The following is a 72,089-nucleotide window of genomic DNA, read 5'->3' on the forward strand; positions in this document are numbered from 1 at the left end:
AATGGCCAGGACACAGGGATAACAGGAGCTCACAGGAGTAACAACTACCTGTTATGTAATTGATAATTAGGTATGCAGCAGTGACACCTAGTCATACCTACAGGGGGTCTTAAGACAATGGCTAACTCCCACAATAACAGGGGAAACACTTCACACCTATACAATTAACAATGCTAAGACAATCAGCCTTCTTCCTACCACAGGATGTCCAGCTGACGTTACAGTTTTGAGACACTGAGTGCTAAAACATGGGGAACATCAGCAGAAACTGAACCCCTGTATTCACACACAGAAGTCTCTACAAGGCCTGGGCCCATAGTCGATAGGGAGGAGGCTGGCTCTCAGGCCTCTCCAGGGGCCCCAGTGATGGAGGGTTCTGTCACAAGCAGGATTAACTTTTTCAGCAATTTGAGCAACAGTAGCTTGTCTGGATTTCACCAGACGTGCCAGCCTTCACCCCGTGCACCAATGAGCCTTGGCCGCCCATGACCCTGTCGCTAGTTTACCCCTTTTAAAATTCTGATACAAAATGAATGTGTTCTGTTTTGTATAGTTATGCGCAAATGTACTAACGTTCAGGGCCGGCCCGACAATGGAGCCGAGTGGGGCAACTGCTCCAGGCGGCACTTTTGAAGTGCCGCCTGTCACTTTTTTTTTTTTTAAGCGGAAGAGAGAGAGAGGGGTGCCGAGTGGTTTTCGGTTACCAAGTTCTCTGTACCCGCTCGGCGCCCCTCTCTCTCTCCTCTGCGGCGAGTCTCCCTGTTCGGTCTCGGTGCCGGCATTTTAAACTTCGCCCCAGGCGACATTTTGTCTTGGGGCGGCCCTGCTAACATTAACAGCAATTGTGTCTGAGGATAGAAAACATCATATATTTTGGATTCTCAAACATGCCATTTGTAACTTAAGAGTTTTTCTTTACGTGTTTTCTTGTTTTCACCTGAGCGAGTCCATAATACCTGCATTCTATCATTTAGACTGTTTTCTTGCTAAAAATCCATATAACTTATTCTATTTGATTTCCATAAGTAAAATATAAGACCTTTGTTGTAGAGCAATATAAATTGATAGAAAAAAATAATTGCTGATGAGGTTGATCATGCAAAAAATGTATATACTTGAAACTGTATTTGTTTAAGCGTCTTATTTTACCTTGATTCTGGTTTATCATGCTGAATTCATATTCACATTTAGAAAATGCTACAGGATACCAAGTGCTGATGGAAAAGAGGATTCTTGAATTTTCAACCATGAGTGATTTAGCAAGTTCTAGTCACAGTGAATTAACAATTTGCATTGTTTTTTTAATTGTCAGTATGGGATGCACAAATACAGTATGCTAGAACAATAGTAATGATAAAATATGGTGAACTACATATGTAAGTAAAGAAATGAATACATATCAATTGTTAGATCCATGAACTACTAGTTGGTCTCTGTGATATCATTGGTAGCATAAAGATTGTTTTCTTTGTGCAGCCAAATATCACTAGTCTCCTGGCCCTTAACTTCTTTCACACCTTCCAATGCAGCAGTTAACTCAGGGCTGAATATGTTGTCAGAGTAGTTATAGTTGTTGCCGATTCGTAAGAAGGAGGATTCAGAAGAGCTATCTTCATTATTCCCATCATCTCTTATTCTAAGCGCCACCATTTTTAATTCTCCATTCACTTGCTCATCATCATTTTGAGTATCAAAAAAAACCCCTTTCATGTCCCGAAGCAACATTACTTTTGGGGTAAATATTAATATCAGAATAACTAAACCTGTAGATACTCCACAAAGAAAATAAAGTGCTAGCTTCTCTGGCACATCTGGGAATAGAAAGACAACAACATCCTGATTAGACATAGTATGCAGCACATAAATGAAACAGTAAACAATGACATGAAGCTGTGTTACCAGTGACAAAATTTAAACTGTAAACACAATCACAATATTTATCTGATGTATACAACTGTTAAATGTAGGATTGGGTAAAGTGTCCGATCTGTTTTAATGGCTTAAAATCTGCAGCAATTTTAATTTGTTACAGATATATTTGTCTTAACATATGCCATGCCAATTTTCTGTATGTGGTCCCAAGAATCATGTTAATATGAGAAGCCAATATTAAGGAAGCATTTCGAATTAATTTAAGAAATTTGGAAAACTTGGTCATTACCCTATTTTAGGGTAATTTGCACAAGAATCTGGTTCATTAGCCTAAACCTCCTCTAAAACATAGGTGATATTAATGAATTATGAAAATCTCCACATTTAAATTTATTTTAGCTACTGCTTTTTTTGATGTGTATTTTATATTGTAGGGGCCTGCATCTTAATTGTAGTTATTTTAAAAGAGACACTCACAGTATGCACACAGAGAACGGACACACATAGTAAAAAACTACACACATAGAAACATTACACATCTGTACACACACTGTATACACACACGGTACCCGCCTGTAGCTGCTGGGGATATTTGGCTAATTTGCACTGTGAGCAGTTCTCAACTGCAGGTCAGGACAGTAGAATTTTCCCTATGAGAGCTAATTGGAACAAACTGCATTCAGCAGAATGGGATGGGAGCAATTCCAGATGCTAAAAACGTATACCTAATAAATGTTTATAATTTGCTTGTGGAATATGAGCGGTCTGTGTCATTAAGGATAAGTAACCTATCTGGAGCTGTAAACTTCTTGAGCCTTAGCAGCATTTTGTCACCTGGAGTTTATTTTGATGCTACAACCATGGCAACAAGTAATCTTGTTACTGAGTTTTTGCCTCTCACAAATGAATTTTATGATGAGTTAGTAGAGAAGGTAAGATTTATTTACAGTCTACTTGCCATTATTTTGCACTTGTAAAGTGTCATAATACTCAGCTGTAAACCAGCCATGGCTAAGTGTTTTGAGAGTGGTTTATGTATTTAACTTCTGTCTGTGCAATTGCTTCATCTATTACTTCCCTTTGTGCCACACTCAAGTTGCACTGCAATGTGTGAGTTAGCTGGAAAAGCTATATATCATCTTTTTTTTGAAGTAGTAGGTCATGAATGGGTGAAGATGTGATACAGCGGGATTAAGGACTGCAATTACGTGGTCACGATCAGAAAATGCATACTACGCATTGGCAGAATTGTGCACATAAACAGTAGTGCTGCCAGTTTCAGTGACATTCTACTTCCCAAGTTCCACCCTCCGATGTCCTGATTCGCCGAGGGTAGAAGTTGGGAAGAATGGAATGGTGCAGCCAAAGGGTTAAATTAAGGGACGAAGTGACTTTCTACTTTTTCCCTTGGAGCAGCAGCTAGGTGACAACTGTTGCCTGCCACCTGTACCATGGCATGGCTTGAATAAATTATGAATGTTTGTTATTTGTATTATGCTGCGGTAAGGAGTTCTGTTTTCTCTCTAGCATTGGGATATGCCTGTTTTTGTTTTGTCACAGCTTTGGCGTGGGTCCCCTGGCCAGTGCAGAATAGGAGGGCAAAATGACATTTTGTCCAAAATGGGCTTGGGGAGGTATGTCTCACAGGCGTAAACTGAGGGCACTGTGTCAGCGCTTGCAGTGACATCCTCTACCCCAGTTGGGGGATCGGGAGAGGACGTCACCGCAAACACTGCCAAATTGCCCTCAGTTGGTGCTTTCAGTGGTGTCTTCTTCCCACATGGAGGGATCAGTGACACCATTTTGGCAGAAGTTGCCGAGTTATGTCCGCAGAGATGTACACAATGAGAGAAGATTAAGGATTGAAAATAGAATATAAAAGATTGAAGAAGATGCAGAAGCAGAATAAGATAGAGAAGAAGATGCAGTAGAAGATGCAGAAGCGGAAGTGGTCTGCAGAAGCGGAAATGGTAGGCAGAAAAGGTAGAGAAACATTTAGAGAGTGTATGAGAGAGTGTTAGTGAATGTGGACCTACGAATGTTCGACCAAAATTCTGAACTTTTTGCTTCGGTAAATTTTAACAAAATCACCTCAGTTTCACAAGAGGAAGTGTGTAGAACAAGAACACACTAAATTCAAAAGACTTGAGACAACTAACTCAAATGAGTTGCATGAAAGACCTGACCACTAAGTTTTATGACCAGCTCTACTCACAGACCTGGCAAATAACTCAACAATTATCATGTGCATGTCACAGTTGGTCTAGTGTTGTGAGCTCTCTGTCTTTTCACCGTTGATTGTGGGCGGTTCTTTGAAGCTCCACCTTGCTCTGACCTATATAAGCCTGCAGCCTGGATTTGCCCTTGTGTTTTGCTTCCTGCTACCAAGTGCATCCCGTTGTGTCTGGCTTCCTCTGACTACCCTCCTGGCTCCTGATTCCTGGCATTCGTATCCTTACTTCACTGATCTCTGTACTCCTGATTCAGTCCATCTGGTTTCTGGTCCCTAACATTACAGCAGACTTTCTGAACTTGACAGCAACTCAACCAAACTTGAGGTTTGAATTGCCAAACTCAATAGCATGTCAGTTTTTCATGGATAGATGAGTTGCTGTTATAGATGGTTAAGAGTGTCAAGTCATTTCATGTTATGTCGGATAAGTTACTTTTATAACACAGTTACGAAGGAGTAGCAGCAGTAGGGCACTGGACAGGCAATGGCAGACAGGCACATCCAGATGGTACAGGAGTGATTTTTCCCAATATTATAAAGTGTTAAAATAAATGATCCCCCAGAGTAAAGAAGCATGTAGAGAAGCAACAGTAGTAGGGCACTGGTAGATAGACACATACAGCCACATGGTACAGGACAGATTAATTAATGAAGGAAATAGATCAGCAGCATTAGAACCTCACTCACTGTGAATATTGAGCGCTGGGTAACCTAATTTGGGTAGATTGACTTTCCAGGAAGCCATCTGCTCCCTGAGGTGCGGGAGAGCTGTGTTCTGTGGGGGTTGAGTATGTTGCCGTCAGTGAAAAAACCCTCTTGCTGGTGGTTTACCATGAAAGTACCTTACTGGTTCACCAAGGAGAGGGCAGGCCAGATAACAGTTTTCTGGTCCCAATAAATTAGAGGGTCAGTAGTAAGAGGTAGCATCAGTTCTTCATAGCTGCTGCTCTGGTGAACCTAGTGCTGCTCTGCATGGGTACAACGGATTAGGAATTGGGCATGTGCTGCTTCTAAGAGTTTCCATTTCCCAAATTTCTAAATCCAGGTCATTGTCGTCATCAACATTGTTAATGATGACATCCTTTTCTACTTCGGAACAAGGTGGTGTAAGACCCACTCCTTCTTGTGTGTGTCTTGGTATGTATGTGTGTCTGTTTGGGTATGGTAGTGTGTATATGTCTGGGTGTGTTAGTGTGTGTGTAAAAATGTGTCTTTGGGTATGTTTGTGTGTGCCTGGATATGTTAGTGTGTGACCATGTGTCTTTGTCTGGGTAGGTGTGCTTGTGTCTGGGTATATTTGTGTGCGTGTGTGAACATGTATCTTTGGCTGGCTACGTTAGCATGTATGTGTGGGTATGTTAGTATGTAAATACAGTGCCTTGCAAAAGTGTTCCCCCCTCCTTGGGATTTTTCCTATTTTATTGCATTACATCCTGAAATTAAAATGGATTTGATGGAGGTTTGTATAATTCGATTTACACAACATGCCTACCACTTTGAAAGGCAATATATATATATATATTTTTTATTTTGTTCTTCTAATTACATAAGACATTTCTTTGCAAAAGGGTGTGTAATCATAGTCCTATTGCATGCAATAAAACATAAAGCAAATGAGAAGAAGACACAAACATAGACATAAATGTTTAAAAAAAATAATAGGCAAATATGCATGGCTGATCCCATTATATGTTCAATCTAATTTAATTGTTTTTATTGTTGTTTCTTATTTTTATTGCACAAAATAATTTTTTAATAATTACCGTATTTGCTCGATTATAAGACGAGGTTTTTTTCAGAGCAAATGCTCTGAAAAATACCCCTCGTCTTCTAATCGGGGTCGTCTTCTAATCAGACCTCAAATAGAGGTCTGTTTATGAGACTAAGATCCAGATCCCCCGCACCGCTGCAGGGGACCTGGATCCTCCTGTCCCCCCTCCCCCATTTAACACTTCCCCATTTAACACCCCCCCACACACACACTTACCGGTGCTTCCTGCTGTATTGCCGGGGCAGCGGGTTGACGTCTACATGATCCGCGTAGACAACGTCCGCTGCAGCCGGAAGGAGGTGTGGCTAGCAGCGGGGGTTGTCTGCGTCCGTCGCACAGACCTTCCCCGACTGTCAGAGATCAGAGAACTCTGATCTCTGACAGCCAGGGAAGGTATCTGTGTGTTGATTGTCTAATTGTGTTGGTGTGAGTGTCTGGATGTGTGTTTTAGTGCTGATTATCTGTGTATGTGTTTGTTAGCGTGCATTTCTGGGTGTCTGGGTGTCTGTTAGTGTTAGTGCTCCTCCCAAGGTGAGGCTCTGGATCCACACCTGGCTGGTAGCACATGTGTATTACTAAAGCACAAATTAACAGTAATTAAGAACAATAGATCTGGGCAGAAATATTAAAGATACCAGCAATGTACAAGGTTCTTTTACTATGTACAACCTTTGTTGTTGCACTTCTTATGCAATGTGTTAAAGGTAAGGTAATACAATGACTCTTTTTCCATGAACCGCAGTTGCTTTCTTGGGGCCTGGAATGCTGACTTTATATATCATTCCAGCTTTGAGCACAAAAAGAATCCCAAAGTCACCTACCATGAGTTAGTGTAAAGGTTTCCAGGCAGCTGTTAAGAATCATCATATTTGCAGTTAGTCTGAAGCGTCGGGGACCTTTGTACCAGCCACCTGTGGCAAGGGCACAGTTCAAAGTAATACAAGAAATAATTAAATTTAGAGTTTCTAGATTTGTTTTACAAAAAAGTACCAGTAGTTAAGCATTTGTTCAAATACAAACACTAAAATACACCTCTCCTATGTCAAATAGCTTAAACTAAGCAGATAATAGAATGGTCCCCGCACTTTTTTGGACCGATCCTATGCAGCACCCTACGCAGTTCAGCAAACTCTCCCCTAGTCTCAAGTGCTTTAGAAAATCTCTAAACCTCTTCAAGAAAGCCTACCAATTTACTTACCTCCTACCACTGCTTTAACTTTCTTAGTCTTCTCTTAGGTGTCTCCAGTCATGCGTGTAAGGACTTACCTGCCTCTCCGGTCCCGCGCCGTGGCCTGTCCCGCGACGATTCCTCCTCGGCCGGCTTCCCGGGCAGCGAGTACCACCGCTACCCGGTCGGCAAGCAGGTAGCACAGCGCCAGCGTGTGGTCAAAACATAATATTACATGTTACATCTGTAACGTGTTCTTATAACCTCGGGTGACCTTCTTAATGCAGGACACACCTCCACCTGTCCCTATTTAAACCTGGACTTCCTCTTCTGGGTCACCCTTGGTTGGTGTATTCTGTGGTTTTCCTGTGCGACTTGCTGTAACTATTTCTTCGTTTGACCCAGCTTGCTGACTTTGCTCCTGTTCTCTGATTGTTGGTATTGGCTCAGCTTGTTTGACTACTCTTCTGGATTTGATTCGGCTTCCTGCTTTACCGGTTACCAGACCTGATTCTCGGTTCCAGCTCTCCTGGCTACTCCTGGTTCCTGTTTGCCTGGCTCACTCCGCCATTCGGGGTCCTCCTCATCCAATCGTTACAGTACCAAGGGTCACCATGGACCCCGCGGAGATTGGCCAGAAGATGTCTACCTGTGAAGCCCGTATTGAAAGTCTGGATCTTCGCATGGACCAGTTTGCTCAGGCTTTGCAAACACTCCTGGCGAGGACTGATCCAGCTGGTGGTCCTCCTCCTGTGCCTGCTGCTGCACCTGTTGCTGTTCCACCACCTGCTGACCCAGGTCTTCATACCCTCCATTTACCGCCTCCTCCCAGATATGGAGGAGATCCTGCTACCTGTCGTGGATTCACTTCGAGATGTCTCCCTACTTGTTTCCTTCCGATAGAGCCCGTGTGGGGTATGTCATCTCCCTACTCACTGACAGGGCTCTGGCCTGGGCAACTCCTCTTTGGGAACGCAATACTCCAGTGGTCATCGATTATACTGACTTTGTAACCACTTTCCGTCAAGTATTTGACAGGCCAGGTCGTGGCCATATTGCCTCATCAAGTCTCTTCTCACTGCGTCAGGGTACACGCAGCTTATCTGACTATGCCATTGAATTCCGTACCCTGGCTGCAGAAGTGGCATGGAACAACGACGCCTTGGTTGCTGCCTTCACTAATGGCCTATCTGACCGCCTAAAAGATGAGGTGGCTGCCCGGGACCTGCCCACGGACTTGGAAGAACTCATCGCCTACATTGGCCACATTGATCTGCGCCTCCGGGAACGCCAGGTACAGCGAGATCGCCAAAGGAGGGCTCCAGTGCGTTTTGCGCCACGTCCGGCTTCTTCTGACTCTGCTTCTCTTCTGCCTGAGGAGCCCATGCAGATTGGCTCCACACATCTCTCCGAGGAGGAGAGATCCCTCTGGCGCCAACAGGACCTCTGTATGTACTGTGGCAAACGAGGATATTATGTGCGTTCCTGCCCTGTGAAGCCGGGAAACTACAAGGCCTAAAGAGGGTTGGGGTACCTCCTCTAGGCCTTTCTGCTGCCTTTCCCCATGACCGGTCGCCTCGTATTTTCGTGCCTACATCTCTCACTGTTCAGGAGAGCACAATTCTGGCTCCAGCCCTTATAGACTCTGGAGCTGCAGGAAACTTTATTGACCATGACTTCTGCAGGCTCCACAATATACCCTTGCAGGAGAAAATCTCCCCGATCTTCGTGGAGGCCATCGATGGTCGACCTCTTCAACCTGCAGCGGTGACCCACGAAACTACCCCACTTCATCTCAGAGTAGGGGTTCTCCATACAGAGACAATAACACTCCATGTGATAACTTCTCCGCCTGCCCCCATTGTCTTGGGCTACCCTTGGCTGCAGCTGCATAACCCTGACATCGATTGGTCTACCCGTGAGATCGCTTCCTGGCGGTGCTCCTCCTGCATGTTCCCTCAACCATGCATAGTGAAAATCGTCTCCTTGGATACCACCACCCTACCTCCGCAATACCAGGAATATGCTGACGTGTTTGATAAGAAGGAGGCTGAATCCTTGCTTTCTCACCGTCCCTATGATTGCCCTATTGACCTGCTTCCTGGCACCGTACCCCCACGGGGCAGAGTGTATCCGTTATCCCCAGCCGAGACTGAGGCAATGGAGGCCTATGTCAGAGAAAACCTCCAAAAGGGCTTTATCCGCCGCTCCGCTTCTCCCGCCGGTGTAGGCTTTTTTTTTGTGTCCAAAAAAGATGGCGGTCTACATACGTGTATAGACTATCGGGGCCTCAATCGAATCACCATTAAAAACACATACCCCTTGCCACTCATTACCGAGTTGTTCGACCGCCTGAAGGGATCGAAGGTGTTCACTAAATTGGACTTACGGGGTGCTTACAACCTCATTCGAGTATACAGTAATGCCATTTCGGCTCTGTAACGCCCCAGCAGTATTTCAGGAATTCGTTAATGACTGTTTCCGGGACTATCTTCACCAATTCATTGTCATCTACCTTGATGACATGCTTATCCACTTGCCGGACCCGATTTCACATCGGATACACGTAAAAAAGATCCTGGCACGCCTTTGTGAAAACCGTTTATACGCTAAACTGGAGAAATGCGTATTTGAAGTTTCCCGGGTACCCTTCCTTGGTTATGTCATTAGCGGTACAGGGTTCGAGATGGATCCCGACAAGCTGCATGCCATTCTGCAATGGCCTCAACCACAAGGACTGAAAGCCCTCCAGAGGTTCCTCGGCTTTGCTAACTATTATCGACGATTTATCCAAGACTTTTCTAAGGTTGTGGCTCCCATGACCGCGCTCACTAAAAAGGGGTCTGACTGTCATAATTGGCCTGCCTCCGCTGTTCAGGCCTTCCAGAAATTGAAGAATCTGTTTGTCTCTGCTCCGGTCCTCGTTCACCCTGATGTCTCTCAACCTTTTAGTATTGAAGTGGACGCTTCAGAAATCGGCGCTGGAGCGGTCTTATCTCAACAGAAAACATACGAAGGTCCGCTACATCCTTGTGGGTTCTTTTCCAAACGCTTTTCTCCTGCGGAGAGGAACTATGACATCGGCAACCGGGAACTACTGGCAGTCATCCTCGCCCTTACTGAGTGGCGTCATCTCCTAGAGGGTTCCCGCATACCTGTTACTATTCTCACAGACCACAAGAACCTCCAGTATATTGCAGATGCCAAACGTCTAACCCCCAGACAAGCACGATGGACTCTCTTCTTATCACGTTTTAATTATGTTATTTCCTATCGCCCGGGGTCTAAAAATACCAAGGCCGATGCTTTATCCCGTATGTTCTGCACAGCCACAGAGGAAAAACCAGACCCGGAATCCATCGTCCCTGCTAACTGTATTGTCTCTGCTGTATCTCTAGTTGTTGCTTCTCCCCTCCTGCAACGCATTCAAGCCAGCCAACCGTCTGCTCCAGCCCATACCCCACCTGACAAACTGTTTGTGCCTCCTGTGTACCGTGAAAGGATACTTCAGGTACACCGTTCCACAAAGTTTTCAGGCCACCTTGGTCTTCAACGCACCAGCCAGGCCCTAAGCCGCGGTTTCTGGTGGCCGTCCTGGAGACAAGACGTGGCTGATTACCTCAGATCCTGCCGCATATGTGCCACTACCAAGACCCCCAGGACTCCTCCAGCTGGTCACCTACAGCCCCTTCCGGTGCCTTGTCATCCCTGGACCCATATTGCCATGGACTTCATAGTGGAACTTCCTCTATCCCATCGCTACACCACCATACTCACCATCGTGGACCGTTTCTCCAGGATGGTTCATTTTGTTCCGCTAGTTAAACTTCCCATGGCCAGAGAATTCGCAGACATCTTCATGAGAGAAGTTGTTAGACTCCACGGAATTCCCCAGGACATCGTATCTGACCGTGGTGTCCAGTTCATCTCCCGGGTTCTGGAGGTCCTTCTGTAAAGCCATAGGTATCACCCTGTCCTTTTCCATGGCTTATCACCTCCAAGCCAACGGGGCAGCGGAACGCTCTAATCAGCGCCTTGAACAATATCTACGTGCTTTTGCTAATGACAACCAGAATGACTGGGCTGACCTCCTCCCACTTGCGGAGTTCGCCCTCAATAACTCCGTGCAAGGCTCCACCCAACACACCCCCTTTTATTGTGTCTACGGTTTCCACCCAGTTGTTTTACCTACCGACACCCCAGAGGTAGGGGTACCTGCTTTGGACGCACACCTAAAACACCTGTCTTCTGTTTGGTCCTCTGTCCGCTCTGCGTCCATAGGTGCTTCTCAGACACAAAAGAGGTATTATGACCGTAAAAGGTTACCTGCCCCTTCCTATATGCCTGGAGACAAGGTGTGGCTCTCTACCCGTCACATACGCCTTCGCTCTCCTTCGCAAAAACTGGCACCATGCTATACTGGACCATACTCCATCCTCCGCCGTATTAACCCTGTCACATATGAACTGAACCTGCCACGTAACCTTCGTATTCCTCGAACGTTTCACGTCTCCCTCCTGAAGCCAGTGTTGTTCTCCCATTTTACCCGTCCTCTGGCCAGCCCTGGTCCCGTTTCTGTCACCTCCTCGGAGAACTACGAGATCCGTTCCATCCTCGATTCCCGCATCTTCCGGGGTGCTCAGCAATATCTGGTTCACTGGAAGGGTTATGGACCTGAAGAAAGATCTTGGTTGCCCGCCTCCGAAGTCTGCGCGCCGCGGCTGGTTCGCCTCTTCCATTCCAAATACCTGGGAGGCCGGGCAGCGGCCCTGGTCGCCCTTCGGGTGGTTCTCGAGGGGGGTGTACTGTAAGGACTTACCTGCCTCTCCAGGTCCCACGCCGTGGCTTCCTCCTCGGCCGGCTTCCCGGGCAGCGAGTACCACCGCTACCCGGTCGACGTCTTCACAGGTAGCACAGCGCCACCGTGTGGTCAAAACATAATATTACACGTTACATCTGTGACGTATTCTTATAACCTCAGGTGACCTCCTTAATGCAGGACACACCTCCACCTGTCCCTATTTAAACCTGGACTTCCTCTTCTAGGTCACCCTTGGTTGGTGTATTCTGTGGTTTTCCTGTGCGACTTGCTGTGACTATTTCTTCATTTGACCCGGCTTGCTGACTTTGCTCCTGTTTTCTGATTTGGCTCCTGTTCTCTGATTGTTGGTATTGACTTGGCTTGTTTGACTACTCTTTTGGATTTGATTCAGCTTCCTGCTTTACCGGTTACCAGAGCTGATTCTCGGTTCCAGCTCTCCTGGCTACTCCTGGTTCCTGTTTGCCTGGCTCACTCCGCCATTCAGGGTCCTCCTCATCCAGTCGTTACAATGCACTGTACTCTCCAGTGCTAAATCAGCTTATTCACATTTTTTAAACAATGGAGTACAGTTGTGTAGCTGGCCTGCCTTAGGCATATGCACTTTCACCTTGTGTGCAAAATATCCGCACACCTCCTTGTAGATTGGAAGCAAGACCTTCTTCAGCTTTTGTTTTTGTAAGCCCACAATGCATTGTGGTGCACCACTTGTTACATCGGGTTCGCTCACAGTACAACAGTGTGTTGTAGAATATGATGGTACTATATAAACTAATAAATAATAAACTATTAGACTTGTACATTCTGATTTGCACGAATTGCTAATTTACCAAATTTGTTAAATTCATTTGTATGAAGCCCCTAAAACGAGGCCAGAATCGAATCGGACGAAAACAGATCAAATCGCTCTGAATTTTTCTAAATTTGTGGGTCCACATTCACTCACAGTCTATCACACTCGCATTCTCATTCACTCTCTCTCAAGCTCTCTAAATGTTTCTCTATCTTCTCTGCTGACCGCTTCTGTCGAGCAACTTCTTCATATTCTATCTTATCCCTTCTCCATTCTATCTTAAATCTGGTATTTTCTTTCTTTGTCCACATCTCTGAGGACACAACTAGGTGGGAACGTGCAGCGACGTCGTCCCCAATCCTCTAATCGGGGAAGAAGACGCCACTACCCATCCTCCAATTGAGGGAGAGGATGTCCCCGCAAGCGCCGCCATATTGTCCTTAGTTTACGTGAGGACAGAATGACGGTGCTTGCTGTGACGTCCTCCCCCAATTAAAAAAAGGAGAGCGTAAAGAGAAGATATAAAAGAGGAGAAAGGAAGAGAAGAAGATGCAGAACAAGAAGTTGTGAGACACAGAAACTGAATGAGTCGTCAGAGAATGCAGAGAGACAGAAAACACGAGAGAGTGAACAAAAAGAGAGTGCGAGAGTAAATGTGGGTGTCGGACAACAAATTTGGTTCCTGAATTTTAAATGGTCCCCAATTTTCATCCAAACGGAATGGGCAGGAAATGGAATTTGTTGTCCAAAAACAAATGGGCCAAATTTAAATAATTTTGGACCTCAACATTTTAGGAATGGCGCTAAAGAGTATGGAGAGTATGCTGTTGGCATGTGTGTTGGCAGTTTCAATTGCATTTTATATTCCAGAATCTAAGATAGTATGTCTAAACAATTTAATATTTTGAGGTATTCATGTTGCATAAATTTCCAAAAGTCACAGCATGTGCAATGTACTTAGAAGTCACTGTGAAGGGAAACTCTCACACTTTAAATTATTTAAATATTTGTACGGTACTGATGGATAATCTGGCTGCTCCACTGGCTGCATGGCAGAAGCAGCAGAGTTACTGCCCTTGGTAGACTGCTGCACAGCAGGATCACATAACACTATGTTATATGACCCTACTACTATGTGGTAGCTCCCACTGCTTGCAAGCACCTGACTGACAAGCTGATATTGTGTGTGTGTGTGTGTAGCCATCAAAATCCATGTGGCAGAGTCTTAATCAAGTACTGGACCCTACCTGCACTACGAATGGTAAGAATGCAGGAAAAGCAGATATCTCAGAAATTGTATGGGGAAAATAGGAGGGAATACAGGAGAAAGTATTTACTTAGAAGAGAAGTTGGGAGAGAATAGAATTTCAAGGGAGGAGACGGGAGTGTAAATTGAGGGGTATTGCTGAGTGGCACAAAGGGGTTAAAGAGATGCTTCTTGTTAAGACTGCACTGTGTGCACTTATTGATTTAAGCTCTATAGCTTGGGATCATAGGCCTATATGTTATCGTTAATCTTGTATTCAAATCTATCTTGTTTTTGACTAATGTACTATTCATAAAATACATTTAACCTAATACTTTACCTCCAATTTAACAGTTTGAAATATGCCCTATTTTGCAAACATAAAAACTCCCTGTGCTTAATAAACAGAACTAGTTGATACCCTTTGCCACGGCAGTGTAAAATTTAGGGCTGCAACTAACGATTATTTTAATAATCGATTAGTTGGCCTATTATTTTTTCGATTAATCGATTAATCGGATAAAAAATGCAATTTTTTATTTATTTAAAATAATGTAATAAAAAACGTACAATTTACACTTTCATCTCTTTATTGCAATGGCCTCTCGCTATTCACCTTCTTATTTTATTGACATAATAATAAAAGCTACAAGAACCCAAACACAGTGTACAAAGTTATCAGTAAATATTAATTCATATGTTAACTTTTTTCATATTTAATAAAAACTGAGAAAAAAGCCTTGTTTATATTTTCTTTTATTTACCAAACTGCCCCCAGTTATGCACATCTGACCCCCAGCTTGCCACTCTGCCCCATATATGCCTTATACCTCTTATATGCCAGAGATTCCACTGTGCCCCTGATATGCCACTGTGCCCCCGATATGCCTTATACTCCTTATATGCCAGTGATATCCAACTGAGCCCCCTGATATACCTTTTACTCCCAGATATGTCTTATGCCCCCCCTGATTCTGCCTCCCTGAAATTCATTATACCCCCCATACACCACTATAACTCACCCATACACCACTCTGCCTCCTCCCCCTCCCATACACCACTCTGCCTCCTCCCCCCTCCCATACACCACTCTGCTTCCTCCCCCCTCCCATACACCACTCTGCCTTCGCCCCCTCCCATACACCACTCTGCCTTCGCCCCCTCCCATACACCACTCTGGCTCCTCCCCCCCATACACGACTCTGGCTCCTCCCCCTCCCATACACCACTCTGCCTTCTCCCCCTCCCATACACCACTCTGCCTCCTCCCCCTCCCATACACCACTCTGCCTTCTCCCCCTCCCATACACCACTCTGCCTTCTCTCCCTCCCATACACCACTCTGGCTCCTCCCCCCTCCCATACACCACTCTGGCTCCTCCCCCCTCCCATACACCACTCTGCCTCCTCCCCCTTCCCATACACCACTCTGCCTCCTGTCAGGCAGAGTGGCGTATGGGAGGGGGAGGAGCCAGAGTGGTGTATGGGAGGGTGGCTCCCATACACCCCTCTGACTCCTCCCCCTCCCATACACCACTCTGCCTCTCTCCCGACTCCCTGGTATTTTGTGAACCTCCGTTGCAGTAACGGAGGCTGTCTGTGCGATGCAGACCCCCACCAGCTGACAGAGAGGATGATCCTCTGCAGGAGACCTCGATTCTCTGTCAGCCGGCGTGGGTCTGCACGATGTGCACAGACAGCCTCCGTTACTCACCTTCACTTACGCTGAGGCTTCTATGAAGCTGCAGTGAAAGTGCCTGTCAGCAACGGAGGTTCACAAAATACCAGGGAGTCGGGAGAGAGGCAGAGCAGTGTATGGGAGGGGGGAGAAGTCAGAGGGGTGTATGGGAGGGGGGAGAGAGACGGAAGTGAGAGACCGGCCGACAGTGAGGGGAATCCAGGTCCCCTGCAGCGTCGCAGGAGATCTGGATTCTAGTGTTATAATCCGATCTCTGTTTGAGGTCGGATTATATAAGGATAAAATCGATAAAAATCGATTTGACTAATCGATAATGAAAATCGTTGACAACGAGTTTCATTATCGATTATTATCGATTTTATCGATTAGTTGTTTCAGCCCTAGTAAAATTATTTAACCAGACAGACCAGACAGAACTAAAGTGATCACTTCTATACAATATGGCATGCTCTTACCATGACTGAAATCTGAAAGAGAAAAAGGATCTGAAGATGAGTCCCCAACCTCTTCCAGAAGACGCCTCGGAACTGTGGTCAAGAAACATACGGATGAACATTATGAGCAAAACTCATAGAAAACCTATTTACAGAGGAGAGCTGACAATGCGAACAGGGAGGCAACTGATGAAAGATGCTAGCCTTCCCCTGACTACATAACACCATCACAAACATGCGATATAACTTGTAACCTAGTTGGAATTAATATGCAGACTCAGACCAGGCATACCGAGTCCGATTTAATGACCCATACTGTTTCTATAATTTTGGAGAAAAAACAATTAGGACAGGTGACATAGTCAAGAAATATGGGCATTGTGTGGGGTTAAATGATCGGAACTCCAAAATGTCCTCAGAATAAATGCTATTATTAATTAACAATCACCAAAAAGTAAACCTCCAGACAGCTAATTCAGAAGAAAGTAATTGAACAATTAGACCCAATTAAGATAATAAAAATGTGTCCAGATGCTCTTGATGTGAACTGAAGCTGAAACAAGACAAATACTTTTCCATAAACTGACCGCATTATCATCATATTTGCTTACCAACTGTTTAGAATTCATATGCAAGTAGTAATTAAATGTGTGTAAATGATTAAGGTAAAAAAACATTACATCCATTGAATCCCAAGCGCAAATGTTTTCTGTGTTTTAGCAGTCATAGTGCAGATTCTTAGACTAAGAATTAGATTATTGATAGGTAATTGAATTGGACACCATGCAATAATCACCTGTAGTAAAAACAAATAAGGTTTGGAGGGGTTATTGAATAAAGCCCATTATATCTGTGCAAGAGCAACCAGAACATGTGGTGCTTAGCGACAAGACCCAATTATTCAGTTTGTTACATATGATTATTTGATCAAATGCACTTACCGCATGTATATGAGACAGTCAAATGTTTCATTACTCCTGGAAAACAGGGATCACCAAAAGTCTGAATGTCAGCTCCAATAGAGCAGTTGTGTCGGCGGTGACATCTCCTTGAGACTTTTCTAAAGGCTGTCTGAGTATAACATTCTATAAAAGCATAAGTAATGTATAGTGTTACTTGAAGAAGGGGAAAAGTAAAACGTGCATTGATACAACTAGAGTTGCTAAGTGATCGGTATTTTATGGCTTGACATTTTTTTAAAGGTCAATCTCGTTGCTGGTTGGCTACGCTGAGCATACCTACGACGAGACATTTTTGCAGGCAGAAGGTTTTATTCTGCCAGTTTGGTCTCTCTGACAGAAGTCATCCTAACTGGCTCCTCAGTGACAAACCCAGTGTAATAGTGCTTGCAGAGAGTTTTGTTGAATTTGAAGTGGAATTCAGGGAGCAGATAGTCTCCCCTGGATTCAGTGTAGCAGAAATATAGCTAACACTTGCAGCAAAGCTAGTAAAGAATTAACCTCTGCATTTTTAGTCTGTTTGGAGGGCCACGTAATATTAATTGGACCCTGGCGCCACCTCACACTCCCTGGCATTCAATCACACCCTCCGCTCCAATACTTGCCGCACTGGCTCTACAAATTAAAAGGAGACTGTCAGAGACACTGTAGTCTTCCTTCTTTCTGACCCTAGATAACAGCATTCTCGTCTCAATATCTTAGGGGGTCAGTAGTAGGAGGCAGTGCCAGTTCCTCATCATAGGCTTTGACCATTTCAGAGGTGCTAGTCTAACTTTGGGGAGCTTGGGTGGTACCACTAAACTATCAAGGACCTCTGCCCAAATGCCTACTGCTACAGTGAACCTAATAGAGCTGCTCTGCGTGTATGCAGGGGATTGGATATTGGAATTTCCATGTCCAACTCCTGCATCTCCCCTTCACTTAGCATGCCTCTTTTGTGCTGAATCTCACATACTGTAATCTATGGACCAACATGCCCTTAACCTCTAAGTCATAGAGGGTGGCCAGCATGTACTCCTTCGAGAGCCTGCAGCTGATTGGCGAGAGGCTGTGCTTTGTGTCGAGACACAAATAAGATGGCTGACCGGCACCGATCAAATCCCTGAGATCTTAATGAAGGCAGCTGCTTGTCCCATTAATGACCATTCCCCTGTGCCCAATGGGCTAGACACCCCAATGTTCTGCTCAGAGGACTTAGAGTGAAGAGGTCACTGCTACTCCAGGATCTGCTCCATCATGTCCAGGGTGGAATTCTGGCAGGGGACCTGACCTCTCCTGCTCTTCCCTCAGGTGCTGGCTTGCCTTCATGCTGCGGTAAAATTGCCTGGCAATCTTAAGACACTATTAAATCAATTTCAACCGCCTACACTGCTCATCAGTTGGAGTAGCTGCCCTTACCACCACATGTATTATATGTGTTGGACTATGCAAACCTAAAAAGTCCCCATCTCTAACTGCTTTCACCATGTTTACAGCCCAGTCACTACGAGTCCCATTCCTACTGCAATGCCTACCTGTGGTCCAATCCACTGCACCAACAGCATCCTAAAAACTGCCAAAATGTGAGCTTATCTGTAGAGCTTATGCAGTAGAAAAGATCTATAACCCTGCTATCCTGCTGCCCCATCCCTCCTGTCACCTTGTGTGCCTACACCACCTACAATGTTATAGACCTGAAAATATGTGGGCAGTCACCAGTGTGTTGTCAGTGAAAGAAAGGCATGCTGTGCACTAGTGGTGCTCCATACGTCAAAGGTGAAGTGGATAGTTTGTCCCACTGCTTTGGTCAGCTTGTCGTTCAACAATGAGACACAAAACTGGTAAAGGAAGGACAACACAGTCCTGCTGAAGGTGGTACTATAGGGGATGTAGCAGCGGGGAGCGAGGGCCTCTAGCAGCTGCCTGAAGGGCTCCCACTCAATCATGGAGAAGGAAGCACCTTCACCTGCACTTGACATTGTGTCAGTGTATATGACTGCTGCTTTGACATCCCCCAATTGCTTGATGCCAGAGGAGGCCCCTGCTGGCGACCAATAGAGTCGCTTGTACAGACTTTTAAAATCCAGGTGCTGCAACTTGGCCGGGAGAGACCACTGGTCTCCCCACTCCAAGAGTTAAAAGTCCGTACGAACGACCAATAAAGTTGCTTGTACAGACCTTCAACTGTTGGAACAGGGAGACCAGCAGTCTCTCCCAGGTGTACTTCATTGGTTGATGGCAGAGGAGGCCCCTGCAGGCGACCAATAGAGTTGCTTGTACGGACATTTAAAATCCTGGCGCCAAATCTGCTGCATAGTCCATACGGCGTTAACCCCGTATTAACCCGTTCTACGAAAAACAAAGAAAAAAAAACGAACACAAAGAATGTACACGAATATTCGCCCAAACTGAACACAGGAACGGGCGGATATTCACGGAATACGAAGATTTTTCCCCCACGAAGACGAACACGAAGAGTTGTCCGGCGCCGAAGCCAGAAAATGTGTGTTAAGCATTCAAAGACAAATAAATCTAAACCCCTTGTTTTCACCTGGAGATGTTTTTTATTACTGACCCCTTCTTTCCCCTCAGCTGGCTAGATCGTAAGCTGGCAAGAGCAGGGCCCCAGGCAGGCTGTTTCCAGAGCAGACGTGGCACAGGCTGGCTGTTTCCGGGGTATATATATATACACACACACACACACATACACTCAATTGCTTGTTAACACAAATAGCTAATCAGCCAATCACATGGCAGCAACTCAATGCATTTAGGCATGTAGGTGTAGTCAAGGCAACTTGCTGAAGTTCAAACCAAGCATCAGAATGGGAAAGAAAGGGGATTTAAGTGACTTTGAATGTGGCATTATTGTTGCCAGACAGGCTCATCTGAGTATTTCAGAAACTGCTGATCTACTGGGATTTTCCCGCACAACCATCTCACACACACAGTGTATGGACAAAATGGACACCTGACCATTACACCAACAGGCACTCTTATGACAATGCATTCTAAATACATAGACATTAATATGACATTGCCCCCCTTTCCAGCTATAACAGGGAAGGCTTTCCACAAGATTTTGGAGTGCTTCTGTGAGAATTTTTGCCCATTCATCCATTGCAGCATTTGTAAGGTCAGACACTGATGTTGGACGAGAAGGTCTAGCTCACAATCTCCGTTCCAGTTCATTCCAAAGGTGTTTTATAGGGTTGAGGTTAGGGCCTTTCTTTGTGGGGCACATTCATGCTGAAATAGAAAAGGGCATTCCCCAAACTGTTGGACGCATAACATTGTCCAAAATGTCTTTTTAAGGAGCGTATAGTAATATTAGTTATCTTTGAACAGTTAATAGTCTTTTTATGTTCATATATATATATATATATATATATATATATATATATATATATATATCTTGATGTACTTTTTGTCCTTAATTTACTTTCTTTATGATAGGAGTTATACAACTTTATAATCTATTTTATATTTTATAGTCTCCATACAGTATATTCAGTATCTAAATATATATGCTGCAAGCTAATGGTACGATTCTAATAATATGTGGATTCGTATGTGGGAGGCTGGATCCTCCTGATGGGATAAGTGTTCTTGGAGGTATAAGATCTTGTTTTTAATTAATGTCCGTAAAGAATGGGAATTGCAAGATACCATCAGTCATAAGAGTTTAAGGTTATTTCTACTGATATCCAACTCATCCTTAAGCAGAGGCCATGAGTGCCACAAAATGTGTTAGCTGGCTTTTTATCTCCTATCCCATCATGTATTTGTTGATGTTAAAAAATAAAGTTTATTGATCTTATATTCTGTAGTTTATTTCAATATAGCACCTGCATTTGAGTTCTGCTTCTTTGTGTATTTAATTTCTTATCCCTCCTCTCTGCTTATTCCCTGCTTTCTGTTCTATTCCTTTCTGTTATATGTGTTACACCATGTTCTTCCCTTTTGCCTTGCTGTAGTCCTTACCATTTATATAATGTTATCAGTATCTCTCAGTCGCAGATCCCTAGACCTAGCAATTACGGTAAGTTGTTTTTCATGAACCCTATATGTTCTGTTACACCACTCATGCACTCGTCTTGTAATCTAGAAGTCAATCTGTGTTCACTCACCGTATTCTGCAGTGGTTTCGTTGTCTGAATCACAATGCAGTTTCCTTTGTAAAGTTCTGCCATATCTAGCAGAGTAGATTGATAGTAGCGAGTTACCTTTGCAAGTCAGATTTAGATGTTGATTCTCACAAACTGTTTTTACTCTGTGGTTTCCTGTGGGATTAAAGAAACCAGTTAAAGATATCTATCAACAAACAGGTGAGTTTCCATTTTACATAACGGAGCTCAGTGTCCAGCACCACAAGGAGGGACGACACCTGGCATCCATCCTTGCCAGTATTAGCAGGTGATGTAATGACGCTGTGCCCACATGCACAGTAGGTTTTCTTCTATTAGATGCCTTCTACTGTCTATAGACAGTATGGACTAGTTCATGATTTAAAGGCACAGAGACATCTGTAAGGTACTTTCGTGGTGTTATTCTGTTTATGCTACTGCAGTGTATTGTTATTTTGGCATCCTGATCCGGCTTTGTTTACCACGTTGCTATTCCAGTATCTTGACACAGCTTCCTTTGTCAACGTTACTGTTCTGCTATCCTGACCTGCAGGGGAGGGCTGGCAGCCTAAGGCCAGGGGGCAAGTCTAGTCAAGTGGCCCGTTGCGCCACCAAATCAGCCCACCATCCATGGTTTTTGTTCTTCTCCCTGTCACGAGGAGCTGTTCCGTGTGACTCTGCCCCTTGAGCAAAGGGGCAGGACGAAGAGCCTCACTGAGGCACTGAGTGGCATGGTCTGCTTAAGATTTTAAAGCAGCCGGCGTGTCTTACGGCCGCAAAGGCATCTCGATGTGCTGGCCTATGGACTGGCCGGCCCCGCGGGTGCTGCAGGCTTTTGCCCCGCATTAAAAAAGGTCCTGGTGCGACCGAATCAGCCACCTCAGTGGGCGGCGCATGGCCGTTTAGGTTAGGTTCAGGGCCACCCCTGCTGACCCGGCTTCATTTGACCGCACCACTATTATGGTATCCTAACCCAGCTTTGTTTGATCACGTAGATATTCTGGTATCCTGACCTGGCTTCGTGTGTCCACGCTGCTGCCTAGGTGTCCTGATCCCCTCCCCCAATCTGCTCATTGGTTTCTGACCCTTCCTAGTACAAATAAAATACATATTATTACTTTAATACTTTCTGTCCATTTAAGAGGCTACTTCTGCAATACATTAGTTTCCCCTGCATATGACTGCAGGAATAAGCTTTTTATTTTATGGGTCTACCTCAATGCTTGGATTAAGGAAATAGGAAGATTTTGTATAAGAACAAAATAACATAGGCGAGTGAAAAAATTCTAAATATATTTGCAAAAGCATAGTATAGTCTGCAAAAATGTTGGCCCATTAAGATCAAACATTATATATTTTAACACATGATTTATTTCAAATAGATATAATTTGTCCAGAGCATTGTAACTCACCTGGTTTACATTTGTACGACACAAGTAGGTATTTATTAGTCCCAGGACAGGGGTCTGATCCAAAAATCCTGCTGTTTACAGAAAAGCGGCAAGAGCGTAGATTCTGGCATTCGTCATAGAGTTTCTTGTAAGGGAATAAAACAAGGTCGATAGTTCTTAGCATATAATATCACAAAGAAATGTTAGTTTATTTACAACAGTCTGCAAGCCAGTTGGCACTTTTGTCTGCTTCAAATTTTCTTCAGCCAGTGCACTGAGATTAAAAATGATTTGGTAATATTAAAAGGAAAATAACATTTTTAATATCAGACAACATAAACAGTAGATAGATGACAAGTCACAATTAATATAATATTAACTACTTCTATGGTTTTACATAATAACAATCATCGGTTAGTAGATCTAAAACTTATGTAAATACCGTATTTGCTCGATTATAAGACGACCCTGATTATAAAATGACTGCCCAAAATTTTAATATCAATTTAGAAAAAAAAGACTACGCTATAGGTTATTTGTCAACCTGCCCCCAGCTATGCATATATTCCCCCCCGGCATGTCACTCTGCCTCCCCAGATATGCCTTATACCCCCTATTGCCACTCTGCCTCCGTGATATGCCTTATACCCCCCTATATGCCACTCTGCACCCCAGATATGCATTACACCCACCTATATGCCACTCTGTTTCCCTGATATGCCTTATACCCCCTATATGCCACTCTGCCCCCCCAGACTTACCAAAGCATTCCCCGTGCTTCAGACTACCTGGTGTCTAGTGGGGGCAGACTGTGAACATCTGCACAATGCACGTAGACAACCTCTGCTGCTACCTGGCACTTTTTTCTGTACCCTTCTTCCCTTGTTACGATTTACTTGAAAATTTTGAAAACCTTCAATAAATATTGATTTACCACTATAACCTCCGCTGCTGCGGTACTTCCCTTGGGGCTTTTATGGTGGAGCACGGGAAGGTCATGTCATGCCACTGGCCTCTGCCCTCTCCTTTCTGTGACCCCAGCTTAATTGGCTTTACCCCCACTATGAAGTGTTGGCAATAGGAGAGTGGCAGATCGACATCTCTCCCCAGCAGAAGTATACAGGAGGGAATGCATCTGGCTTCCCTCCCCTCGCAGTGGATCATACAAAAATAGCACCTGGAGACCTTTGTACCATGCAGGTGGATTGGACTATGGTCACCACCTGAGGTCCCCAGAGGTGCCGGGCAGTCAGCCTAGAACCCCATATGGAAGGGACCCCAGCCTCTCTGTCTTCTCCCCAGCGGCTGAGAGGACTCCAGGGAGAAGGCACATTTGGCCCTTCTTCCCAGCGGCAGTTACGTTATTTGGGAGAAGCAGAGTGTGGCTGGGTGAGTACTGTTTTGTTGTTGAAAAATTGTTTTGGGGAGTACTCACCCCCCACCCCAACCCATATATCCCTTTCTCACGATCTACCCTCTCCCTCCCTACCCCCCTTCTCATGATCTACCCTCTCCCTCCCTACACCCCCTTCTCACGATCTACCCTCTCCCTCCCTACACCCCCTTCTCACGATCTACCCTCTCCCTCCCTACCTCCCCTTCTCACGATCTACCCTCTCCCTCCCTACCCCCTTCTCACGATCTACCCACTCACTCCCTACCCCCCTTCTCACGATCTACCCACTCCCTCCCTACCCCCCTTCTCACGATCTACCCACTCCCTCCCTACCCCCCCTTCTCACGATCTACCCACTCCCTCCCTACACCCCCTTCTCACGATCTACCCACTCCCTCCCTACCCCCCTTCTCACGATCTACCCACTCCCTCCCTACCCCCCCTTCTCATGATCTACCCACTCCCTCCCTACCCCCCTTCTCACGATCTACCCACTCCCTCCCTACCCCCCCTTTGTAGGTCACTTACCGTCAACTCCTGTGTTGGGAGCGTGAGGCGTTTGTCTCGGGTGCCGAGACAAACGCCTCACGCTCCCAACACTGCACTCTGGGCAGCGCTGAGGCAGGCGGCAGCGGCGACGGCGGCAGTGGCGATGGCGACGGCGGCAGCAGCGGCGGCGGCAGCAGCGGCGGGGAGCGGAGGCATTCTGGATTTCTGTCAGTCAGGGGGGCCCAAGAGTTGCCGAGCGGTCGTTTTCAGCAACCGCTCGGCACCCCTTGGGCCCCCCTGACTGGCAGAACTCCAGGGCCCGGTCGCAGTCGCGACCCCTGCGACCCCGGTAGTTCCGCCACTGCCAGTACTAGTTAGTGGGACAGGTGCCTCTTGCCAGCATCCACAACTCTAGGAGTGACAGAGCTCTGCTCCCTGACTGAACTGGTTGCAGACCTGGTTGGAGTCTGCAACCAGGTTTTTTACAGTAAGGACAATAAGGATGTGGAATTTTCTGCCTGCAGAGGTAGTTTTATCGGAGTCTGTACAGACATTTAAACTGCAACTGGAACTGCACATAATATTCAGGGATATAATCTTTAATTTTCAGTCTATATAACTATGTAACTATGTAACTATGAGTCTGGCCCCAGTTCAGTTTTCTTTTTAAAGGAGAGATATGTGACAGAATGACCTGTCATACAGGGCCCCAGGGTACTCAGAGATGGCTCCCGCCTGGCTGTCAAACAAAGCACAGGTAGGAACTGTTTATCTATGTTAATGCAGTTCTGTGAATATATATGAGGCTACTTATTGGGTACACATAGCAGGGTTCCAAGGTGTGAATGCTGACTGGAGCTGGAAGTGATTTTTGGGACAATAAGAGCAGCTCTCTCCAGTTTTTGTTTCTTTTTTTCTCACATTACAAAACATTGCAGAATCACCTCATGTATTTTCAAGGTAACAGCACAATGTTTTCAAGGGATCTCTAAACAATCATATGCATTAAAGACAGTGAACAGTGCATATTTTGTGTCACCTTTTACTTTGCATTGATGAAAAATACTGGTATAAAAACACTTTACTATTGCCCAACAAAATCAAACATATGTTCGCATATACTGTTCACTAGACATTTGCAAATGAGCCAAAAAGGTTCAGACAATTTTTTTGGTTAGTTCTGGCCCATTCTTTCAGACATCGCATTCCGTTTCCTGGCCGTTAATTTTGGATGGCAATCAGGGGGGCATTTTAGATTTGGAATGAAATTCGTTGTCCAATGCCCACATTTACTCTCACTCTATCACACTCTCATTTGCATGCCCTCTTTCTTTCATATTCTCTGAATGTATCCCTACCTTCTCTACTGACTAATTCCACTTCCGTGTCTCACAGATCAATCGGGATGGAAGCTTCACAATTTTGCTCTAAGAGAACCCTGTGTGAACTTCAGACAAAATATTGGAGCTTCCGGTGACGTCCTCTCCCCTGATCCTCAAATCACCAGAAACTCCACCATTTTGGCCAAAATTCCCACAAGGTTATGTTAAGGCAAAATGCTGGTTGGGGGAAAAGGATGTCCACGGGAGCTCCCCCATTTTGGAAGTTTACCAGTAATGCGGACAAAGAAAGAAGAGAGAAGAAAAACGATAGAAGAACAAGAAGATAAAGAACAAGAAGATGTAAACCTGACCTATAATGTCCTTAACAACTCTGAACTCTCCTATACCTCTACCATATCCAAATTCCAGCTAACCTCTCTCTTCGTTTCTCTCATGACTTGCGTCTCCTCTTCTCACTCCCATATTCAGGATTTCACCTGTGCTGTACCCCTTCTGTGGAATTCTCTTCCCCTTTCCATCAGACCTTCTCCCTTGTTTGCCACTTTCAAAAGCACTCTGAAAACTCACCTTTTTCAAAAAGCATGCAACCTCTCCTCTTAACATGGCCAAAAGATTATCTGGGCCCTGTCAACTCATCCCCATCCAACCAGTCCTCTCCTGTTTTTTCACTTCTCCCTCAATCACTGACCAGATTGTAAGCTCAGAAGAGCAGGGCCCTCTTCGCCTTTTGTATCAGTTTATTGTATGTGATTTTAAATTATTTCACTGATTGTAACACAGCTACGGAATCCGCTGGCACTATATAAATAAATGTAAAGTAATGCTAGACAAGGAATCAGAGCTGCAAGACGCGGAAGTGGTCGGAATAGACGGTGATAAGAAATTCAGAGAGTGTGAGTGAAAGAGCCTGCAGATTTCGGATGAAATGTTTTTGCTTTGCTTTTGTCCGTTTCATGGGGGGGAGTGTGGCCTCATTTTCAGAGATTCTTTCCAATTGAGAAAATCAGCAAACTGTTAAATGTTCACACAGGTGGTCTTGTGGACTTATTTTCTTCTTCAGAAATAATTTAATTTGGTCCAAAGTACAGTGGGGCAAAAAAGTATTTAGTCAGCCACCAATTGTGCAAGTTCTCCCACTTAAAAAGATAAGAGAGGCCTGTAATTTTCACCATAGGTACACTTCAACTATGAGAGACAGAATGGGGGGAAAGAATACAGGAAATCACATGGTAGGATTTCTAATGAATTCATTGGTAAATTCCTCGGTAAAATAAGTATTTGGTCACCTACAAACAAGCAAGATATCTGGCACTCACAGACCTGTAACATCTTCTTTAAGAGTCTCCTCTGTCCTCCACTCATTACCTGTATTAATGGCACCTGTTTGAACTTGTTATCAGTATAAAAGACACCTGTCCACAACCTCAAACAGTCACACTCCAAACCCCACTATGGCTAAGACCAAAGAGCTATCGAAGGACACCAGAAACAAAATTGTAGACCTGCACCAGGCTGGGAAGACTGAATCTGCAATAGGCAAGCAGCTTGGTGTGAAGAAATCAATTGTGGGAGCAATTATTCGAAAATGGAAGACATACAAGACCACTGATAATCTCCCTCGATCTGGGGCTCCACGCAAGATCTCACCCGTGTCAAAATTAACACAAGAACGGTGAGCAAAAATCCCAGAACCACACGGGGGGACCCATCAGTAACACACTACGCCGCCAGGGACTCAAATCATGCAGTGCCAGACGTGTCCCCCTGCTTAAGCCAGTACATGTCTGGGCCCGTCTGAAGTTTGCTAGAGAGCATTTGGATGATCCAGAAGAGGATTGGGAGAATGTCATATGGTCAGATGAAACCAAGGTAGAAATTTATGGTAGAAACTCAACTTGTCGTATTTGGAGGAGAAAGAATGCAGAGTTGCATCCAAAGAACACCATACCTACGGTAAAGCATGGGGGTGGAAACATCATGCTTTGGGGCTGTTGTTCTGCAAAGGGACCAGAACGACTGATCCGTGTAAAGGAAAGAATGAATGGGGCCATGTATCGTGAGTGAAAACCTCCTTCCATCAGCAAGGGCATTGAAGATGAAACGTGGCTGAGTCTTTCAGCATGACAATGATCCCAAACACACTGCCCGGGCAACGAAGGAGTGGCTTCGTAAGAAGCATTTCAAGGTCCTGGAGTGGCCTAGCCAGTCTCCAGATCTCAACCCCATAGAAAACCTTTGGATGGAGTTGAAAGTCCGTGTTGCCCAGCGACAGCCCCAAAACATCACTGCTCTAGAGGAGATCTGCATGGAGGAGTGGTCCAAAATACCAGCAACAGTGTGTGAAAACCTTGTGAAGACTTACAGAAAACGTTTGACCTCTGTCATTGCCAACAAAGGGTATATAACAAAGTATTGATATGAACTTTTGTTATTGACCAAATACTTATTTTCCACCATAATGTGCAAATAAATTCTTTAAAAATCAGACAATGTGATTTATGGACTTTGTTGTCTCATTCTGTCTCTCATAGTTGAAGTGTACCTATGGTGAAAATTACAGGCCTCTCTCATCTTTGTAAGTGGGAGAACTTGCACAATTGGTGGCTGACTAAATACTTTTTTGCCCCACTGTAGCTGCAGACCCTGAAATGTAACCCTAGGCAGTTGCATAGCGTATCATGGGGCCAGCATCATGAATACATAAATAGGTATTATTGCTATAAAAAAATATGTTTCTGCACCTGGAGGGCAGTGGGGGCACTGCAGTACATGTCCTCGTTCGTCTCCCCAAGTATGGAAGGGCAAAGATTCTGACTTGAGATCCTACGTCCATAGAAAGCAGACATGATGCTGATAGATGTCTTGTGCGGACAGGAGACACTTATTGCATCTCCATCACAGGCATGAGATGTTTGGCTCTTCAGCACCTTCTGTAGATAACCTATGTTAAGGAATAAGGTAATGTTGAAGTAAACATGAATACATTTAAGTTATAATCTAATTAGGTTTTAGTTAACAGGGCACGGTATTTACTCCTTTACTGGGTCTGTGTCGATGAGCTTTGCTTCCTACATTAGAAACTTGAGAGGTCCTATTTTATACTCAAGGGAAAAACCATTCTTAATTTTATGTGCTTTTCAAATGCCAGCACCTACTACCTGTAGCAATGTGGTTTACAAATAAGACTCCTCCTGACTAAACCATAATTGCATTCTGAGCTAAGCAGAATCTAATTAGCTTACTTTGCTCTCATGGATATCATGGATATCAAACATTTGCAAACAAGACACAGGTTTATCTAAATTTATCTTATTTAAATTCAAGTAAAACCGGGCTGGAAACCGGGGCCCACTTGTTTGGTCTGATCCAAAGTTATTTTAGTTTTATTTTAAATTCCATTTATAATCACTTGGAACATTACAGAAACAATGCATTTAATGAGCATTCATACCTTGACTGGATCCATCTTATGTTTTTTTATGGGCTTCTGTGGAGTCCCTCGTGGTGAATTTGTACAGAAGACTGTATAATGCAGATTGAGCATGTTGTCTGCCGCAGACGTTGGACCACTATATTATTGACGGCTTTGCTGGAGGAATTCCACAGGGTCAATTTTGGGAGCGCTCTCCAGAGTAAAAACATGTGGCTAAATTCCCAATCTGCAAAATGTCCGAGTCCTGCAAATATACCACTCCTGGTCTAAGCTAGTGATTCCTGAATCTCTAAATATTTTTCAAAAGTATTTTTTTCGGATATGTTTATTAGTTGCCCAGTCTAACATCAAAAGAATGCTTTTAGACAGCCTCTAGTATATCTATGCGTTCAGCGTCTGACTATGCAAGGAACTTAACATGTTATATTTACAAATTAGAAAAGTTCTTACCTGAGAAATCAGGAGTGCCTCCAGTGCATGATGGGAGCAGTATAAAGATGACAGTAAATTTAGTGCTATAAAGCATTTTTTTTAATGTTTTCATAGTACAGGTCTGTGGTACCAGGCTGAAGGGTCACACAAAATAATATCAGGCGTTTACGTTCTTGTCCCATCAAGACTAAGGCTTTTATTATACGGAGACAAAAGAACTTGTTGTTCTGCATGTTTACTCTTTTCTCTATATGACAAACAGGCTTTTTTTTGGAAAGCACAGATTATGTAGTTGCTAAATTTGTAGCTGTCATGTCTGTCCAAACATTTGCAGATTGTATTTTGATTGCAGCTTAACCACACACCTAACATTTATAAGCAATTTACACAATTGAGGCAAATCCATAATGTCATATTTCATACTGAGAGAGATGTTCTTTAAAATCCTTTTTGTCTTTTTCTCCATCCCCTGAAAACGAACATAGTCTGTTATTTCAGGTTACAAATTAAGCCAATCCTATTCCAGGTTAATTCACAACATTTCCAGTTGACTCAAAATTCTTTATTATTGCCCTGATAGTGGAAATGGGCATTTTCAATGCTTTTGCTAATTTCTTATAGCCGCTTCCCATTTTGTGAAGCTCAACAACCTTTTGCCACACATTACAGCTATATTTCTTGGTCTACGGGAATTTGGCCTATGTACTACCTAAGGTTTATACCCCTGTGAAATAAGAAGTCACCGTTTAACAATTTCCTGTTCCTATTCACCCAAGTATACTAAAAAGTGTAAAATATCACTGGGAATTTACTTCAACTACATTTTTCTCATATAGGGGTGCCAATAATTGTGGCACACATATATTTGACAATTTTTATGCTGGACCCCTCTGAGGGCTTTGAGATCTATCAAGTGCAATTGGACACATACGACAGCCAGTGAAACCAAGCGGCTGTATATGCCTTCCTACGTACACATTCTGGTCAATACCACAGTAGACAAAAAACTAAAAACATAATCAAAAACGTAAATACGCCAGCCCCCTCCAGAGTTGTAGAACAATAGTCTTGACCACATCCGGGACTGCCCCATCACGTACCCCAGGAGTCCTCTGTGGAATACAGAATCCGTAGACTATGGGAGTACAAATGGACGCAAAGGACAACCGGTGAAACCAGGTGGCTGTGTACACCTCCCTATGCCGAGATATCCTCAATTCTCCTGACCTCCTCCACTGTACTTTTCCAGTACAGAGGGATGAGGCATTTAGCCGCATCAAGTAAATGTCAAACAATAGATTTCTTGTAATGTGAAATAGGGCGCGTAGTGTGGTGTAGCAGCATAGACAGAGCCTGAAAGGGCGGGGGAGAATCAGAGAGTTGCTAGATTACCCGTTTTTTTTACTTTTTGTACTCTTTGGAACCGAGGCTGTTTTAACACCTTTGCGGTGCTCGTGTTTAGAGCTCATTTAGTGTACCCACACAAGTTATAGATTGTTTTTTCAGGACAAGAAGGGCTTTCTTCAGATACCATTTGATCATATTATTTAATTTCCTATAAAAAAAAAAATATATGATGAAAAATTGAAAACAAAACCATTTTCTCACTTTTATTTGAAAAATCTCTTACTCATCTAAAAAAAGCTAATATAAAAAACCTGCTAAGTAGATTCTACTATTTTGTACTGAGTTTAAAGTACCCAATGTTTTTATGTTTTTTTGGCTTTTTTTTCTGCAAGTTATTGGGCAATAAGTACAAGTAGCATTTTGCTATTTTAAAAACATCTGGTTATTCTGCCCCATGTGCTATTTTGGGTATCTTTGAAGCTGGCCAATGCAATTTACCCCTAGCGAACATTTCCAACTTTGTTATTTTTTTTTTTAAAGGACTTGGCGCAAAATCACTCGCAGTGGTGGTTGTGACTGTTCTCCGGAGCGGTCACAGCGCGCCCTGGGGTGAGTGTTCGAGTGTCTCATTATCGAACCTCGTTTTGGAGACATTTCAGCAACACCATTGATGGCCTTCTAAACCCTTTTAAAGTGAGCGCCCGCCACCATGGCAGATGTTGACGCCCAGGGGAGGGGCCAGATACGGCCGATCTCGTTTTTGCATGATGTGCCTGGCCTGTCAATGGACGTTAAGGGGTTAATATAATAGCAAAAGCAAAGATTATAACTTGCTTTAAAATATAATGCCTACGTAATGAATTCCAAATGTTCAGCGGACAACAAGCCTCTGAAATTAACAATCAACATTCTATATTCACTGAGATAAACAATCTTATTTTCAAAATTATTTTTCAGGTCACTAAACTAGCTGGGTCAGGAGCATAGACAATATTATGGTGATGATGATGATGATGGGAGATATAAATATGGTTGGTGGGGGATATGACATATGAACTCTGCCTTAGACTAAATCTCCTTTCTTCCAGTCTAAACGCATGACCACGTGTCCTATGCATAGTCCTGTTTATGAACAGATTGCCACACAATGGTTTGTATTGGCCCCAAATATATTTATATAATGCTATCATATCCCCTCTGAGGCACTGTTTTTCTAAACTAAACAGATTTAAATTTGTAAACCTTTCTTCATAACTATAACACCATTCCTTTTATTAATTTTGTAGCCCGCCTCTGCACCCTTTCTAGTGCTATGATATCCTTCTTTAGAATAGGTGCCCAAAATTGCACAGCATATTCAAGGTGTGGCCTTACCATTGATTTATACAGAGGCAAAATTATATTTTTATCCTGCGAATTGATGCCCCTTTTTATACACGACAATACCTTACTGGCCTTAGTAACTTCTGACTGACATTGCACATTGTTGCCTAGTTTGTTGTCTACAACAATTCCCAATTCCTATTGTTCTCTTAAAGATGAACACCTGGTATGGGCACATAGTCCACTGCCCCAATTCTTTCTTCACTTCTATGGACCTGCAATGTTATGATACCAATAAAACAAATTCGACTTCTTCAGGGTTGTAGACCAGTAGAATCTAGAATCATAGAAAGATAGATTGCACAAGAAGGAATTTAAATGATGGGATGCTGACACTCAGTGGAACACTCCTGCAATGAAACATAAATTTAGAATTGGTCGCAATGATTATTAAAAGGTATATATGAGTTTATTTTTTATGAGCAAGTACTAAAATTAGCTCTATATCTTTACAAAAATACTTGCATGGGAAGACACAAAATATTTGCATTTTAAATGCCCATGGGGTGTCTAGTTTTTTTTTTTTTAAATGTATGATTTCATAGGGTAAATTCAAGTGGCCAGGTTCAAAGATGTCCCAGACATGGGCACAGACTAATCAAAAGTCACATGGGTGGTGTCAACGAACGCACCCTACTCCAAGTGGACTTGGTTCTGGTGGTAAAAGGGTTAAAATTCTGTCTGCCATAGACCGGAAATAGTGATAAAAAAAAATATCCACCCTTAATATCACCCACCGTTAACTATAGTTATATAACTAATATCATAACGCTGCCACCACCAAGACAATTTATAAATGGGGTGCCTTGGTGCCCCAAGCAAATTAGACTAAAAACCCACACAATAACTATGTGATTTCAAATTACCAATAAATTGGTCTAATCAGGTAACTTGAGTCTTTACCAGACAAGGGCAGAACTTAATAAAGGAATGTTTATTATGAACCATTAAATAGTCACAGTGCATACAAAAACAGATTATTTACACCAAACAGATAAAATAAAAAATATAAATGATCAGATTAACTTTAATCTAGCTACTCACTTAAAGGGTAAAGTGACGTTATTCCTGTCCATAGGGCTCCAGCAAGAAAAGATGGTGACTACTCAAAATTAGATCTTGGCCTCTAGTAAGTACACTGACCAATTTCATATCATACAATTCATACTTTCATCTTGAGTTTCTAAACCGGCCCAGAGGTGGTATAAGCGGAGGGAAGGTGTACCCATAGGAACCATAAGTGACCTCCCCAGGGGAGGGCTGGCAGCCTAAGGCCTGGGGGGCAAGTCTAGTCAAGTGGCCCGTTGCACCACCATCCATGCCCATCTTTTCCTGATTTTCTAACGCATATTGATGTAATGTGATGGGATTGGGAGTACATCAGTACACTAAAAAAAGTCATCATACACGGAACACCTGAAGCCACAATTTAGTGCCACTAATCCTTTATAATAAAATATGCAGATTGAAATAGAGTAAATAACACAAAACCTTTACTTTTCCTCTCACTGATTTCTGGGCCTGGAAAGTTTTGTCCTCTGAAGTGACTACAAAGGAGGGCATTTAATCTCTGAAAAAATAAATTTGTTCCATTTATTCCTACAGAAATAAAAGTGCCAAATACACACAAGGACAGGTCTGTCAAACCGACACCCAAACACACACACCAAGACAGGGTCTGACACCCAAATACACACGCCAGGACAGGCTCTGCAACATCCACACCCAAACACACACGCTAACAGAGGCTCTGCCACACCGACACCCAAACACACACACACCAGGACAGGCTCTTCCACACCAACAGCCAAACACACACACCAGGCCAGGTCTGCAAAACCAACATACCAAACAAACACACCAGGACAGGCTCTTCCACACCGACACGCAAACACACACACACCAGGGCAGGCTCTGCCACATCCACACCCAAACACAAACACCAGGACAGGCTCTGTCACACCCACACTCAAACACATACACCAGGAGAGGCTCTGCAACAACGACACACCAAACACACAAACCAGGACAGGCTCTGCAACACTGACACACCAAACACACACACCAGGATAGGCTCTGCCACACCGCCACACCAGGACAGGATCTGCCATTCTGACACCCAAACACACACACGAGCACAGGCTCTGCCACACCAACACCCAAACACACGCCAGGACGGGCTCTGCCACACTGACACCCGCATCATTACGGGTTAATCTACAAAAGGCATAAACAATTCTTTCCACACTGGTTTGTTTTTTGTGTGTTTCCCCCTTGTGTATTGATGCCCCAGCCAGGTGCCCCCTTTGGTTTTAATGTACCCCCCCACACCCTTGTGCATTGCCCCATGTGCATTTGTGCCCCCAGCCACCCACCCCCCTTTGTGAATTATCGTATTTGCTCGATTATAAAACGACCCTGATTATAAGATGACCCCCAAAATCTGAATATTAATTTAGGAAAAAAAAGAAAAAGCCTGAATATAAGACTACCCTATAGGAAAAGAGTTTTACTAGTAAATATGAATTCATGTTAACTATTTTGTCATATTTAATAAAAGCTATGATTGAGAAAAATATATTTTTTTCCAACCTGCCCCCCACCAGTTATGCACATCTGCCCTCAGGCTTGCCACTCTGTCCCCCGAAATGCCTTATATCCACTATATGCCATTCTGCTCCATGGTTTACCTTTTAACCCTCTATATGCCATATCATGGGGCAGAGTGGCATATAGGGGGTTAAAAGACATTTCTGGAGGCATATATACATAAATGATTGCTAACAGCAATCACACTCCTATCATGCCCAGGCAGCCAGTACATGCTGCCTAGGCATGATAGGAGTGTGATTGCAGCCTCCCTATGCCATGCTACCCCCCCTTACACATCCATGCTATCACACACGCACACTCATTCACAAACATTTAAATACTCAGTCATTCCCTTAATCACGGATACTTGCTCATAAACCCTCACCCACCCCTTACCTGAACTGCAGATCTCTCACTCGCAGACTTTAGCAGGGGCCCGGCTTCATCCCTCTGCAACTTATCTTGTCCTGCCCCCAGAGGAAGAAGGGGAGCAGAGGCACGTGACGTGTATTCACGTGACTCTGCTGGGTTCCTGTTCTCCTGGCCGGTACAAGAGACTACGTAAGATTTATACACTGTCATGTCTACCTGCAGCCACTAGTGGCCACCCTTCTCCCTCAGGAGCACTCTTTTTTAATTACTTGGGACAGCTGAGACACATTTACCCTTATATAGCTGATCTGCCGTTCAGTCTGGGCCTTTGAATTGAAGTGTATATAACGTTGCTGTTTCTCTGCTTTCTGGTCCTGTGCTGTTCCTAGCTATTGTGTTCTACCTGTTTTTACCCGGTTTGTCCTGACCTTGATCTTGGTTTCTGATTTGGGTCTTGTGATCTCCTGGTACTGACACAGATTGTCCTAACCTTGCTCTCGGCTTCCAATTTGGCAGTTGTTCCTGTGATCTCCTGGTATTGACCCAGCTTGCTTGACTACGTGTGCCCTGTCTGAGGGTTGACTGCCATGTCCCCTGCTGTGAGTCCAGTGCCCTGTCTGTGGTCTTCCAGCCGTGTCCATCCTTGTGTTCTGCCAGAGGTCCGTGGTCCCCTATGCCAAGTCCGCTCCGTGGTCCCCTATGTCAAGTCCGCTCCGTGGTCCTCTATGCCAAGTCCGCTCCGTCGTCTCCTATGCCAAGTCCGTTCCGTGGTCCCCTATGCCAAGTCCGTTCCGTGGTCCCCTATGCCAAGTCTGCTCCGTGGTCCCCTATGCCAAGTCTGCTCCGTGGTCCCCTATGCTAAGTCTTCTCCGGGGTCACCCCTATGCCAAGTCCGCTCACGCTTATTGACCAGTCCTTTTTCTCCTCTTCTGCCAGCACGCGCCAATATAGACTTATTTGTGTGTGTGTGTGTATATATATATATCTATATATCTCTATATATAGATATATATATATATATATATATATATATAAAGCCTCCTGTGTCTTTATTCGCCTCTCTGTACCTACTAGTCATGATGCATCGTGGGGTACATATATGCCTGGTATCCACTGCAACTGGACTTTTACCCAACCTGCTTGCCTGGGTCCTTACACTATTTAGCAGTTTGTTTCATTAGCTTTTGTACCTGAGTAAAATATTTTTGAAATAAGTCAGAAAAAGCCCTAAAATGTACACTTAGACTATCTGCTCACACCATGGGAGGCAATTGTTTCCCTGCACCTTAAAATAGTTTATAAATTGTTCTAGTTAAATCTTGTGTGATCTAATTAAATTATGTACTGATATGATTTAGTCCTTTTGTTCTGTTGATAAAAACCTGGTTGTTGTTTTTATGTTTCTGTATATAAATATTCCTTATTCTGTTCAATAAAAAGTTAATTCTTGTTATACTTAGTTCAAGGTAGTTGTGCCTACTTATCGGGTACAAATGGCAGGGTTCCAGAGTATGCATGCTGATTGGTGCTGAAAATGATTTCGGAACAACAGGAGGATACATCCTCATTTTAGAACAAAATTCAATTCATGTCTCGCTACACAAAACCCTTATAATGGCCAAAATCAGTTTCCCTGATCATGCTAGTTATGGTGACAAGAGAAGACCTCTATCTCCCTTTTAAATGATGAGGGGCCTTGAATGGAGGAAATGGATCTTGTGAGTTCAAATTAAGCAAATGATTGGTTGTTGAAAAAGAAGATGGAAAGGAGAAAATCAAGATAGATGGATAAATGGGTATGGTTATAAGGTAAAGGTAGTAAGGTAAGCAAAACTGAGGTACAGAGGGATGAAAAGCAAAAAGTTACAAATAAGATTAATAAAGAAAGGATATATGAATTATAATGTCATAATAGAAGCAGAGTTAAACTGAAGCCCCCATAGTCCCTCTGGTGGTAGATGCAGAGGCTACTGATAGGGACATTCTCTAGGAGGCCAGGTAAATACAGCAGATGACCAGGATAAGAGGATCCCCTGAGAAGAAAGAAGAAGAAGAAAAAGGAAAAGAAGCGGAGCAGGAACAAAAAAAAAGTCGGGATCATGAAGCAGAGCTGTGGAGACACGGAGAAGGGAGGCGTTGAGAAAGAGTGTTTGAGAGACAGAATGTGAGAAACAGTGTGATTGATTGTGACAAGAATGAGTGACAATGAATTCATTTTCTGAACAAAAAAAGCCCTCCGAAAATCATCCAAACTGAAAGGCAGGAAGCCAAATTTATTGCCCGAAAATGAATGGACCAAGGACTAAAGAAAATATTTGTTCAAATAATTTTGGTTCCCTTTGGTATCATCTCCAAACATCACATATCAGACTCTACAATATTGTCAAAATACAAAAAAGGAGAAAGGGGACAACCCCTGACCTTACCTTTATAATTGTAAACTATTCACTTATTCAAACCCTTCATACATAACTTTTACCCACCGAAACTTTATCCTAGGTACTCCAATTCTCTCAAAAATTTTAAACAAAATAATGCATTCTCAAAAAAATCAGCTATAACCATACCTGGGAACTTCTGCTACCCAGAGCCTTCCTTTGTGGGACGCGGACAGGACCACACACTGACGTCGGGGGCGTTCCCGCTGATGTCGGGGGTGTTCCTGCTGACTGTAGCGGGAAACACTCCCATTTAAAGGCAGATGGGTAGGGAGCGGGGCGTGTCAAGACCCCGCTCCCGCAACCCGGAAGACTCCACTAGACCTCCGAAGGTGTGCTGTGGTATCTGGCACCAAGACGTTAGCAGCAGCTCCTTCTGGAAGTTTTGTAAGTTCCGAGGTGGGGGCTCCATGGATGCATCCTGGTGCCATGTGTTCTCCAGGTAGGCGACACACAAGCAACCCAGCCAGCCACGTGATGTAAGAAAATGTTTTTGGCAGCGGATAGGGCCACCCATGACCCTGTCGCCAGTTCACCACTTTTCCTTTCTTGGACCAATTTTGATAGGTAATGACCACTGCAGACTGAGAATACCCTACAAGAGCTGCAATTTTGGAGATGCTCAGATATTTATGCTTACCCATTTTTCCTGCTTCTAACACATAAACTTTGAGGATGAAATGTTCACTGCCACTTCCAGATGACCCTGGGGAGCGGACCTGGTGAATAAAATGAGACCATGTCGATGGACTTCCCCGAGATGTATATCCCCAAACAGGGAGGGAACTGAACCTTTTCCAGGGGCAGAGTTGGCACAGGCAGGCTGCTACAGGGGCAGAGGTAGCACAGACAGGCTGCTTCAGGTGCAGAGGCCTACCACCGTCAATGTCTGGCTCAGTGTATAGTGATGGGGGTTACACTGTACCACCATTAATGTCTGGCTCAGTATATAATGATAGGAGTTATGCTGTACTATATCTGTCCAGTAAATGTTAGTCATTTAAACTCATTTTATTTATTTACAAGTTAATCACTTATCTTTTCAGATTTCTAGTTTTTCCCAGTTGACATACAGTTTACAAATTTATGAAATAAATATTCTTGGCAACATTAATTTTTTCGTGGGCGTCTTTACATTTTAATGTTAAGGGGGGTGCCACATACAGGATCTGGTGGAAGCTGAAATTACACTGGAAGGCATATAGGTCTTGTTGTGGAAGTACTGCACCAGGCCCGAATAATGCAGACAGTTTCTTTTAATTACTAATGTGTGTGTGTTTTTCTTTACCTTGGGTGACCCCTCTCTCTCTGTTTCTCTGGAACACCTTGTAGGGGTTAACATGCATTCTTCAAAAACTAAGAAAAAATAAAGCATGTACCTGAGGTAGAAGCTACAGGCTAGAACTTCCCCCCTGCGGTCTGACAATACTTGCCTCTGATTGGCTGCTTGAAGTAGCCAATAAGTGGCAGGAAAATAATCCAATTTAAATCAACGGGACCACTTTCCACGTATACTGATAGGCGTCTTAATGGACCACGGTGGTCAGTTGGACCTGACTGGAGGTAAGTATATCAAGTGCATGTTTCTCAAATTTTGCAACAACCTTATGACGTGACAAGAAAATGTAATGACTTAAACATTTCATTTGATGTTTTATATGTTTAGGACACTTCCCCAAACCTATGTCTGTAGATTAATTACACATGACATGGGTCAGCTGAGCTACCAGGGACTTCTCCAGCTTCTGACGCTCTAAACCTTTTATGGGATTGAGGTTGGGCAGATGCTTTGTGGGTTAAAAGAACCAAGCGATTAGATTAACCAGATTAAATTTCAGTGCTCTTTTCTGTTATTGTTAAAATTAACCTGTACAGTACTGAATCGCTGGTGTACATGAAACAGTGACATGTTTAAGTTAGTGAGGCCCATTTATTTTAATCAGCTGTAACTATTAGAGGCTTTCCCTTCCTGTTTAGATGCCTACTGTTGAGAATTATCACCGTGTTTTCTCATCCATCACCCCTCTGCTCTATTTATACACTCACCACAGATGTAAGGACTAAAATATATGCAAATATTTAAAGAATTTTTTTTTATGATCAACATCCACCAATAACTGACCTTTACGCTTTTTTCAAAGATACAGTTGGTTTAGATTTTTGTGTGTATGTACAGGCTTTTAAAGTAGCTACTTCAAAAGACAATATGAAGTATACCAGATAATTATTATAGATGAGAACGAAAAAATCAATTTGTGGAGTTTCATTAGTTTTCACATATCCTTCCCAAAAGCAGACCCATGTGTCTCAATCCGCAAGCTTTGTTCACAATGTAAACACTGTTGTGGCAACAAATGATGCGCCAGGCACGTCATGTAAAACATCACGTTGGTGACAATCAATGTGCTAACACATCATTGTTTTCTTCTCTCAAATGGTGTTGCTGTAAAGCCTCAATATCAATGCATTTAGCAACACCGAAATCTGCAGCAGGAGCCCTGTCTGATTACTCCACAGAAGGTCAACATATGCCATATTAAATATTAGTGTTTGTCTTCGTGGGGGGAAAAAATATTCGTATTCCACGAATACTCGCCCGTTCCTGTGTTCCGTTCGGGTGAATATTCGCATACATTCTTTGTGTTTTTTGCTGTTTTTGTAGAAGGGTTAATACGGGGTTAACGCGGTACGCACTACACAGCAGCTTTGGCCAGGATTTTAAATGTCCGTACGAGCAACTCTATTGGTCGCCTGCAGGGACCTCCTCTGCCATCAACCAATGAAGTACACCTGCAGGGGCCTCCTCTGCCATCAACCAATAAAGTACACCTGTAATTCATTGGTTGATGGCAGACGAGCCCCCTGCTGGCGACCAATAGAGTTGCTCGTACAGACGGCCCTTTAACTCCTGCGAACCTACGGATTTCCACTTCCGTTAATCTCTGTGATGCAGCGTAGGTAAGGTAGGTTAGATGGGGAAGGGACCAGGGAGATTAGTAGAAGAAGACGAAGACGAACACGAAGATTTGTGTTGCTGAAATGCCTCCAAAAACCCACCCCAGGGCGCACTGTGATAAGCACCCTAGCGAGAGATTTTGCCTTTCACAAGATGGCAAAACCTATTAAAAAAAAACAAGTTCCCAAGACGGTGTCTCCAGATACAAGTACTGCATGCAAGTCAATGGACCCCAGTTTACTTATCACAATGTGATTAGTAAAATAAATAGAAAAACTAAGAAAAAATTAAATATAGCTAAAATAATAAATAAAAATGTGGTAAAATTAATTCCCTGCTGGTGTCCTAAAGTTAGCGCTATATCTTCACAAAACTCTTTGCCAGGGGCATAACTAGAAGTCTCAGGGCCCTGGTGCGAGAATCTGTGAAGGAATCCCCCCCACCCCAATGTACCCCCTTCTCATACCATCTACTCCCTTCTCACACTATCTACCATCTCCCTACCCCCCCATTCTCACTATCTATCCTCTCCCTACCACCTTCTCACTATCTACCCCCCTTCTCAGGCTATCTAACCCCTCTCCCTCCCTTCTCACTATCTACCCTCTCCCCTTCTCACTATCTACCCTCTCCCTACCCCCCATCTCACTGTCTACCCTCTCCCTACCCCCCATCTCACTGTCTACCCTCTCCCTACCCCCTTCTCAATATCTACCCTCTCCCTACTCCCCCTTCTCACTATCTACCCTCTCCATACACCCCTTCTCACTATCTACCCTCTCCCTACCCCCCTTTGTAGGTCACTTACCGTGCAGGGGGCACGAGGCCTCTGTCTCGCTGCTCTGCCGCGGTGCGCACGGCTTCACTGCTTAGCGCCGGCATATGAACAGAGACAGATGCCTCACGCTCCCACCACTGCAGTCGGGGCAGCGCTGAGGCAGGCGGCGGCAGAGGAGACAGAAGGGCGCAGAGCGGTTGCTGAAAACGACCGCTCGGCACCCCTTGGCCCCCATTGACTGGCAGAACTCCAGGGCCCGGTCGCAGTCGCGACCCCGGTAGTTCCGCCACTGCTCTTTGCATGAAAAGAGTTAAAATTCCAGTACTTGAAATACCCTGGGGTATCAAGTTAAAAAATATATGATCTGACGGTGTAAATTGAATTGGCCGGCGTCAAAGATGTGCCAAATAACACATGGGGGAAGGATTACCACATGTCAAAATTCCAATTTGAAAATTGCACACTTCCCAAATGTGGCCTATTACCCCTCAAACTACAAGACAAACCCATGCATGGGTGGTATATGACTGTACTCAGAAAATGTTGCTGTAAATTCAGAACTGAATAAAAATGTGTGTGAAAATATACATAAAAATACTGCCACAAAGTTTGACAAAGGCTGGTGGTAGAATTAGTGCATGGGAAGAGTTAAAGGTTTTTTTAATACTCTGGGGTGTATAGTTTTCAAATATATATGGTTTGATGGGGTAAATTGAATTGGCAGCTTCAAAGATGTCCCAAATAGGACATGGGGGCAGAATGAACAGATTTGGGAAAACATGATTTTGAAATAGCAATATGCCACTTGTACTTTTTGCTCTATAACTTGCAATCAAAAACAAAAAAGCATTGGGTATGTCTAAACTCAAGACAGATATTAGACTCTATTCTTCAGTTTTTTTCATTAGCTTTTGTAGATGAGCAAAATATTTTCCAAATAAAAGTCAGAAAAGTCCTGTTTTTCCTCAGTATTTGTCCATAATTTATATATATATATATATATATATATATATATATATATATATATATATATATATATATTCATAAATGATATGATCAAAATAACAGTATTTAAGGGGGAAAAAAACTTGTGTGGGTACAGTAAATGAGAAAGAAGAAAATTACTGCTAAGCATTAGCACAGCAGAAATGTTACAACAGCCTCGTTTGGGAAAGGTTCAAAACTAAAACAGCTCTGTCCTTAAGGGGTTAAGAAAGCTACATGCATTTACAATGACATTCGCGCAAACACACACACACACACACGCACGCACAAGGGGGCGTGTCTCTCATCACTCAGTGTTCATCCAAATTAAAGCAGTATCAGCGTTGGCATAGAAAAATACCAGAACGAGAGACAATCAGTTTGAAATACAGACCACAACCCCGGGCATTTCTTGGTTCGCTATAAGGATCACGTAAGTACATCTGTTTTATTTGTTTCTGAGTTTTTATAAACCGTCTACATGATCAAAGACATTGAGGATGTACTCGCGTCTATTAAAAACAGCAGAACTGACTGCAGGCAATGGAGGGTGTTCGGATGAATGTGTTCGGTTGAAGCTGAGATGGACTAACGAACATTCTGTGAACAAACAAAACAAGATTGCTAAATATCTGACGTAACGGTTTAGGGAAAATGGCTATTGTGCTCCTGGATAGGATTTTATGAGTGTGAACCCAGGGTTAAGTTTCCACAAACTGTTATCGGTGATGCTCACAGAAAGAAAGCTCGCTTGGTCTCGAAATGAAGCGGTTGTAAGAGTTCTATTGCGTACGAAGAGTCAGATTGTACTCCCGTGACACGGTACCGGAGAAAGACGTTTACCTTGTAAATGAAACTGTTGTTGAAAGGCACTCCCTCTAATGGTGTCCTTCATGTGAAAGAGTCAAACGTGTGACACTACCTCGAGCATGTAAAATGCAAGCATATTGTTACTGCATATTACTTCATTTTACGGTTTACAAAAATCTCGCCTTTTGCTTAACGTAATAGCTCTTTGTAATTACCCAACTAATCCCTTCAACGACATGTACAATTGATTGGAAAGCAATTCCCTGTAAATCCTCTGTCATTTAAAAGGTTATCACCCTCTGATCTGCCCCCCCTCGCAGCCACACACTCAGTGTCCTTTACACTTGAATATATGTTCTCTTCATACTATTCTCCCCCCCTCCACCTTCCCTGCTTCATGATTCTGCACCCCCCACCATCTTTCTTCCTCATCTCAGACTGTTTAACTATTTATAGACCCTGTTAGAGATATCAAAATGGATTAAAGGGAAAGCAATTCTGCTAATCTCCACTGCTCACAGCTTAATCCAGAGCTACTAATTCCTCATCGTCATTTTCTGTACAGAGTTTAGGCTCAAAATAAGGCATAAACACTTTCCACAGGCAGATAAACCGTTGTTTATATCGCACAATATCAGGAGCGGCATCTAAACTTTGACACAAAATTTTAAGTGAATACTTTACTAAATTCGTAACAGTTTTACTGTTACAGGTAGTATTGTCCCTGAGGGAATGCTGCTGTCAATATTTGTGGCACGCAGTCATCAACAATATCAAATTTACAAATAAAAACAAATGTGCTGTTGAAACTGGCATTGATTACCTTTTACTCAACCGATGCTTGAGAAGGGAAATGTACAGATTTATACGTTAGGAGATATAAATATTAAATGTGCTGTAGATAAGCAAAAAAAAGCAAGGGATTTGGAGTACGAATAGATATGGTAGGTCTGTGTCGAAGCTGGGTACAGCAAAGTGTCTTGATTGAGGTTTCTATGTTACATTTCCCCTGCAATAACAGCATCCCAATTATCTCTTAACATGTGTTCTTCTGAAAGACTACTTGCAGGTCTGTAATTATTGCCACTTTATGTGGTCATTCACTCTTTACTGTTTGCCCCTCCAAAACTTCTGCCTGGCAGGAATTTTGTCAGGGGCCTGCTATCTCTGGGGGTCTGGAGTGAGCAGGGCAAGTGCAGGTGCCTTCATTGACGCAAATCTATCCTTTTCCTGTCAAACTGCCATTCTGATCTCCTCTGCCAGAGACTACTGGTGTAGACCTACGGGTTGCAGAGGGAGCAGACTACTTATGCCACTGTTAATCAGTTTTTTGGTGTAAAAAGAAATGTTTTAGAAATATACAGCTCAGGTGACATGGAAGTAGGTGTTCTGGTTACAATTTATGGATAAACACGTTCGAGCTGATTGATCTATGCCGTGTAATTTATGAATGACCCACAAAAATATGACTGTACCATAAACTGATCATTGTACAACATATCAATATGCATATGATTGTACAATAATCACAATACTGGCTCTGATTTTAAAAACACCTTATATGCCTAGGATCTGTACTTGCTTTGGTCATTACATGGAGATACTTCTGGTCATATAGTGTATGTGGACACACTTGCTAAATACTGAGTTTAGGAATTTCAACCAATGCAATGGCTAACAGTTGTATAAAATCAAGCACATAAGCATGGCATCCATTTTAGAGAATTTTGACCCTGCAGAGTCTCCCTTAAACTGAGAAATCTTTCCTGTGTGTGTCAATACTGACACAATCGGAAAAGAACACAAGGAATGCATAAAGGGCAATTCAGGCATTTATTGACTCATTGTATGACTCCTGCTGACCAGAGCACTTGTTGCATTATTTCAATCAGCTAACACAGTGCTGTCTAACTTTGCTGGTGCAGAGGGACATATTTTGTCAGACCAGCATGCGGTGGGGCTGCACCCATGAAAATTATCCCAAATACGCATATACAAGCACACTCACACACTTACACAAACACCCTAATGCAAACACACAGTAAAACATCCTCTTACCTTGCCTGAAGCTCTTCCTTAAGTTACATCACCCCACTGTGTTCCCACCATCACAAGTGGTCTGGTCCAACTTGGACCTTCCCTGTTTAAAACATTGTGAACCTCTGTGACCACATATGACCATTGGACAGCCCTGGTCTAGTAGATTGGGCCACGATAACAGCTACAGCTACATGCAGGTGCCTGAAAACACTATGCGAAAATATACAAATCTCAAATGTCAGAAAATATTGATTGTCAATTCAACAAAGGTTTTTAAATAATACATTCTTATAGAGGAACTTCACTACATGGTTTTCAGCTTTTTTTTCAGCTAGATCTTTCAATGTAACAATATTTTGGAGGTATTTTGCTTTAAAATTAAGTCAATCAAAGATATGTGGCAAAACAAAGCATGGTAATTATTTTTTCTGTCCAGAAGTCAACTATTTCCTGACTACATCTTTAAAGGGTCAGCTCACCGTTTGCAACTCACTGAAGAAGAACCCATATTTTAGTATTCTGTGTACTTTAATAGGCCTCCTTCATAAATAGAAATAAAAGCACTTAGCTGGGAACGAAGCAACAGCCAGTCAGTTGCAGGAAAGCATTCCCATTGAATGAGAGCACATCTCCTGCAGGGAAAACAGTTGAAGGGCGTGCAGAGAGACAAATGTTATGGGGGATACCACAGACCCCTTCAATGCATTTGAATGAAGGACACTATGAAAATGTATGGGGCAAAGACAGTTATATTCATTAAAGTGCATTTGATGGCTGTAGTGTCCCCTTGAAAATACTGTGCTAACAAATACATGTTTACCAAAAGGGAGGGATCATTTTATGGAGAGGAATAATCATCCAAATATTGGAAAATGTAAGTGAAGGTTACTGCTCCAATGTGGGTAATGTTTGCTAGGTAGGCATGTGTTGTAGCTTGGACAAAGAGGTAGAGAAGTGAAAGCTGCAGCTGAGAGAAAACTAGCCTCTTATTTCACTCCATCATTGGCTCCTGCTGAAGTGGACATGGGACCAGGTAGTGGTCTATCTTGGCTCACCTTCTAATGTATAAACAGAATTATGTACTGCAAAATGGATAATTTTTGAAAAGTATAGGCTCTATTCAAGCACTGTAAGGCCTATTTTACCTCAACACGTTTCATGTAGTTATTTGGATTGTATTATTATTATTTTTTTTGCAATTTACCTTTTTTATTCTAACTTCTTTCTTTGCCATACTTCTGTTTCCTAAACAGGTCTTTTTCAAAATAGCATGGCTCTCCCAGACAATGCAAGTTCTTTCAGATATGGGGAAGAACATCCCCCATTTCCAGACATCATAGAGCTCAACGTTGGTGGGCAGGTTTATATTACTCGCTACCCTACTTTGATTAGTGTCCATGGTTCACTTCTGTGGGAGATGTTTTCTCAAACAAATGCCCGCCCCTTGGCCCGGGACAACAAAGGTCGATATTTCTTAGATCGGGATGGTTTCCTTTTTCGATATATATTAGACTATATGAGGGATCAACAGTTGGTACTCCCAGACCATTTCCCAGAGAGGAGTAGACTTCAGAGGGAGGCAGAGTACTTCAAACTTCCAGAACTGGTCAAGATATTGGCACCAAAATTAAGCAAGCAAAACTCTGTAGGAGATGATGCAAGTGACTCTGAAGAGCAGTCTCCTAATGTAGAGTTCACAAGGAACCTGTCATCTGTGAGTGCCACCCTTGCTGTTACTTCAGGTAATTCATCTACCATACAAGACCTCCGTCGCTCTGGTTTTATTACCATAGGTTACAGGGGCTCTTACACGCTGGGCAGAGACAGTCAAACAGATGCCAAATTCCGACGGGTTGCAAGGATTATGGTATGTGGCAAGACCTCCCTGGCTAAAGAGGTATTTGGGGACACACTGAATGAGAGCCGTGATCCTGACAGGCCCCCTGAACGGTATACATCTAGATACTACCTGAAGTTCACCTTCCTGGAGCAGGCTTTTGATAGGCTAGCAGATGCTGGTTTTCACATGGTTGCCTGCAATTCAACTGGAACCTGCGCCTTTGGTCATGATCAAACAGATGACAAGATCTGGACATCTTACACTGAATATGTTTTCTACCGTGAGTGATACAGTAAAATATTATTACTCCCCTCTTATCCTCTGCCTTTTGCCCCACCTTGTGTAGAAATAGACTTTATATCATCCTCCATGATTTACCTGCCATGACTATTATCCAAAATGTGCTACTCAGTGTCCTTCTGTAGACTCAAATCCTTTGTTGCTTCAAAAGAATGCTACCCTGAGGTATAACCAGAAGATGATACCACACCTTTCAAAAGCCATCTCTTTTCCACAACCTAATCCTTCCCTAATAAACTATTGCACCTACTTTACCTACTCTTTTGCAGTTGGTATAGCTGTGGGGACAGGTTTGCAAACAGTTTACAGTTCCATGGAAACTGAAAGTTTGATATGAAGAATTTGAATGCCTTTATAAGAGGATCTATAAATTATTCACTAAAACTGGACAGTAAAAGTATAAAAAATGAAATTCTAAAAACTAAAGTCATTCATTTTCTGAGTTCACTGTGAATCTTCAAATGCTTGTTCTTAAACTTTATTATATGTAGAAATTGGGTCACTTAGAAATGTGAAATTTCCTTGTTTTTCATGACCCCAACTTTGAACAGGAGTATATATGTGTATATATGTGAATCTTTGTAAATATGTTGATTCGTACAAAGTGTACAAATTCGTACAAAACTTGACCCCCCAGAAATTAGAGGAAACAAAGCAGAAATCTCAGAATTTTCAACTGAAATTCATGGGCCCACATTCACTCACACTCTCATTTTTGTTCACTCTCTAAATGTTTCTCTGCCTAACACTTCCGTTTCTGCTGACCACTTCTGCATCTTCATCCGCATCTTCATCTTCTCCCTTCTCTTCTCTCGTCTTCAGATCTTAAATCTGCTTTTTTCAATCTTCTATTTTCGTCCTCATCTCTGCTGACATAACCTGGAGGGAACTTCCTCCAAATTGGGAGCACTTGCAGTGATGTCCTCTCCCCAAAACTCTAATCGGGGAGAGGATGTCACCAAAATCACTGTAATTTTGCCCTAACTTGAACTCAGGTCAATATGGTGGCACGTCCAGTGACATCCTCTCCCCGATCTTCCAATCAGTGAAAGGGCATCATCGAAAGCTCTGTCATTGTGCCATAACTTGAATTCTGGGCAATATGGCAGCGCTTGCAGTGACGTCCTCTCCACGATCCTCTGATAGGGGGAGAGGACGTCGCGGTAGGCGCCGTTATTTTGTCCAAACTCAGGGCAGTGTGGTGGTGGTGCATCCATTGACAACCTCTCCCCGATAATCCGGGTAGACGACGTCACTGAAAGCAACCACCATTTTGCCCTATCTTGAACTCAGGGCAACATAGCAGCAATTTCATCACAGCAAGTGCCACCATATTGGCGGGAGTTCCTGCCGGGTTATGTCCACAGAGATGCAGATGAAGATAGAGGATTGAAGATAGAAGATGAAGATGCCAAAGTGGTCAGCAATAGTGGAAGTGGCCGGCAGAGAAGGTAGGGAAACATTTAAAGAGTGTGAGAGAGAGAGTGAACAAGAATTAGAGAGTTAATGTGAGGGCCGAGCAATGAATTTCCTTCCCCAAGTAAAAATGCCCCTGGAATTTGAATCAAACCGAATGGACAGGAAATGAAATTTATGGCCCATTTGCACATGTCTTTAAGCTCCCATGTCCATGATTGCAAATAATTAATCCTCCCCCCTCTTACCTTAAAAAATGAGTGCCTTTTTCTGTCCCCAATCCCCTTTGTGTATGATAAATAATTTGCATTTGGATGAGTCAACCCCTGTAATTTAAAGTATTTATGAAAAATCATGTCCCCTGCAACTGTGCACACTGTACCCAGTGTTAGAAAATAAGGCAGTCTGGGTGAGCGTGCATGTGTACAGAGCACCCAGGCAGCCGTATAGGAAAGGTCCCACAACTGGAGCTGGCAACATTCAGGTATGCATTTGCTAACAGTTTTTGCTTTCACAATTTATATGAAAAGTGTCATAATGTAGTGGACCCTGTCTTCCACTTTAATGTAAAAGGCAAAATGCAAAAATCATGGATTAAGTGGATTGCACAATATGTTGGTAAGTAGAATCTTATTTATTCCTTCAAAAGTTGGAATTTCTTCCACTGATTAAGAGATAAAAATTATGATTGCCCATACATCGCAAATATGCACAAAACACACAACAGGATATTCATTTGTAGACAGAATATACACTACCCTTTCAAGAGACCTTATTATTGTGCTGAGATGCTTAATATATGAGAGTGGACATTTAAACTGTAGATTGCTGGCTAAAACACATAAGCATGCTTTACATTTTATATAATTTATGGCAATACACTTTTCTAATGTTAAATCATATGTTGGCTTTCACGTATTTAAATAATGAAGATGATGTCCTATCTATACAGATATAATAACTACATATTTACTTTATATAACGATAGCAAATATTTGTATGAAATCAGTCACAAGGCAAAATGATGGTGAGCTGCTCTACAAATACCCAGTTTCTTAGCAAGAATGTGTTTTAGTCTGCTCTGGCAATGATTTGATTGCGGGGATTAATGGTTGCTGGCCTGTTGTCCTTGACTTGTCCTCTGTTACAAATACAGGGCGACAGTTATTTTGCCAACTGTTTTCTTCCATCTGTGTCCATTCTTTTAACCCTTTGCAACAGGGATTTACCCCCTAAGTCAGGGGTGTCCAAGTTTTTTCTGCAGTGGGCCACTTCATCAGAATTGTATATGTGCGAGGGCCGCACTCATTTTTCATTGTGAGAAAATATAGCCTTTATTAAAATATGCAGATTAAAATAAAGTAAACGACACAAAACCTGGTTGGCTGGTCATGATAGGAGTGTGATTTCTGTCAACAATCATATATAAATTAATGGTTATTGTATTTTTTTTTGTACAATTTTAGTGCGTTAACCACAGTTTTGTTAAAAGTAACACCACAATTGGACAAAAAAAAAATCAACAATATGACTTGGCATGATAGGAGTATGATTGCTAACAGCAAACACACTCTTTTTATACCAGGCAACCAGTAAATGCTGGAACCTAGGCATGATGGGACTGTGATTGCTGTTAGCAGATTGCTGTTAGCTGTTAGCAATCACACTCCTATCATCCTAAATCAGCCAGTACATGGTGGCTGTAAGTGCAGACCCCATACTTTTGGCAGCATCGATACACAACGGGGGCAGCTAGCCAGGTTTCAGCATGTACTGGCTGACCTGGCATGATAGGAGTGTGATTGCTAACAGCAAACACACTCTTTTTATACTCAGGCAACCAGTAAATGCTGGAACCTAGGCATGATGGGACTGTGACTGCTGTTAGCAGATTCCTGTTAGCTGTTAGCAATCACACTCCTATCATCCCAAGTCAGCCAGTACATGCTGGTACAGGGTGACTGTAAGTGATGTGTAGACCCCATACTGCTGGCAGCATCAATACACAAGGGGGCAGCTAGCCAGGTTTCAACATGTACTGGCTGACTTGGGATGATAGGAGTGTGATTGCTAACAGCAATCACAGTCCCATCATGCCTAGATTCCAGCACTTACACATCCATGCTATCACACACACACAAATTCATTCATTCACAGATTCATTCCCTCAATCAGACATACTCATTCAAACATGACCACCCCCACGCCCTTACCTGCACTACAGCTCTCGATGCCGCTCACAGACTTCAGCAGGGGGCGTGGCCTCCCGCTTCCTCTGTGCAGGACAATAAGACTTCCCACAAGTATGCAGCAGGGCTCTTGTGATCCTGGCTGCCGATCTCACGCGGGCCGCACCTCAAGGTCCCGCGGACCGCATGTTGGACGCCCCTGCCCTAAGTTATCAGAGCTCTTTTGTCATTTTTAACGTAACTTTGTTCATGATTCCCTTTTTCCATGTTTAGTGTACCCACACAAATTATATATATTGTTTTTCAGTCTTGGCTTTCTCTTGATACCCCTTTTTTGTATGGTCGGTGATTTAGTATGAATTAAATAAATAAAAAAGAGATAAAGCCAATGATCAGATGCAACACACAAAAATAAAAGTGTGTCCCAACACGTATAAGCAATCGTTATTCTATAAATATAGACCACAAGAGCAACACCGATATATAAAGTTTGAATCAAAGCATCAAATGATTTTTTTAATTGTTCTGTAATTATAATTAAATGTTGTTACTTGCGACAAATTAAATCATTGAAACCAGATTAAAGATACAAAAGAATTGCCTCCTATTCCTTTGCAAATCAATTTTCTATCTGTTGTTATCGTTGGCTATTGAGTTTGTATATTCAGAGAATCCTTTAATGGAACAGTGGCTAATCCCCTGTTTCGGGTTATTCCTGCTATACGTTCACTGTCTTTTTTTCAGCAGGCAGCTCAAGTATGAATATATCAGTCATGGTAGAAATTCGTCTCTCTGTTTTTATTGTCACAAATTTTAAGATAACATAACTCTTATCTTATATTTAACTGGTGTGGGGGTTTTTTTAACCAATTTTTCAACACTGTGTGATTACTTGTACATTTTTGTGCCGTTATTTCTGTTAACATCTCACTAATAAAAGTTAGGTTGTCTTTTTAGCGAGTAACATTACTTCTTTGTTAAGAATCTAACATATTTGGGTTACCCCATCTCTCGTGCCTCACATAAGTTATTTTATTTAGGCTACTTTTTTGTTCTGTTTTGTAGTTAATTATCTAAAATATCAGGAATACCTTAATCTATAGCATTTTGTTTTAAGATTTCAATTGATGTGCTTCGATTAACAAGGAAAAAGATACTCAGACCTTATATTTTGCGCTCTAGCCATTACAGCGTAATACAAATAAAAAATAAAAGAGGCAAGAGCATAGGTAGGCGGAAAAATAAACTGGTATACGCTACAAAACATTTTATTAACCCCTAGAACAGGTGTACTGGATTAGGGCTGCAACTAACGATTATTTTAATAATCGATTAGTTGGCCGATTATTTTTTCGATTAATCGATTAATCGGATAAAAAAATGCAATTTTTTTAAATTTAAAATAATGTAATAAAAAACTTACAATTTACACTTTCATCTCTTTATTGCAATGGCCTCTCTCTATTCACCTTCTTATTTTACTGACATAATAATAAAAGCTACAAGAACCCAAACACGGTGTTTCTCAATCTGATATGCCACTGTGCCCCTGATATGCCTTATACTCCTTATATGCCAGTGATATGCAACTGAGCCCCCTGATATACCTTTTACCCCCAGATGTTTTATGACCCCCTGATATGCCTAATATCGATATGCCTTATACCCCCTATATGCCCTGAAATTCATAATACCCCCATACACCACTATAACTCACCCATACACAACTTTGGCTCCTCCCCCTCCCATACACCACTCTGGCTCCTCCCCCTCCCATACACCACTCTGGCTCCTCCCCCTCCCATACACCACTCTGGCTCCTCCCCCTCCTATACTTCACTCTGCCTCCTCCCCCTCCCATACACCACTCTGGCTCCTCCCCCTCCCATACTCCACTCTGCCTCCTCCCCCTCCCATACTCCACTCTGCCTCCTCCCCCCTCCCATACACCACTCTGCCTCCTCCCCCCTCCCATACACCACTCTGCCTCCTCCCCCTCCCATACATCACTTTGCCTCCTCCCCCTCCCATATATCACTTTGCCTCCTCCCCCTCCCATACTCCACTCTGCCTCCTCCCATACTCCACTCTGCCTCCTCCCCCCTCCCATACACCACTCTGGCTCCTCCCCTCTCCCATACAACTCTGGCCCCTCCCATACTCCACTCTGGCTCCTCCCCCTCCTATACTCCAGTCTGCCTCCTCCCCCTCCCATACTCCACTCTGCCTCCTCCCCCCTCCCATACTCCACTCTGCCTCCTCCCCCTCCCATACTCCACTCTGCCTCCTGTCAGCAACGGATCTTCACTAGACACCAGGGAGCCGGGTAGAGAGGCAGAGTGGCATATGGGAGGGGGAGGAGCCACAGTGGTGTATGGGAGGGTGGCTCCCATACACCCCTCTGACTCCTCCCCCCTCCCATACACCGCTCTGCCTCTCTACCCGGCTCCGTTACTGACAGCTGTTAAACACACCCTGAGCCAGATGCAAATCTGGCGAGGGGCATTCCAGGCTGCCCGGTGCCGGCCCAAGACTTAATGCCGCCTGGGGCGAAGTTTAAAATGCCGCCATTATCTACCCCCCCCCTTCCCTTTGTACTTACCTTTAAACAGTCCTGCGGCGAGTCTCCCTGCTCCACCACGGTGCCGGCTTGTAATGCTGAGCGCTGGAAATTGACGTCACTTCCGGCACAGAGACCGAGCTAGAGGGCTTGCAGAGGAGAGAGAGGGGCGCCGAAATCACTGGTCTGTCAATCACGCCCCCTCCCCCAGCCCGATGCAAATCGGGTGGGGGGTATTCCAGGCTGCCTCTTCATTGAGGCAAGCCTGCAATGGCCAGAGGGGAAAATAATTCCCCACTGTCACTAAAAAAGTGCCTAGTTTTGAAAAATGTATGATTTGATGGGGTAAATTGAATTGGCTGGCTTCAAAGATGTCCCAATATGAGACGTGGGCACAGACTGTCCAGATGTTCAAATGACAAAAAAATACTTTTACCTCCCAAATAACCCAACAAACTAATGCATGTGGGGTATCACTGCGCTCAGGAGATGCTGCTGAACACATATTGTTTGGGTGTTGTTTGGCAGTGACAAATACCAGGAGCGGTAAATTCATACCTGGAGTACAACGTGTGTGGGAAAAAATACAAAACATTTTGCCTACTATAAAGTTTGACAAAGGCTAGTGGTAGAAATAGTGGATGGAAAGGGTTAAAATACCAGCATTTGAAATACCTTGGGGTGTCTAGTTTTTAAAAATATATGGTTTGATGGAGGAAATTGCATTGGCCGGCCTCAAAGATACCTGAAATAGCACATGGGGCAGAATGACCAGATTTGGGGGAAAATGGTTTTGAAATAGCAAAACCTCATAACGTGCAGAAAAAAGCAAAAAAACATAAAAACATTGGGTATTTCTAAACTCAGGACAAATAGTAGAATCTATTTAGCAAGTTTTTTCATTAGTTCTTGCAGATGAGTAAAAGATTTTTCAAAGAAAAGTGAGAAAAAGTAATTTTTTTACGAAAAATCACCATATTTTATAATTTTTTATAGTAAATTAGATGATATGATAAATATAATGGTATCTGAAGAAAGCCCTGTTTGTCCTTAAAAAAACAATATATAATACGAGTGGGTGCACAAAATGGGAAAGAAGAAAATTACAGCTAAACAGTAACACTGAAAAAAATGTTAAAAGAGCCATTGTCCCAAAATGTACTACAAGAAAGAAACAGTCTTGTCATTAAGGGGTTAAATGATAGCACTTGTCAGCTTTCTGCACATGAAGTGTTGGTTGACATGCTCATGCAGCCTGGCATGAAAGCCTTTCACTTACATCCCATTTTGTTTAACAGCTGAGTTAGGAGGTATGTTTATAAAAAAAATATAAATGGGGTAAAATTTGTCACGCTAAGACTGCATTTTACAGGTAAATAATGTATACCTACAATGTTTAAGATCTCTGGAAAAAATCAGTACAAAAATAGAGCAGAGACATTTAAGTTATTTTCATATTGTGTTGCAATTAGTGTCAGTGTTTGGTAGTTGAGTGTTAGAGCCTGTGCCAAAAATAACAAATCACAGCAAAGTAGGTCTTGTCAAAAACAACTTTTCCACATCTGAGGGTCACAAACATAGCAAGCCAGCAGCAGAAAAAGCCTTCTGGGAAACTACACTCCTACTTCCCTAACAAGGTAAAACTTTAGCCCTTACCTGGTGATCATGAAGTGGGACCAGAAGACTATGATGTTCTCCCATGACCAGGGAGTCAAGAGTCTGGAATCATGGACAGAAAGTTAGGAACAAGACAGTTTGGTAGAAACCATTTTTAAACCCACTTGACAGCTTTATTGAAATCTCATTTTCAATGTGGGAATTATTTTGTAGAAAACAAAATATTCAAACCTTCCCTTGCAAACTAAACAAGGGAAGGGAATTTAAAAGACATACTCACGTATTACATGAATACTAAATCCTTTACTTGTGGGGCTTTCCGGTGCAGCTCCTGATAACAACAATTGGTATAAAAATTTGGTGGATACACAGGTGGAGTAAGTTCACTCACTTCTTAAAGCATCGGACCTGTCACCTCCCAGAGGGAAATACACTTTTGACACCTCATCAGGAACATACTCAAGGGAGCGATCCATATCTTTGGGGGGAAAAACCCATCGAATCTTTTAAAGGTAACTCCTCAGGTGGATGAGAGGAGTACATTTTTAATTGTAGTTTTGTTATTCATTTATTATTGCAAATTTGTACCAATTCACTTTATACACAAAAAACATCAGGCATTACCTAAACCATTTTCAGGAATTTAGGGGTTTTTTCCTTCCAGAATTTGGTAGCCCACTTCTATTGCTTTCACTGATGTTCAGGCTAATAAGGAAATCATGCCAATAATAATTAATGGTATTGCTTTTTACAAACTCCATTATTTCTGTATTAAGCAACTATTAAAGTTAAATACAGGATAGCATGAATTTCACTCAACTTCCTCCACACATGAAGGGGCATTCCTGGAGTGAATGGTATGATTTTTACATATGTGACGCACATGTTTAACACTAAGTGCCTTCATCAAATGTTTTGGAGCCCCTTCTCAGATGACCCCCTTTCAAACCACCAGGATATTCTCTTCTACCCATGTTTTTTGGTAGCAAAGATAGTGCAGAAAAGCCATTTGGGGGTGCAGACAAGCTCTTTAGGCAGAAAGGTGGCACAGACAAGCCGTCTGGGCAAAATGATTGCTCAGTAGTTTGGGGCACTGACAAGCCACTTAGGCGCAAAGATGGCGAAGACAGGCGTTTAAGGGCACTGACAAGCCATTAGGGCACAAAGAAGCAGCGGATAAGCCATTTGGGTACAATTGTGGCACAGACAAACTGTCAGGGTGCAAAGATTGCTCAGACAAGCAGTTTGGGGCACTGACAAGCCGTTTGGGCACAAAGATGGAGCAGACAAGCCGTTTGGGGGCAAAGATGTAACTGAAGCATCTCAGAAGAAGGCAATGCCTCAACTAGTTAGGGCAAGGAGTGATCATATTTTATTTAATTAAGGACACAGTATGGAGCGAATGAGATTACATACGCAGATGGACACACACCGTCACATACTCATAAAATACATTTTATATTATATACATATGTACGAAGCCTTGGGAACCATGCTGATTTCAGATTTAATAATATATTTATTTTATAATATACATACAGTCATTACCAGACATGAGTAGTCTCAATTAACCCCCTCCATTACTAGACATGAGCAGTCTTAGACAATTAACACCCTCCATTACCAGACATGACCAGTCTCAAACAATTAACCACTTCCATACCAGACATGAGCAATCTCAAACAATTAAGCTTCTCTATTATCAAACATTACACACACAATCACACAGACAGACAAACACAGTCACATACACACATAACACACACAGTGGGTTTCTTACATGGTGATTGCTGCAGCTTCCACTGAGCTTGTGTGGAGGAACTCAGCCAATCGGGAGAGGCTTCTCAGCCTTAAAGATAGTTGAGAAGTATCTCCTGATTGGCTGAGAGCCCTTCATTGTAGTGAGGGCTCCTCCTCCAGCCCCCCTCTAATGATACCTGTGCACCCTTTTAACTGTAATGTTGTATACCTCCCTAATGGTGGCCCTGTTGACACTTGCTACAGAAGAGCCATTACAAGTAAATCCTTCCTCCTTGTTTTGGAGGTGACATGAGCCTGTGAAGGATTAGGATCTCTTTTTATAGCTATGTGGCAGTTTACAAATAGATGCTACAAAACAGACAAGAGAATGATTTTGTATCCTGGATAGTTTCCTTTTTATTTTTAATCAGGCTGTATGGACCTTAATTGCTTACTGTTATTATCGCTAATTGTGAATGGGCGATACTATCTCCTCATTTACGACCCAATACCATACAACAATTATGTGCGTGCTTTGCTTATTGCTAGTTGTGACTGGCCAATATCTCTTCATATATGGCCCAATAACATACTGAAATATAGCTGAACACATATCCTGCAAGACAAAAAGCTGGGGAGTGGGAAAAAAGGCAAATGCATATTGGGATTCTACTAATGATAACAAATAATATAATAATATTACATTAGCACCAACCTTCAAGGATTCACTTGTGCATCAATAAACCTTTGGAGCCTCATGGGGGGGCTGCACCGCAGGAGTTGCAGGTGCCTATTTTACACCTGTAAATTAGTATTTTGTCATGAGTATGTATTAAAATGCCTGCATTTATCTTCCTGTGTGTTTTTGGAAAGTGCGCATCAACATGGGAACAGTGAGCGTGATTTGGTTGAAAATGAGACATAATATTACTGGGAGCTCATCCAAATGTCACTGAGTTCCTGATTAATGTGCAAGAAGTCCTTGTAGAACAACATACAACTTGTAACTTAAAGTAGGAGACAGGAAAAAATGAGATGAGTGATAATAGTATTTATGTGTGATTTAAGAGTTCAAGCCCAGCAATATCCATACTAGAAAATGTAAAAGCGTACCAAAAGCAACACATATATGACATAGATACATATCCTTTGACTGTGGGCTGCCAATACACTACCTGTAATGTCCTAATTCTGTGTGACAGACTTAGGCTGTATGAAACCTGTTGTAGGCTGATAAAACTCCCTGAACTAGCTACTAGTTTTTTATGGCAGTGGCTCATGGTTTAGGTATCCTGTCCTAGACTTGGGGTCCAGCGGAAAGTTCGTGTTTGTTCTTGTGGAAAAAAAAATCTTTGTACTTAACGAAATTTGTCCGTCTCCATCTTCAGTTCAGACGAAATTCGTCCAACATTTTCATTTTCAGAAATTGCATTCAACCATCCGGGTTGCCATAGAAACAAGAAATAAAGAATTTGAATTAACATGGCAAGATTCCCCTCCTCTTAGTGTTAAAATGGCAGCCATGGCGACGAATGAATGAACAAAAACTTTCGTATTGCACACATTTGTTTTTGGTTTCTTTCATCCAATGTTGCATTTGTTTGTTCGTTATTTGGATGAATAGACTAAAAGCTAAAATTCGACAAGAAAACAGATTTGTACGAAAATGAAACAGGTCTAGTTGTGACCTGGTTTTCTATATGGATGCTTCTGGCTTCCCCAATCCTGACCTTGGGTAGTTCCTGGTTTTGCTGCCTTGACTAGGCTTGTAGACTGATTCCTGACATTCTGTATGTATTCATTTCTGAACCTGGCTTGTCTGACTTTGTTCTACACTGTCTGGGTTGTAGTGTATCTTGAGGGGCCAGGTAGACCCTGATCAGAAAGTCCCATGGTCATTCAAACCCAAGAGCTCAACCTAAGGGGGAACCGAGGGTGAAAATCTCAATTTTGGGCTCCACGGGTGCATCAAGGTGTCTGCCTCACTGGAAAATGTGACAACCTGCTGTCAATAGTTTTAAATTTAGTTTTGTGTGAGATTTGACATTCCTTTTTTTTCTAAAAAGGGTTAAAGCTACTTACAAAATGGCATACAGCTTACAGAATAGTATAGTTTAATATTTAGTTACTATCTTAAACCCATCATTAATCCTTCTATGGAAAAATCCTTTTCTCTTAACCAAATGAAAAGAGCAGGGGAGGGGTGTAGCTAAATATGTATATGTATTGCCATCACTGTTAAAAAGATTGCTTGCTATCAAAGTGAGCTAATACAATGATGATGATAAAGTTATCAAGAAGGAGAAGGAATGAGAGAATACTGACAATAGAATATCAAATTCTGACAGCGACTGAGCAATGAAATGCAAAACAATGGGTAAGAGTTAGCAAGGTGGGGCAGTTGTTAACATAAAGTTGGACACATTAGTCACAGGGGCGACAGAGAGAACATCTCATTTTCAGACAACAAATTTCATTTCCAAATAAAAAATCCTAATTTTGATACACATGCACATGTCTAGCTTTGACTAAAATATTAAACACCATAATTAATGTGTCCCATCAAAGGCTTAAAGTTACACAAGGCTTTGCCAAATAGTGGACTGTTTAATTGAGGTTAGGTATGTCCATAAAAAAATAAATAAAAATGAAGTATTATGCAAAAATAATCCTCCAGTGATGTACCATCCAGTTTCAACAAAAAAAAAAGAAGTAAAAAACAAAGATGAGCAAGCCCCCAAATTAGCGCTGTATTGTCCCAAAAATCCTGCCATGTTAAAAAACAAGCATTTGAAATACCCACGGTATGTCTAGTTTTCTAAATAGCATGGTTTGATGGGGTAAATTGAATTGGACGGCTGCAAAGATGTGCCAAATAGGACATAGGGCAGGTTGACCATATGTTAAAATTCCCCAAAAATACACACCTCCCACATAAGGCCTCTCAGCACCAAAAACCACTCCAAATATCTATGCATGGGTCTTATCACTGTACTCAGGGGATGTTGCTGAATACATATTGGGTATGTTTTTTGTCCGTAACAATAGGTGCTGTAAATTTATACCAGCATTACGTGTGAAAAAAACACAAAAATACTACCACAAACTTTGACAAATAATGGTGGTGAATTAGTGCATGGGAAGAGTTAAAATACCAGCATCTGAAATACCTAGGGGTGTCTAGATTTCAAAAATATATGGTGTTATGTGGTAAAGTGAATTGGATGGGTTCAAAGATGTGACCAGATGTCAACATTCCCAAAAAAGATGCATCTCCAAAATGTGGCCTTTATCCCCCAAACAACCTGTCAATCATATGCATGGGTGGTATCAGTGTACTTAAAAATACTAGGATATGAAATACCCTGAGGTTTCTTGTTTTCAAAAATATATGGTTTGACTTCAAAAATGCCCCAAATAGGATATGAGCCAGATGTCAACATTTCGAATTGAAAGATTTCATTGTATCCTTTTAGCTTCCAAACAACCCAGCAAATCTATGCATGGGTGACCCTGTCACCTGGTATGTACTCAGGAGATGTTTTTAAATATGTATTGGGGCATTGTTTGTCATTGACATATAACAGGAGCTGTAAATTTGTACCAGAACAAAATATGTGTGGAAAAAACACAAAAATACAACCACAAAATGGTGGTAACATTTGTGCATGGAAAGTGTTAAAATAAAAGCATTTAAAGCCCGGTTGGAGTTGCAACCGCTGCAACCATGATTATATATATATATATATATATATATATATATATAGATAGATAGATAGGTATAGATAGATATACATATATATAGATATACATATATACACCCACGTATATATATATATATATATATATATATATATATACACACACACACACACACACACACACACAACCATCTGCCATTAAAGCGTGACCACTGACAGGTGAAGTGAGTAACAGTGATAATCTTTTTTATCATAGCAGCTTGCAGTGGGTGGGATATATTAGGCAGCAAGTGGATATTTCGTTGATGCGCTAGAAACAGGAAAAATGGGCAAGCATAAGGATTTGAGCTACTTTGACAAGGGCCAAATTGTGATGGCTAGTTGACTGGGTCAGAGCCTCTCCAAAACGGTAGCTTGCAGGTGACAGGGTCATGGACAGCCTAGGATGAGTAATGCACGTGGGAGGTGAAGACTAGCCCTTGTGGTCAAATCCAAAAGACGAGCTACTGTAGCTCAAATTGCTGAAAAAGTCAATGTTGGTTCTGATAGCAAGGTGTGCATCATAGTTTGTTGCATATGGTGTCAAGTAGCCACAGACCAGTCAGGGTGTCCATGCTGACGCCTGTCTACTGCCTAAAACTACTACAATGGGCACGTGAGTACAAGAACTGGACCACGGAGCAATGGCAGAAGGCGACGGTCTGATAAATCATGTTTTCTTTTACATCATGTGGATGGCTGGGTGCGTGTGTGTCACTTACATGAAGAACACACGGCACCAGGAAGCACTATGGGAAGAAGGCAAGGTGGTCGAGGCAGTGTGATGCTTTGGGCAATGTTCTTCTGGGGAATCTTGGGTCCTGCCATTCATGTGGATGTTACTTTGAGACGTACCACCTACCTAAGCATTGTTAGGTGTTGAGTTCAAGGTGTTGACTTGACCTCCAAATTCCCCAGATCTCAATCCAATCGAGCATCTGTGGGATGTGCCGAACAAAAAAGTCCAATCCATGGAGGCCAGGGCTGTTTTTGAGGCAAAAGGGGGACCTACACAATATTAGGCAAGTGATCATAATGTTATGGTCAGTGTGTATGTATATATATATTATTTATTTATTTTTTTTAAATTTATGTATTTTTTGCCCATAACATTGTGAGCTAACAATGCATTGCCCTTAATTGGTTAACTTGCAGCAAGGAATATTTCCAGATATTTCCCTTGTAGGCTCAACACCTCAGATCCGCCCTTAAGCTCACATTTTCACCTCCCTGCAGATGAGGTAATTTTCCCTTTATTCCTATGCAGCTCTAGTGGGCCTCGGTATATAAAAATGCCTTATAAAATGGGAATAAATGAACTATTTTTCAATGCATGCATATATACTGCAAGATTTTTTATATTTTGAGAACCCAAAAGCATAACAAAAATAAGATGCCTTTTCATCAAGTCTGGGTGAAACTGCAAGAGGCGAGAGCTAAATCCATAATAACTACAAATAACTAGGACTTTTCCCAGCAGCTTAGTTGGCAAAGTGTCTTACATTTTTATAGATATTTATATAAGTGACAAATGATAAACCTTTGTCAACTTTACAAAATATAAACTCATTTGCAATCACATTAGTAAAGGAGTTGTAAAACCTATGTTGCAGAACTATGATTAACCACTCGCAAAGAATTGTATTTTTTGCATTATACTTATGTTGACATTCATAAAAATTTGAATTATTTCATCAGTACAGTATGTCTCACAAGTATTTTAGGTTGAGTATTAACTGTTGCTTATGTTTTTTTATTCCAATGGCAACACACCTTTAGGGTGAATGCATTAAAGTACTGAACCCTTAAATGCTATCAGTTCCTGATTTGTATAGTCACTCATTTTTAAACTTGTGTATAAAACAGTCATCTAGTAAAAGAGATTTATTTCATGATTTTGGTCATTGAGCCACCATTGCCATTTTTTTATTATCACTGAAGTGACCAATTAGACACCAATTGAACAGAGCAGTATTCTCTTTCCAAAAGCAAAATAGGCGAACTCAGGGAAATTGCTTTGCAGAAATGTAAAAAAGTAACATTAATCAAGTACAGGACTTTTATTTTATCTATACATACCACTACACATGAAATGGCATACATGCAATAAAGAATAGTCAGACAAGCAGTCACAACTTCCAAACGTTATGACCAAAAAAAAAAAAAGTTGGATTAAGTTTGTGTATATTTATTGTAATTATATTTCTCTATTTAAAGTCACATACAACTTACACACAACTTACTTAACATGAATTATTGATGCACCTATCTTACATGTCGGTTTTTAAAAAGCTGTTTCTTTGAGAGTTAAGAAATATCTAAAAAAAAAAAAAAAATTCAAACAGGCAAAGAACAAAATCCATAAAATCAAGGAATCAAGAAAAATATTGGTGGAGAAATGTTAGGTATTTTTATAGATGCTGTTAAGTCATTTTTTAAATTTTCATATTACAGGTACATCAACAAATCTCACTGATTTTGGACAGATACCCCAGACAGTAATATTTCCCTCAACTTCACCAGGTAATATCAGGCATGAAAATAAATATGCTTACATTTAGTCTTTTAAGTCTTTTTCTAAAATATTAGCCAATTAATTGGTATTTCAAGTATGAATGAAAAAAACTGCTCTATAAATGGCCCTGAATATACAGCTTGCAGAAACTTGCATACATTTCTTTTTTAAATAAGGATTATATTAAAGGGTTTTACAGCATATACATAAAGAAAAAAAACCAAACATACGGGTAAAGATTGCCCTAGCTATCACTCCATGGCCAAGTCTAAAAAGGCTGGAGTTTCTATATTAATATAAAGCATTGGTAATTTATGCTAGTGTAGAAGCACTTGTACCTGCATGGAAAGTACTTAATTCTAATATGTAATATTAATAAAGTTTTATGGTATTAAACTGCTTGCTAAAGTGGATAAATACAAGCAAAGTAAAGCTATGATTTGGGGGGATCTTAATATAACCCTAGACCCTCTTATTGAAAATGTACCTACTCTATTGGGTTGCAACAGGAAATATTTAATACAATTAGTACAAACAATGAAGCATTTGCTCCATTCACACTGACTATATGATAGCTAGCGACAGCGTAATCCCTTTGACCAAGACTATTTGTGCTTTTCTTCTTCCCATAAATCATACTCCACAGCAGTTACAGACATCCCAACTCTATTTTAATATTGGCTCCCTGACGCCCACAAACTATAACAGACATCCCGGAAATCGATTTTCATCCATGTGAAAACTAATTATGATTGTGCATTCCTCGCTTGGAAGGGATTTCTACTAAACATGTGGTAGAAGAATACTGAGGGAAGGAGATAAATGAGACTGAAGTTTCATTACCTAACTCCAGTAACTAAAGAATGCCTGCACCAATTTGCATGAAGTAGAATACACCACAGGACAGGAAAAATAGATTTCAGTATGCATGTAACTTCGAAGGGCTCGTTTAACCATTCTAAAAAACGTGTTTAATATATTCTTATAGTTTTTTTAACTGTATAAATGAAGAACCTACCTAACAATTGATCTTTGCTTTCTTTGCAGAGGAAGATGTCGTGGTTGAAACCGATATTACTATGCCAGTTACTCCACAGTATGCCAGTGAAAAACATGAGCCAGACAGTGGCAATGAACTGTCTAGCTCTAGCCTAGACAGCCATGATTCAGCTACAACTTCAACTGACCAGCCAATGGAGAAATGTAATCACGAGGCAGACACCTGCCTACCATCTAATGAGGAAAACCCTCCTCGACCCTGTACATTAGAACTGCCCCAGTCTCTCAATAAGCAAGACGAGGAAAACATCACAACACTCAGGGACAGTACACAAGGAATAGTGAATGAGAATGACCTCCAGTGCTGTCCTGATCCTCCAAAGTATAGCGACGAGAGGAGAGCATTAGAAATGGATTTAGTCAAATGTATAGACGAATTCCGAAGAATTAGGATCCCAGTAGTGTTCCCTAACAAAAAGAGGAATTGGCAGCATGAATTGCTCAGAAAATACCAGCTGTAAAGAAAATTGAACAACTATGTTTCACGTTAACATTTAAATGTGGTGGCTTTATAAGTTGAACAAATGGTAAAATTGACATTCTTTAAAATGAATTGGAAACTTTATTGGGCACAAGATCTAAAAACATTCCAGAACAGCAAAACCATGTGAATAAATGAAAAGGATTTAGAGATCTGAGTGTTTGTCAAATAAAGGACAATAGCATTTTGATAAGAAAAGAAAGTAACACTTTTATCATGAAAACAAAGAGATCTGTCTGACCTACTTAAAAAATATTTTAAAACAAGAACAAAAAAGCACTGAACACTACAATTTTAAATCAAATGTTAGTAATTGGTTAGAAAATGATTTTTTTAGACATATATGTAAATAACTGAGCAAAATTCTTAAATATCCTAATCTGGTCACTCTGGGCAAATTAAAATTGAAGCAGAAACGCTATATTTGTCTTGGTATATAAAAAAATATTTTAATACTAATTTTATTTTTTATTATTTTATTTTAAACATAGAAACATATAATTTGACAGACAATAAGAACAATTTGATCCAGATAGTCTTCTTATTTTTCCTATGTAGAGACTCAGACCTTAATCAGTCCTTTGTCTTGTCTTAGATGCCCTATGCACATCTCTTGGATGTTTAAACGCTCTCATTTTTTTGCCTCTACCACTAATGGGAGACTGTTCAAAGTATATACTACCCGCTTAGTAAAAATTTCTCCTCTGAAATCAACATCGCTCCTGTACTTTGTTAAATCACTTTAAAGATTTGAGTATTTCTATCGCATCCCTCTCTCTTATTTCCACAACACAATGCATGTTAAGATCCCTTACTTTTGGCTTGATGTTTTTTATCCTACAAATCATTTACCATTCTACTATCCCTCCTCTGAACTCTTCCCAAAGTATCAATATCCTTCTTGGGATAGGGTCTCCAGAACTGTACAAAATATTATAGGTGAGGTTTGATGGAGACCTGTAAAGTGGCAAAGCCACCTCTCTTTCTGCCTCTAAAGCCTATAGTTATACAAGCCACTACCCTGCTTTCTTTTTCCTGATTAATTATTGCATTGCCTGCTTACCTTTAAGTTCTTAAGAAATAATTATTCCCAAGTCCCTCTCTTCAGAAAACAGCCCCAATGCTATATTTTACTTTTGGATGTTTTGCTTATAGACTGTGTTTTATTTCATAATTTCTCAGCCTTGTACAGCCACTGTTATTAAATTTTTAACCAGTAATCTATCTATATTTCATGGGCGTTCACTGGTGTAGAAAACCAGTTCTCGCAGCCTTACTGACCTGGATTCCACTATCGTATGTCTCCAATTTTTCAGCTTTTCCAGCATTTACTTAAATAATATAAAATAGTACAACATATAATGTATTATCCAAAGGATGTGGTTATTATAAAGACACAACATAACCTTTTAATAATACACTACACTATCAACACTCTGGAACAACCTTTAAGGATGTATTTAAGTCCTGGCCCTTTCCCCATGTATAGCAGCAAATTCACAATTATCCACTAAGGACCAACTAAAGCTACATTTACATTAGTTATAAAGAAAATATAAAGCTCATTCCAAAGCACAAAACCAATTAAATAGCCAATAACCAAGAAAACCGTTTCAATCTAAGTGTGCTGTGACATTGTGCCTAAGTGGATCATACCGCTTATAATCGTTATATCCCAATTTCACAGCAAACAGCATCTCATACTCTACCTCAGTATATACTGAAATGGTGTTTGCTTTAAAATGCATAATCACGCTACCTGGGCTGTATGTTGAAGAAAATTCTTCAAAAAACTCCATTGTAGTAAGTTATAGGGGGTCTATCATAGGCCGATATTTTTTTCATTTGGTGCTGTCATCAAATACATGCTTGGTATAATTGTTTAACCCCTTCGTGACAATGGCCGTTTTAACATTTCTGTGCTGCTCGTGTTTAGCTGTAATTTTCTTCTTTCCCGTTTACTGAACCCACACACATTATATATTGTTTTTTTTCAGGACAAGAAGGGCTTTCTTTAGATGACATTGTTTTGATTGTATCGTATTATTTACTATTAAAAAAAGTATAAAATATGGTGAAACATTTAGAAAAAAATGACTGTTTCTAACTTTTAGTTGAAAAATCTTTTACTCATCTATAAAAGGTAATAAAAAAACCTGCTAAATAGATTCTACTATTTGTCCTGAGTTTAGAAATACCCAATGTTTTTATGTTTTTTTGCTTTTTTCTACACATTATGGGGCAATAAGTACAGGTAGCGTTTTGCTATTTCAAAGCCATTTTTTCCAAATCTGGTAATTCTTCCCCCCATGTGCCATTTCGGGTATCTTTGAAGCCGGCCAATGCAATTTACCCCATCAAGTCATATATTTTTGAAAACTAGAGAGCCCAGGGTATTCCGAATGCTAGTATTTTAACCCTTTCCAAGCACTTATTCTACCATCAGCCTTTGTCAAACTTTATGGTAGTAATTTTTTTGCATTTGTTTTTTCACACACATTTTACTTCAGGTATGAATAAACAGGTTCTGGTATATGTCACTATCACAAAACACCCCAATATGTGTTCAGCAACATCTCCTGAGCACAGTGATACCCCACATGAATGATTTTGCATGGCTGTTTGGGGGCAAAAGGGCCACATTTGGGGCATGCACATTTTTCAATGTTGAACTTTGGCATTTGGGGATCCACTGCCCATGCCCTATTTGGTACATCTTTGAGCCGGGCCATTTCAGTGTGCCCAACAAAACCATATATTTTTGAAAACTACACACCACAGTGTATTTTAAATGCTGGTATTTTAACTCTTTGCATGCACACATTTTACCACCAGCATTGTTTCAAAGTTTGCAGTAGTATTTTTGTGTGTGTATTTTTCCCACACACACCTACTTTATGTATGAATTTACAGCTCCTGGTATATGCCGCTGTCACACGACACCCCAATATGTGTTCAGCAACATCTCCTGAGTGCAGTGATACCCCACATGCATGGGTTTGTCATTTTTTGGGGGAACTAAAAGGCCACATTTGGTACGTGTGCATTTTTTTTTAATTGGAAATTAGATGTGTGGCCATCCTTCCCCCCCGTGTTAATTGGGACATTGTTGAATCCGGCCAATTCAATTTACCCCATCAAATCATAAATTTTTTAAAAGTAGACACCCCATGGCCATTTAATATGCCAGTATTTTAACTCTTTCCATGCGAGAATTGTTTTAACCTAATATGCTAATTTTAGGACTTGCTCACAAAAATATATTTTTTATATATATATATATTTTTTTTGCCTTTTTTTTACATTTTTTTCAACTTGAAGGTTCCCCTGATCGTGACATCAGTGGGAAATTATTTTTACATTTTACTGGTTTTTTACTATTTTTTTCTAATTATTATTAATTTTATTTTATTTTTAATTTATTTTTACTAATCACACTGTGATTAGAAAGCTGAGCTCCATTGACTTGCATGGTTGAATGCAGTACCTGTATTCAACCTGCAAGTGGAGCCAGAGTTCTCTAGAGGGTCTGGAGACCGTCTAGCAAACTTTTTAGTCTTTATTGTTTTTTTACAGGGCGGCCGCCATCTTGCTTGATGGCGAAGATCACCTGCAGCGGCGGCTGTGACCGCTCTCCGGAGCGGTCACAGTCCATCCCAAGGTAATTGTTTGGTGTCGCTGGATGCCTCCTGATCGAGGCATTCCAGCGACACCATTTATCGCCTCCTAAACGCTTTTAAAACGGGCGTCCGCCGCCATACAAAGTATGGCGGATGTTGACGCCCCGGGGAGGGGCCAGAGATGGCCCCTTTATGCCGATCATGGCGTTGCTGAATGCCTCGAGGTCGAGGCATTACAGCAACGCCGTTTCGGTGCAGAAAGCGAAAATAGTTCGCTTTCTGCACCCGTTTAAAGACGTGCCGGTCCTGGCACGTCAATTGTCGTCAAGGGGTTAATCATATACCTAACTAAATATGGCTACAAAACCCCTGACTTTGTGCAAGGATGGTCACACCAAATATTAATTTGATTTAGATTTTTCTTTTGTTCACTTGCTTTGCATTTTTTGAATGATAAAAATAAACTATTAACATGTCTTTTTTGAAAGCATTCTTTCATACAACATTTTCAAACCTGCTTAAAATGTTTGCATAGTACTGGATATATCAGTATGATTTCCATTGGAAACAGGAGTTTCAATTTTGATACCCACAATGTGTGAGTAAATAGTTTTTTGTTTCCAGGAGAAGTCCTTGGTGTTCTCTTTCACTGTTTTATGTATGGACAGTGGTTTGAAGATGCACCTAGGTGTGGATCTACAACCCGAGACTGTATGCAGGGGAGACTTTGGATTATATAAAAACAGTATATACCGGATTTGCTCGATTATAAGACAACCCCGATTATAAGACGACCCCCCCCAAATCGGAATATTAATTTAGGAAAATAAGAATAAGCCTGAATATAAGACGACCCTATAGGAAAAAGTGTTACTGGTAAATATTAATTCATGTAAACTATTTTTTCATATTTAATAAAAACCATGATTCAGAAAAAGATATATTTTTTTATTTCCTTTTATTTGCCAACCTGCCCGCCCAGTTATGCACATCTGCCCCAGGCGTGCCACTCTGTCCCCAGAAATGCCTTATACCCTCCTATATGCCACTCTGGCCCATGATATGCCTGTTAACCCCCTATATGCCTCTCTGCCTCCACAAATGCCTTATACCCCTACATGCCTACATGGCATATAGGGAGTTAAAAGGCATATCATGGGGCAGAGTGGCATATAGAGGGGTATAAGGCATTTCTGGAGGCAGAGTGGCATATAGGGGTTATAAGGCATTTCTGGAGGCAGAGTAGCATAAAGGGGGTTAAAAGGCATTTCATGAGGCACTCTGCCTCCAGAAAAGCCTTATGCCCCCCATATAACACGCCCCCCGACTTACCAGTGCTTCTGACTCCTTGGTGTCTAGTAGGGGTAGCGGGTGGAGGCCAGTGCTAGTTCCGCCAGGGCTTCTATGACTGGGCACCGGAAGGTCATGTGATGCCAGTGATCCGTCATTGAAGCCCCGGCGGAATTGCGAGCAGCAGCGGTGGTTGTCTGTGTCTATTGCGCAGACGTTTGCCAGCTGCCAGAGAAGAGAATTCTCTCCCTGACAGCCGGGAAAGGTCTGCGCGATGCACGTAGACAACCTCCGCTGCTGCCTGCACTTTTGCAGCGCTCGGTGATAGAAGCCCCGGTGGAAGTGCCGACAGCAGCTGAGGTTACCAGACAGGAGGATCCAGGTCCCCTGCAGCGCTGCGGGGGATCTGGATCTTAGTCTCATAGTCAGACCTCTATTTGAAGTCTGATTATAAGACGACCTTGACACGTCATTTCATTAAACAAGCTAAGAAAGATCACTTTCTTCGCTTTAACGGTGTTGCTGTAATGCCTTGATGTCGAGCATCCGGAGAGCGGTCACATCAGCAAGATGGCGGCGGCCCGGGAAAAAAAACAATAAAGATGAAAAAGTTCGCTAGATGGTCTCCAGACCCTCTAGAGAACTCTGGCTCCACTTGCAGGTTGAACACAGGTACTGCATTCAACCATGCAAGTCAATGGAGCCCAGCTTTCTAATCACAGTGTGATTAGTAAAAAAAAAATAAAAAAAAAAAAAAAATTAATAATAATTAAAAAAAAAACAGTAAAATTTAAAAATAATTTCCCACTGATGTCACTTTCAGGGGAACCTTCAAGTTGAAAAAAATGTAAAAAAGGCAAAAAATATAAAATATATATATAAAAAATATATTTTTGTGAGCAAGTCCTAAAATTAGCACATTAGCTTAAAACAATTCTCGCATGGAAAGAGTTAAAATACTGGCATATTAAATTCCCATGGGGTGTCTACTTTTAAAAAATGTATGATTTGATGGGGTAAATTGAAGTTAAAAGTTAGAAAAAGTCATTTTTTTCGAAATTTTTCACCATATTTTATACTTTTTTTAATAGTAAATAATATGATACGATCAAAACAAAGAAAGCCCTTCTTGTCCTGAAAAAAACTATATGTTATAGTACATGAGCAACATGAGTAACAAAGATGATATTTTTATTTAAAAAAAAAGACTAGCAACAAACCAGAAATCCCTGGTGTACGGTAGCTGTCATAAGCACTGAAGCTTTCCAGTATTCCCTGACCAGTATCTAATTATGCAAATGGAAAATATAATTGCTGGGTTTATTTGGCATCTCAGGTGCTCAGTCTATGCCCCCACCCAAGCACTGTTACACCTGCTATTATTCTAAAAATATTGCCAGCTTGATTTAGTCATCCTTCTAAGCCTAAATAGGTGGTTGAAAATGATTAGTCAAATCCTCAAATAGCTATTGTGGGTCATAGATTGTGGCCACTTTGTAGCCTGCCTCTGCACTCCAGCTATATAACATCATTCTTAAAAGCTGGTGCCCAAATTTGCACTGCATATTCAAGGTGAGGGCTCACCATTTTTTTATAAAGAGGTAAAATTATATTTTCATATCATGATTTAATACTCCTCTTTATGCATGCCAATACCTTACTGGCTTTTGCAACCACTGACTGGCACTGCACTTTGTTGCCAAGTCTATGGTCTACAATTATACGCCCTTTTCATTTTCTGCTATTCCCAATGCAATTTGAACCGGACAGAGACTGTTAAACTAAATGCCATATGGGCCCAGCTAGTACATTTCTGAAGATTACAAATATAAAAACTGAAATGCGCATGTTCCACTTTGAGCCTCATAGCTCCCCAAAAATGTGAGCCATCACTGTACTGTTGGTGAACACAATTTGGTGTTTTTTCCACAGTTGCGCGTATGCAAGAAATGTATTGCAACATTGAAATATGTGCGTGAAAAATGCAAAAAAAAGTTCTGGCAGGCATCAGTGAATAAATGCTGCCTGAAAACGTAAAATTACCCTAGTTTAACACCTTGATTTGTCTACTGTAACATATACGTTTATGGGGATAATTTAAATTGAGGGGCTGTAAAACCCTTCCAAATGGGATATAGGCCCAGCAAACCAATTTCTGAAAATTCAAAAATTGAAAACTGAAAATGTGCATGTCTTAGTTGTTGGCCTCATAGCTTCCCAAAAACATGCCTGAACTGAACTGCATGTGACGCATCGCTGTATACAGGGGATCTTGGTGAACACAATTTGATGAACACTGCAGTTTCTCATATTCTATACAAAAATCCAAAGCGAAATTGCAACATATGCAAAAATACACAAACAAATGAAAATAGCACTAATTTTGGCAGCAACTGGTGATAAAGTGGCTGCCCGAAAAGTGTCAAAATGGTCCTAGT

General features: G+C 41.9%; 3 protein-coding genes across 3 annotated transcripts; 2 read left to right on the top strand and 1 right to left on the bottom strand.

Annotated features, from left to right (window-relative positions):
- Positions 1-1,214: 1,214 nt before the first annotated feature.
- Positions 1,215-30,851, bottom strand: LOC128503833 (protein eva-1 homolog C-like). Its single transcript, XM_053474029.1, has 8 exons — positions 30,812-30,851; positions 28,461-28,660; positions 22,513-22,636; positions 21,104-21,256; positions 16,977-17,120; positions 16,057-16,128; positions 6,698-6,787; positions 1,215-1,811 (listed from the first exon to the last, which is right to left on the bottom strand). Exons 1-8 carry the CDS (start codon positions 30,849-30,851, stop codon positions 1,423-1,425), a joined length of 1,212 nt encoding a protein of 403 aa, XP_053330004.1. The 3' UTR covers positions 1,215-1,422.
- Positions 30,852-42,738: 11,887 nt separating this feature from the next.
- Positions 42,739-47,490, top strand: LOC128503502 (BTB/POZ domain-containing protein KCTD12-like). The gene is made up of 2 exons (XM_053473611.1): positions 42,739-42,867; positions 46,538-47,490. Exon 2 carries the CDS (start codon positions 46,555-46,557, stop codon positions 47,410-47,412), a length of 858 nt encoding a protein of 285 aa, XP_053329586.1. The 5' UTR covers positions 42,739-42,867; positions 46,538-46,554; the 3' UTR covers positions 47,413-47,490.
- A 15,601-nt stretch (positions 47,491-63,091) lies between these two features.
- Positions 63,092-64,943, top strand: LOC128503503 (BTB/POZ domain-containing protein KCTD8-like). The gene is made up of 2 exons (XM_053473612.1): positions 63,092-63,209; positions 64,249-64,943. The coding sequence occupies exons 1-2, from the start codon at positions 63,104-63,106 to the stop codon at positions 64,719-64,721; spliced, it is 579 nt and encodes a 192-aa protein (XP_053329587.1). The 5' UTR covers positions 63,092-63,103; the 3' UTR covers positions 64,722-64,943.
- The last annotated feature ends 7,146 nt before the right edge of the window (positions 64,944-72,089 follow it).

The sequence above is a fragment of the Spea bombifrons genome, chromosome 8, assembly GCF_027358695.1.
Source record: "Spea bombifrons isolate aSpeBom1 chromosome 8, aSpeBom1.2.pri, whole genome shotgun sequence".
NCBI lineage: Eukaryota > Metazoa > Chordata > Amphibia > Anura > Pelobatidae > Spea > Spea bombifrons.

Bases quoted from the DNA above. Each gene is read 5' to 3' on its own strand.
- LOC128503502 (XM_053473611.1), top strand. From the start codon at position 46,555: ATGGCTCTCCCAGACAATGCAAGTTCTTTCAGATATGGGGAAGAACAT.
- LOC128503833 (XM_053474029.1), bottom strand. From the start codon at position 30,851: ATGCCTCATCCCTCTGTACTGGAAAAGTACAGTGGAGGAG. The intron at 28,661-30,811 runs GTCAGGAGAATT...TCCTTAACATAG, and splicing joins GGAAAAGTACAGTGGAGGAG to GTTATCTACAGAAGGTGCTG. The intron at 1,812-6,697 runs GTAGGTGACTTT...TTCTATTCCCAG, and splicing joins AACCTTTACACTAACTCATG to ATGTGCCAGAGAAGCTAGCA.
- LOC128503503 (XM_053473612.1), top strand. From the start codon at position 63,104: ATGCTGTTAAGTCATTTTTTAAATTTTCATATTACAGGTACATCAACA. The intron at 63,210-64,248 runs GTAATATCAGGC...CTTTCTTTGCAG, and splicing joins ATTTCCCTCAACTTCACCAG to AGGAAGATGTCGTGGTTGAA.